Source organism: Bufo bufo, chromosome 4, assembly GCF_905171765.1.
Source record: "Bufo bufo chromosome 4, aBufBuf1.1, whole genome shotgun sequence".
Taxonomy (NCBI): Eukaryota; Metazoa; Chordata; class Amphibia; order Anura; family Bufonidae; genus Bufo; species Bufo bufo.
This window is the reverse complement of record NC_053392.1, coordinates 81,724,088-81,796,176: the sequence shown is the minus strand read 5'-3', so window position 1 is coordinate 81,796,176 and position 72,089 is coordinate 81,724,088. Positions and strand designations below refer to the sequence as shown.

The window sequence follows — 72,089 nt, the reverse complement described above, 5'->3', positions numbered from 1 at the left end:
ATAGATAGATAGATAGGAGATAGATAGATAGAAGATAGGTAGATATGAGATAGATAGGAGATAGATAGATAATAGATATATAGATAGATAGATAGATAGATAGATAGATAGGAGATAGATAGATATATAGATAATAGATAGAAGATAGGTAGATAGATATATAGATAGGAGATAGATAGATATGAGATAGATAGGAGATAGATAGACGGATAATGTATAGATAGATAGATAATAGATAGATAGATAGATAGATAATAGATAGATAGATAGATAGACGGATAGATAGATAGATAGATAGAAGATAGATAGATGATAGATAGATAATAGATAGAAGATAGATAGATGATAGATAGATAATAGATAGATAATAGATAGATGATAGATAGATAGATGATAGATAGATAGATGATAGATAGTAGATAGATAATTAATAGATAGATAATAGATGATAGATAGATAGATAGATAGATAGATAATAGATAGATAGATAGATAGATAATAGATAGATAGATAGACGGATAGATAGATAGATAGATAGATGATAGATAGATAATAGATAGATGATAGATAGATAGATGATAGATAGTAGATAGATAATTAATAGATAGATAATAGATGATAGATAGATAGATAGATAGATAGATAGATAGATAGATAGATAGATAATAGATAGATGATAGATAGATAGCTATGCCACGGACTCCTATACACCGACCCCGGTTGTGTCCCCATTTCTCAACCCCCTATTTCCCACATCCTTTGGCAATACTAATGTATAATTTTAGACCTGCCAATAAAGCTTGATAGATAGATAGATATGAGATAGATAGATATGAGATAGATAGAAGATAGATAGATATGAGATAGATAGATAGATAGATAGATAGATAGATAGATAGATAGATAGATAGATAGATAGATAGAAGATTTTTTATTTCTGGTTTTTACATATTTTACAATATTTAAAGAATAAATTTATTAAGACGCACATTTTGTGATAAGGGCTGTTTTGCATCCAAATTAGCGACTTTTTACCCTTTCTCTCAGTCATGCTGCCCTACATTGTGTGTTACCCAGGGCCCCATTTTCTATAAAAGTGGCCCTACATACCACGATGTGTCAACTGAAGGTCTACCCCATTATTTTCTCTCAGAGCAGCAGTGTCAGCAGGATGGGGACATTCACAATCACAGGGACATACAAATACAGGAGATGATTCAGCTCTGCTACATTTGCATGTGATATTACAATAGACTAATATGAATAGTAGGAAAGTTTTGTGAACTTACCCTGGTCCTGATGTCTTTCCATCTGTAAGAAGAAATAAGAGACAATTAAATCTAAGAAGAAGAAAGTAGTGGAAGATGTTCCCATGAAGTTACAGTCCCGGCATAGACATAAGAAACAGAGGTACCATAGGTGGATCCTGACTTACCGGTCTCGTCAGAGCCTGGGCAGCCAAACACAGCAAGAGTGACAACCTCATCAGGTCCATGGTCCTGCACATTGTAAGTCACTGCTCAAACATCTGCAGTAGACCCTGTATATAAGCCCCCCAGAGGACGGGAATAACCAATCATCACCCTGACACATGACCCTTCAATACCCAACAAAAGGAACACAACATGAAAAACAAGTCATGCCAGGGAATCTTGTAGGACTTTTATCTTTTGTGTTTATAGAAACTGGATGGAACCAGTCCCTAAGTATCACCGTGAATATCCAAAATGGTAAAAAAAAAAAAGCCTGGTTCACATCACAGTTTTGTTTTCCGTTCTTTTTATCTGTCAGAAAAACAGAAAAAAAAAAAGAAACTGGTTCTTTATTTTGAGCATTTGCTGTTCTTATTTTGCAAACATTTCAGTCATTTTGGTCTGAGATTTTGGTCTGAGATCATTTATTTTGGATGGGGTGGGGGGGGGCCGTCATAACGGTCAAAAATAACGGATCTCAGGCGGAAATGGCTAAAATGGATGCAAAATAAGCACAACAGATGCTGTTGTTTTTGTTTAGTTTTTTTGTTAGGGCACTTTCACACTTGCGTTTTTCTTTTCCGGCCCTGAGTTCCGTCACAGGGGCTCAATACCGGAAAAGAACTGATCAGTTGTATCCCTATGCATTCTGAATGGAGAGCAATCCGTTCAGGATGCATCAGGACGTCTTCAGTTCAGTCATTTTGACTGATCAGGCAAACAATAAAACTGCAGCATGCTACGGTTTTATCTCCGGCGAAAAAAACTGAAGACTTGCCTGAATGCCGGATCCAGCATTTTTTCCCATAGGAATGTATTAGTGCTGGATCCGGCATTCAAAACACCGGAATGCCGGATCCGTCCTTCTGGCCTGCGCATGCGCAGACCGGTAAAAATTTGAAAAAAGATACAAGACGGATCAGTCTGTCCGCATGACAAGCGGAGAGACGGATCCGTCCTTGCAATGCATTTGTGAGACGGATCCGCCTCCGGATCTGTCTCACAAATGCTTTCAGTCAGCGGCAGATCGGCGGATCACACTGCCGCAAGTGTGAAAGTAGCCTAAGATGTGTTCCATATCCAAACACAAAAACTAAAATTTTGCAAAAAAATTTATACAAATCCTGCAGTTGTTTTCGTCTAAATAGTTTTTTACATCTATTTTTTGGGAAGTTGGGTAACAAATATGGTCATCATTAGGGTATGTTCACCTGTGATGCACACGAGCCTGGCACATCCTCAACGGTGTACAGAAGATGAGATCTTAAGAACCCGCTACATAAAATAATCCGCAATGTAAATTGACACACCACGGGGTTCACCCTCTGAGGGTGACGTGCGCAGCCATTTCTGTGACAAAAATGATATGCAATAATGTTTTTTTTATCAGAATCCATATTTTACATCAAGTGTGGACGTACCCTCAACTTAATGAGGCTCCTGATAATTAAATCTCCCGTTTTTTTTGTACTATAAGACGCACACGACTATAAGATGCAGCCCAGGATTGTACAACAGGAAATAAAAATAAATAATAATTGCTTCATGCGCACACAGCTCTGCTACATACACGCAACAAACACAGCTTTGCTACATGTATGCAACAAATGCAGTTATACTACATGCAAACACACAGTTCTGCTAAATGCATGCAACAAACACAGCCCTGCTACATGCACAGAAACACAGCTATGCTACATATACTCACACACAAGTCTGCTAATTGCACACAACAAACACAGCACTGCTACATGCACAGAAACAGCTATGCTACATGCACTCACACACACAAAGCTCTACAATACACACACATAGACATAAGGTACGGTACATCTTTAGTAACAGATATCGGGTACAGAAGGCATCATCGAAGGTCCTTACAGAACAGATCTTTCATCTGAGTAACTTTTTTGTTACTTTCACAGTCCTTAGGGTACTTTCACACTTGCGTTAAAGTTTTCCGGTATTGATTTCCGTCCTAGGGGCTCAATACCGGAATAAACGCTTCATCCTAATGCATTCTGAATGGAGAACAATCCGTTCAGTACGCATCAGGATGTCTTCCATTCCGTCCCTTTTATGGTACTTGGCCGGAGAAAATACTGCAGCATGCTGCAGTATTTTCTCCGGCCAAAATTCCGGAACACTTGCCGGAATGCCGGATCCGGCATTCATTTCTATTGAAATGTATTAGTGGCAGATCCGGCATTAAAATTGCTGCATGGACGGATCCGGTCTTACAAATGCGCAGACCTTTACAAATGTGAAAATAATAAATACCGGATCTGTTTTTCCGGAAAGACGGATCCGGTATTTCAATGCATTTGTCAACCGTTGCAAACATTTTTCCGGATCCAAAAACGCAAGTGTAAAAGTACCCTTAGTTGTGCTTGTGTTGAACCATGGTTCAGCCTCCTTTCCTGACTGCACTGGGATCACAGAGATCAGTGTCGGGCAAGGAGAGAGAAAAGTGCAGACACACCTCTGTCATTGATCCAGCAAAGTACTGTGGGTAATCTGCCGGATCATTAAGGAAGCAGTCAGGGGGTCTGGCACTGCTGGGGAATCTTGACGGCACACTATAAGACGCACAGTGCAGACACTTTTTAGCAAGACTTTTTATTGCTAAAAAAAGTGAGTCTTATAGTCCAGAAAATACATTAGTTATTCGGCGTTAATCATCAATCACCCTCATCATTGAAGGTAGTTTATTCTATGTCCCCTTAAGAATCAGCAAGAAATGTAGCCACGTTAAAGGTGGTTTTGTCATCTGTAAGCAGAATATTATAGAGCAGATGGATGTATAGTGTAATAGGAGAATATTCTGTATAACACGTAATTTATACATTTAAAGGGTCACTGTGTTTTATAAAAACTTTTCATATGTCATAGAGACATATCAAAAGTTTTGAATGGTGGCGGAGTTAGCCACGAGCTGTGATGGCTGCCTTAACTCAGAGCTCCTCACTAATGCTTCCGCTTCCACAACACTAACGGGCATTCATTACCTACATCATGGTGAAAACTGCACGAGACAGATCCGAGATTCGTCAGGGAACACCTAGAAGTGATAAAAACCAACTTGACATGGAGAAATTCCTGAAGAAAAGTGGATCCTCTTCCACGTGCAGAAGCAAGATGGCGCAGGGGACCGAGAGACTCGCGGCCACGAGGGATGACTCTGATGGTGAAAGTTCCTGCGCTATGTCAGAGGGGCTAGGGAAAGCTGAGGAACTACCACTCTCCCGCTCCTTCTTCAAGAAAGTCCTCTATAAGGCATTGTCCCCTCTACATTGCAGACATCAAGACAAAGACAAAGCAGATTGGGCAGAGAGTCGAGGACCTGGAGGACACACAACAACAAGTCATCCACCACAGTGAGTCTATACACTCTCACCAAACACACCTATATATGGCCTTGCTACAGATGGAAGACCAGGAGAACAGAAGCAGACCGAAAAATGTCCACCTTCAGGGTATTCCCGAAGAGATCCCCTCAGATACACTCCCTCAGACTGTTACCACCATCTTCTCCTCTCTGGTGGGCCCGGAGAGAGCGGCCTCTATTGTTGTAGAGAGGTCCCACAGGGCTCCGGGAAACCCACCAAAGGATGTTATTTGTGGCCTTCTGAACTATTTTGACACTGCAGCATTACTGCAAGCGGCCAGAGCCTCCAAAGAGCTACTATATAAAGACGCTAAGATACAAGTGTTTCAAGACTTGGCACCCAGCACACTAGCCAAACGAAAGGATGTTGAAGCCACTCACTGAAGCTCTCAGAGCTGACAAGCTCCCGGTATGTTGGCTTTTCCCGTTCGGCCTAGCTACGATCAAAGATGGCCGCCAAGTCACTATCAGAACGCCAGCAGATCTTCTGGAGACCTGGGAGAAATTAGGCATTGAACCGGTTACAGTCCCATCCTGGCTTTCAGTATCCCATGATGTTCTCATACCCAACCTACCCAAGACCTTGGATTGGCAGGTGGTTCACAAGAATTAGTCCCCCAGGGCAAAGAGATCTCTACAGGATAAGGGTCCATTCACACGTCCGCAAAATGGGTCCGCATCCGTTCCGCAATTTTGCAGAATGGGTGCGGACCCATTCATTTTCAATGGGGCCGCAAAAGATGCGGACAGCACATTGTGTGCTGTCCGCATCCGCACTTCCGTTCCGCGGCCCCGCAAAAAAATAGAACATGTCCTATTCTTGTCCGCATCCACGGACAAGAAAAGGCATTTCTATTTTAGTGCCGGCCATGTGCTGTCCGCAAAATGTGGAACGCACATGGCCGGTGTCCGTGTTTTGTGGATACGCAATTTGCGGACCGCAAAACAGTTGCGGATGTGTGAATGGACTCTAAAGGGGACACCTGAAGGAGAAGCCGCCCAACACATCATGATGCCATTTTCTCATGAGGGACACTGAGGGGACCGAGACCACCGGACCAGTGTGGATATTTTCATATCTGTGCTTCCTTTCTTTTTCTTTCAATAATTGGGTTTTTATTTATGTCTTTTTACTTATAAAGCCTTGGAAGGGAAGGGGAGGGAAAAAAAAGGGGGGGGGGGAGTTGGCATGAGCGGGGCCCCTTCCTTTCTTTTTCCTTTTCTCTGCCTGGGCCCTTGGCCTCTCAAAATGTCTCCTTTCTCATTCAGGTCATGGGTTTGAAGTTAGCTTGTTACTCTATATAACTCTTAATATTGCTTATATGCTTTTATGCATATGGGTGCTAAATTTTAGGAAGAAAAGTCAGCGTTCTGGCTGATAATGATGGATGTTTTCTCCCCCTCAGGTTTGTGCCCTTCCCCCCAAGGTTCTCACCTCTTACTCTACCTCTACATAATTGGTAAAGTCATATGTAGACACAGAAGGTAGACAGAGACTTTTACAGAGACTACTGTATGACACCAAAATAACCTTAGCCAATGTATATACGCCTAACAAAAAGCAAATCCCTTGGATCATCTCCTCCTTAAAAATATTGAAGAAATATGCTGAAGGGGTGGTGCTCATTGGTGGAGACCTAAATGTGGCCCTTGAGCCACTTGTAGATGTTTCCCCTTTCCCCTCTGGATTCTCTCTTAGGCAATGGAAAAAGCTGAAAATGGCCTTAGCAGAGGCACATTTAGTAGATATGTGGAGACTTACACACCCTACTGATAGGGCTTATACTTATTTTTCTACTGTACATGCATCTTATCACCGCATTGACAACTTGTTTCTCTCAGAACCACATGTACAGTCAGCTCACAAGATGACAATAGCTCTTAAATGTCTTCCCCAGCGGGCATGGTCCTGGCGACTAAATAATACCCTACTAGAGTCAACTGTACATGTTGAGAAACTGGGAAAGAAGTTAGATGAGTTATTTTGTAATAACCTTGATCCACAAATATCTCCACCCGTGGTTTGGGAGGCTCATAAAGCTTTCATCAGAGGGGAACTTATAGGTCTTGGCTTATATGTTAAAAAGCAATGCACAAAATAACTTAACTCCTTAATGGCCCAAATTCAGATGTTGCACAAAAAATCCAAAATTGAAACACACCTGAAAGCCCTTACGGCCCTTAGACAGGCCTTTTAGGAATACTATACCAAACTATACAATATTTCTAGCAACTCAACACCCGCTATTAAAACATATGAGTCAGCCTCATTATTAATCTCCTCTTTTTTTGTGTCTATCAGCTCCCCCAGGATAACTAAAGAAGAGAAAGACTCCCTCCTGCTCCCATTTACCGCTGCAGAACTATAGAAGGTATTGAACTCCATCCCTTCGGGCAAAAGCCCAGGCCCAGATGCACTGCCGATCATTTACTACAAAAAGTTTAGACAACACTTATTGCCCTGCTTTCTTGAGGTATGTAACGTCCTCCTCCTCGGCACACCCCTACCACCACAGGATTTGAGAGCGCATATCACTATCCTGCATAAGGAAGGTAAAGATCCAGAGGATTGTGGAAATTATAGACCCATATCTCTTTTAAACTGTGATCCTAAATGGTGGTCAAAACTTCTTGCCCACTGGATAGCTCCACTACTATCCAAATTGATAGGTCCAGAACAAGTTGGGTTTGTGCCGGCGAGGGAGGGGAAGCATAATGTTTGGAGGGTGACACATACAGTACAGACCAAAAGTTTGGACACACCTTCTCATTCAAAGAGTTTTCTTTATTTTCATGACTATGAAAATTGTAGATTCACACTGAAGGCATCAAAACTATGAATTAACACATGTGGAATTACATACATAAAAAACAAGTGTGAAACAACTGAAAATATGTCATATTTTAGGTTCTTCAAAGTAGCCACCTTTTGCTTTGATTACTGCTTTGCACACTCTTGGCATTCTCTTGATGAGCTTCAAGAGGTAGTCCCCTGAAATGGTTTTCACTTCACAGGTGTGCCCTGTTAGGTTTAATAAGTGGGATTTCTTGCCTTATAAATGGGGTTGGGACCATCAGTGGCGTTGAGGAGAAGTCAGGTGGATACACAGCTGATAGTCCTACTGAATAGACTGTTAGAATTTGTATTATGGCAAGAAAAAAGCAGCTAAGTAAAGAAAAACGAGTGGCCATCATTACTTTAAGAAATGAAGGTCAGTCAGTCAGCCGAAAAATTGGGAAAACTTTGAAAGTAAGGGCTATTTGACCATGAAGGAGAGTGATGGGGTGCTGCGCCAGATGACCTGGCCTCCACAGTCACTGGACCTGAACCCAATCGAGATGGTTTGGGGTGAGCTGGACCGCAGAGTGAAGGCAAAAGGGCCAACAAGTGCTAAGCATCTGTGGGAACTCCTTCAAGACTGTTGGAAGACCATTTCAGGGGACTACCTCTTGAAGCTCATCAAGAGAATGCCAAGAGTGTGCAAAGCAGTAATCAAAGCAAAAGGTGGCTACTTTGAAGAACCTAGAATATGACATATTTTCAGTTGTTTCACACTTGTTTGTTATGTATATAATTCCACATGTGTTAATTCATAGTTTTGATGCCTTCATAGTCATGAAAATAAAGAAAACTCTTTGAATGAGAAGGTGTGTCCAAACTTTTGGTCTGTACTGTATATGCAGCGAAATATAAGAAATTGCCACTTCTCCTTCTGGGTACAGATGCTGAGATGGCGTTAGACAGGGTGAAGTGGGAGTTCATGAGGGAGACGTTAAAGAAATTTGGTTTTCCCCCACAATTTATAACTGCAATTTGTTCTTTAAACTCCTAACCGTCCGCCGAAGTATTAATAAATGGAACACTTTCATACCCATTTCAAATTACAAACGGAATGCGCCAGGGCTGCCCGTTATCCCCGTCACTCTTTATTCTATGTATGGAAACCCTCCTGCTCAAACTACGACAAACAGAACAGATTCAAGGACTCACCCTTGGTCAGTTCACACATGCAGCATTTGCAGATGATTTATTACTGTTGGTTTCTAATCCAGCTGAGGCCTTTCCAACAATATTGCAGATCTTTGACACTTATGGCAAGGTATCCAACTTCAAAATAATTACTCTAAATCTGAAGCCTTGAACATATCAGTAGACCCTAAATTTCTCGCCAACCTTAAAGCCTCACCCCCATTTAAATGCCCTGTATCTGTCATTAAATATTTAGGACTCATGTGGCGATCCGATCCCTCACGTCTTTTCAACCTAAACTATAAACCGCCCCTTCCAAAAATCAAGACGTACTTGAGCTCTCTACAGATTCCTTATGTCTCTTGGTTTGGAAGGTAAAACTTGCTCTCCACATATGTTCTTCCCCAGATTTAATATGTTTTGCAGTCACTTCTGATAAAAAATACCTAACACATTTTTTATTAGTTTTAGAAAAGTGTTTACTTCCTTTTTTGTGGAGGACTAAAAGACCGAGGTTGGCCTACTCTTACCTGACACAAAAGAAGAAGCAGGGAGGTATCTCCATACCTGATTTAACCTTATATTATAGATCCATACAACTTGCTAGATGGGCACTACTGGCAAATAACAGCCTGGTTACGCCTTACCTAGATATTGAAAGACACTTAATGGGTCCTTATTTACAGAGTTGTCCAATACCAGGATTAATGAGATGACCAAGGGAATGATAAAGGTTTGCCGTCTCCCTTCCCTCCTTCCCCAGTCTATAAATGGCCTTTCTAAACTGGCCCCTCTGACAGTTCTTCCTAGTTTTCTAGATCATGGATGGAATCCGGAGGGGAGCTGGTGGCTTAAATTGCGAGATACAAGGATCGCCTCCCTCCTAGATACCAGGACTTCCCTATCCCTACTAGAGATATGTAATACACTTAATTTTGACACACCACTCTCCTTACACACTTTAGACTACACACACACTTGCCTAAAAGTTAATGGAGCCACTTCCTTGCCTATTTCTGATCCTTCGTGGTTGGAAAACCTGACATTGTTTCCCACACCTCCAAAGAACCTGGTCTCCCTAATATACAGGAATTTGCTAGAGAACCAAGCTCCATCAAAACCTTACTATATTATGCAATGGGAGAAGGAGTACAGACCTTTTTGAAAGAAGACACTGAGTATATTCTTGCCCACGCCAGTGGCTTTTCTAGATGCATAAGACTCTAAGAAAATTATTTTAAGATTGTCACTAGATGGTATAAAACACCAGATTTTCTATTCACCCTGGGTTTCTCACCCAACAATCAATGCTGGAGATGTGGGAAAGAAAAATGTACTATGTATCACATATGGTGGTCTTGCCCATTGATAGTGCAGTTTTGGAAGGATGTGGAGAAAGCTATAAATATATGTTCTATGAATATATCACTGTCCCTGGAGTTGGTTCTTCTCTGGCTGCCTCAATCAACATTCACACCATCTAAACTAAATCTCCCTACGCATATGATAGCTGCAGCCAAACTCTTTATCCCGACAAAATGGAGAGATCCATCCAACTATTGACCTTTGGAAAGCCCAAGTGCAACATATTAATAGGAAACAACAGCGGCACTCACCAATTGCAGTAGTGATAAACTTGTTTATTCGCACAATCGAAGTAAGTTACACAGGCCCGTGTAACTTACTTCGATTGTGCGAATAAAGAAGTTTATCACTACTGCAATTGGTGAGTGCCGCTGTTGTTTCTCATCTTTGGATCACATCATATTTGCTTGGACTTTACACTATTTCAGAAGCAGAGCACCGCATTATATTGCCTTAATCAGGACTGGCTTCCACAGTATACCTGTCACGAGGGTGTCAAGAACCACGCCTGACTCCGTTATACCCGGGGTCAGGAAGTCGCAGCGGTTGGCTGCACGCTCTGTGTAAGATGGGGCTGTTTCCTTGTGGTAGCTTTCTGGGTTTGCTTTGCAAACCCTTTTGGCTCACTCAGGGATCCGTAGCTCCTTCTCCTCAGCTGTTCCTTGTCCAGCACTCCCAACCTCCTTATATTCCCCTCTCACACTTCTCTGGTTGCCAGATATAGAGCTTCCTGCCTGGACATCTATTCTGACCCTCTGGAGCTGTGTTGCTGCGTTCTCTGGTAGTTGGTCCAAAACGCTACCCTCCGGATCCCTGTTGGACCTTTGTGGTCTATTGTGGTCGCCCACCTGGGTGTATGTGTTTGTCTGTTTTGTCTGTCCTCTCCCTGGTGTTTCCCTCTTAGAGACAGTGGTGCGGACTAGCGATCCCACCGGCCCGTTCACTATCTAGGGCTCATTCTAGGGAAAGCCAGGGTTTAGGCACGTGATCGCCGCACGGGTGAGGAACCCGTCGAGGGACGTCAGGGCAGTCAGGTGCCAGCCGCAAGGTGAGTTAGGGGTCACCACCTTTCCCTCTCCCTTGGGCAGGGCTTTCCCTTTTCCCTCCCTGTGTGTGACGCCGGTCATTACAATACCACCCCTTACCTGAAGAGGTCTGCGGCAGTGCCGCCTCATGTCTTTTCGTTCTAGTGCAACATATTAATAGACTAGAAGAGCTCGCAGGCTGGAAAAATAACAGACAGCTGTATCTAAAGATTTGGCAGCCATGGAGGAATACACTGCCGAGGGATGATTGAAATACATTGTAGGGATTTTTTCTTCCTTTATTGTACTGTTCACAAGGCATGGCCTTCATAAAATATTAGTATTGGAATATGTCACCAATAAGAACTAATCGGAGGGCCTGGGGGTCCTGCCGAGGGTCATGGACTCAAGTTTTTTCTTTTGGGTTCATTTGTTTTTCTTTTTTTATATATGTTTGCCGATTATCTACTTAGTTTATGTTGAGGGAGGTCTGTAGAATCTGCATGTTTAATAGCACTAGTGATCAGGTCCATAACTAGGGACAGGTATCCTGACGGGGTCGCCCTTTCTAGGGCGAGTGCTCTGTGTAGACAGGCAGTATGGGAGCAGCCCCCTTCCCCCAAGTATCTAGGGTGAGATAGGGCACAGCATCACCATTCCCTTGACTGCACGTCTACTCAAGACTCCGTCTGATCTAGGCATCATTATTGCCACTCTGATCCTAGTCACCTGGTTGGTCAGGTAAGACTGCTTGCGTCCACACAGGCGCAGCAGTTTCTTTACTTACCCTTACTCTACCAGCAGTGGGGTATCTATCACAGAACCCCTCGTTTGTTTGTATGTTTATATTGTTGATGCATCCTCTGGTGTATTTTATTTTATTGCATATCTTATAAAAGTTATATTTTAATAAGGATATTTCCCCACATCCTCTCCTGTGGGCCCCTGGCAAAAAAGTTTATGTTGATCACCAGCTTTATTTGCTCAAAGCTGACAATCGTGATATATGCATATCTAGGAACAACAGCAACTTACCTTGACCTAGAGACTTCATACTTTCCTCTTTCCAAGTTGAGGGGTCAGACATGAATGACTACAATTGTAAGAGAATGCACTTAGCTTTGATTTGCTGTATAGTTATTCACTCTCTTTACTTTTGTAGGGATTGTAATATGTGACGTGTTTACTTTCCTAACTTTTGCTAATTGAATATTCAATAAAAAGAGATTACATAAAAAAAAGTTTTGAATGGTTGGGGGTCTAAGTACAGAGACCCCCAACGATCGCTAGAATGAGGAGAGAGAACTGCTCTTATATTGCACTTGTATAACGAGCTGTGCTTTCTGTTCAATTCAAATCGCTAGTTCCAGCGCTGGAGGCTGCAGGTAACAGTTGATCGGTAGGGGTGCCAGATATCAGACCCTCACTGATCAGATATTAATGTCACCTATACTGAGGATAGATCATCAATATCAGGAGTCTTGAAAACCCCTTTAACGATGCGCAACCTCTAAAGTCAGATCCACATTCTCCATGCGTTTAATAAAAAGAGGTTTTCCGGGACTTAGAAATTGATGGCCTATCCTCAGGATAGGCCATCAGTGTCAGATCGGCAGGGGTCTGACTCCTGGCATCCCCACCGATCAACTGTTTTGGACATCTGCAGTCGCCAGGTGTTATATAGTGGATGGAAGGCTCCATCAGCTGTGTAGTATCTGGTGCCAGTGTTTGGCAGCTCAGCAACCAGAATGGGAGCTGACCAGCAATGTCTCAGCATGGTCACTGCACCGTGGACAAAACTTTCTGCTTCTGGCTCCATCCACTGTATCGTTTTCATTGCCAGCTGCACAAAACAGCTAATCGGTGGAGATGCCAGATGTCAGATCTCCACCGACCTGACACTGATGGCCTATCGTAAGGATAGGCCTATCAATATTCTAAGTATCAGAAAACTCTTTTAATGACCTGAGCTCACTGCATTATAAAGTCCTGAATCTGGTTATTTGAATTCGGCCTTAGACTGGGTTTTAACAGGATGGTGGGCAATGGTCGTACAAATTTGCAGGTCAACTGAGGTATTACTTTCATATTCATGTTGCCATTGGCCAACACATTACAGCTGCTCTGTAGAAACTCAGCCTTATATAGAAGTTAGGGCTGCAACAAATACTCGATTAAATAGAGTAATTCGACACAAAAAAATCCCTGACGTACGAACGCCGTGACCTGACGCTTTGTGTGACGTCAGGCCCAGAGCAGTGCGGAACGATGGAGTGTCGGCGGCGCCCCTGCTGGAATTGTAAGTAGGTGACACCTAGGGGGTGGGGGTGCGACTCAGGCGGGGCGACCGGATTGCACAGCGTCATAGCAACCAATGACTCTGTGCACTCTGGGTGTCAGGAGGATGGCAGGCTGGGCTTTCACGGACCGTGCGTACGTGGTTTAACTGAAGTGTGGCCCGGCACTGGGGGATAGTGGAGTTGATGGCACTGGGGGGAATGGAGCTGATGGCACTGGTGGGAACTGATGCACTTGGGCTGATGGCACAGGGGGAAACAAAGGGTGTTGGGGACTGATGGCAGGGAGTCTGATGAGATTTTATAAAAGAAAACAGTTTATTAATTCTTTTTTTCTTATTAGATTACTCGATTAATCGTAAAAATAATCGGTAGAATACTCGATTACTAAAATAATCGTTAGCTGCAGCCCTAATAGAAGAAGTCAACAGAAACCAAGTTTACAACAACAGGTTATTATATTGCAAATTAGAGACATTTATCTTCTCCTTAATGCTGAAACTGATCTTAAGCCAGTGTACATGGAATATTCAAGGTCTGTAATGGAGGACACCAGCATGTGGAGGCTTGCTGGAGGACATAGGTAGAAAACCATTGTACCTAATTATACTAATGAATAACATTCCAGTTCCACAATAACAACTGTACTAAAATTCATGCCTGTATCCTGTAATTGTCCATATTGATGATGGAGAGTGCAGGAGTTATTCACACACTATTGTGTTGTAGTCGTTTAACTAATTCATATGCAAACTCAATAGTTAATTGATTCATTAATGGTCCCTTTGACCTTTTGTTGATTCCAGTTTTTTTGTTAAATGGTGTGATAATGAGCTAATACTGTGTAGACTAACCAGATAAGAACATCAATTAGGGGTCCTAACAGCTACTGTATACCAAGGATTACTAGGAAGCCACCTGAGATGCCTACAAGGTGTTTACTAGCCCAAGCAGATCTGAATCTTTCCATGTTAAAGTAGGCATTGATATAACATTTGTATTGGTTTCAGCTTGCAGTTAATATATTAAATACTCCAATTTACATGCACTTTCCAAGAAATTGCAAAACCCTGAGGTTAAATGTCTGAATTTTGAATGTAAAGGTTTTTGTTTTCTAGTAATAAAAGTTTTTTTTAATAAATTGAATATAAGATAAGAGGTTCTCCCATGATGGTTCTCATTCAACCAGATCATGCAATATCAGTAGTAATAAGTCAGAGCAACTGAACTTGTGGTATTTTTCTTGAAGACATGTCCACACAGGCCTCACACTGCACGGTCAAGTGACTCTTGAGGACACTTAACTGCTGAGGCTAGGCATTGGCTACATCGGCTCATGTGATTTAATCCATCCAGATCTATAGGACAGAGACCCTAACACTGCAGAAAAAAGCCAGGATCCCAAAGAGCCAGCGGTGGGGAGCAGGTCTGACTTCAAATTAAAAAAAGTAAAAAAAAATGTGGAAAACCCCTTCAGGGTATTATATGTGTGGATGGACAGCACAGTGGTTCAATCGTAAGTACTGTTTCCTTGTAGCACTAGGGTCCTGGGTTCAAATACAACCTGGGTTTCTATGTTCTCCACATGTATATGTGGGTTTACATGCCAAAAAAATACTGATGAGTTAATTTGGAATTTAGATTTTGAGCCCCAATGAAGACGCGGAGTGATGATAAACTTTGTACAGTGTTCTGTATATTTTGAGGCTATAAATGGATAAAACAATAATAATGCCACTGGAAATAGTTAATCTAATGACTAGAGATGAGCAAACCAATTCATAAGAATTTATTCTTCTCATCAACCATGGTCCTGGACCTGCAACTAGATGTTCTAAAAGCTGAGGACGCATGTTATAATCTACATAAAAAGTTGAGTAATTATGTAAATAGTTCCCTTTACTTATATTGTACAGATTTTGGGCAATATGGTGTTTTCGTTGCAATATTTTTGGTTCCTATTACAATCCATGTTGTTTACTGAGCTCTAAGAGGCACACTTATTCAGATCGGCGTTTTAGATTCCGGTCCTAATAAGCCTCTGCACTGCAGTTATGAAGAGGAGCAGGCCTCTTTATAACTTCGGCGGATCCACCGCCACTTCTAAATGTAAGATAACTTCCGAGCTGTCTTACATTTAGACCTTTTTCTGCGCCTGAAACAGGCGTACAAAATAGTAAATGAGACGGGCCTACCGACCCTTCACCACCCACACCATGCCCACATTTTTAGACCTGGCGTTAGTGGGGAGAAGTCGCTAATTTAGACATATTTCTGTTTAATAAATGAGCCCCTAAGTGTGTATCATATAAGCTCCCACAATGCACTGCGCTGATAATGAAATATTAGCAAAAATATTCAACTTTTTGCATTTGTTGTAATTTTACCAATGACCTTCCATGCCATATTGGTAATAATATCATAATATATGCAAGTCATGGGCAAATAATTGACCCAGCTGGGGTTTTCCGAAAATAAATGGGAACCAGGGGCGGACTGGGAACGTAAAGTGGCCCTGGAAAAAATACTAAAAGTGGCCCTGTTTTGTAGTCAGGTCCAAATTGATGGAAGCCACAGCCAGCAATACCATATTGCGGCACATTATACCACCCCAACAGAGCCAAATACCACAGTCCATCACAAAATACATCCCCAAAAACTTCCACTGGCTGGCCCCCCCGGGCATCGGCCACCCGGGAAATTTCCCTGTAAGGTCTATGGCCAATTCGCCTCTGATGGGAACCAGTAAACAAATGTTTTTATTTATTCTTTTTTTTACTTTATAAAATTCGTATGTGTTTTTGGTGATCGTTAATATTTATTTTTACTTGTTAAGGTCTTATGTCAAGTTAGTGATTTTTAATATTACTATTTTTTTTTAACTTTAAAAAATTTTTAACTTTAAAAATTCGTAGGTGTTATTGTGGATTGTTAAGAATTATAACTAGATTGGTATTTCCTAAAGAAAATACATACTGCTTGAAAAGAGCTGAAAGTTTGTGTGTATGTTTGTGTGGTCCTGCGGGTGTGAGTGTATGTGTAAGGGTTCATTCACATGACCGTATGGCTGATGTGCCCGTGTTGCGGACCGCAAAACATGGGCATCGGCCATGTGAACTCTGCATCACGGATGCCGACCCATTGACTTGAATGGTTCCGCAATCTGCAAAATACGGCAACAGATAGGACATGTCTAAGGCTGGGTTCAGACCTGAGCGTATTCGATATGCGCTTTTTACAGGCGTTTTTATCGGGCTTTTGTATAGGGCGTTTTTAATGGGCGGAAACAATCAAACGCCCATTTAGGCGCGTTCCCGCTGAAGTCTATGGGCGGGAATGCGCGACAATATGCCCCAAAGAAGCTCCAGTACTTCTTGAGGCGTAGGGCGTTTTACAGCGCGTTCGTACGCGCTATAAAACGCTCAGGTGAGAACCATGCCCATAGGGAAACATTGTTTTTTGCCTGTTGAGCGTTTTACAGCGCGTAGGAACATGCTGTAAAACGCTCAGGTCTGAACCCAGCCTTATATTTTGCAGTGCGGAGGCTTAGACCCGAAAGTCCATGCAAGAGCCTCCTAGTGTTTTCGTGGGCTTTTGATCCGTGCCTCCGTACTGCAAAAGATAGGGCATGTCCTATCTTTTGCAGTATCTTGCAGATTGCGGACCTATTCAAATCAATGGGTCGACATCCACAATGCGGAGTTTACACAGCCGGTGCCTGTGTTTTGCAGAGCGATATTTGTGGTCCGCAACACGGGCACGACGACCATATGGTTGGGTGAATGGGAGAGAAGAGGGGTCGTGTGTGTGCTGTGTTTGTGAGACTGAGTGGTTGTTAGATTGTGCCTGGGACATCATCCATGGCAGTTAAAATATGAATCTCTGAATATTCTGCCATTCAATTTTTTAGGGGATTTTTAACATTTAAAAAAATAAAATAAAATACATAGCACACCTCTCAGCACCGAGAGCTTCGAAACACAGTCTGAACGGAGTCTGTACATTAACCAGTTCGGGCTGTGTTAATCACAGAATTCTGCCTTTCATTTCTATGGGAGATTTTTTTAAATTTTTCATGGAAAATTTATTAAAAACGACAAATACGATCAACTCCAAAAATACGTAGAAAACCTCTCAGCACAGAGAGCTTCCAAATGCGGTTTAAATGGAGTCTGTACATTAAGTTGTTTGAGCTGTATTAATTGCAGAAAACTGAAGAAGAATACATAAAATATAAGGATATGTGGAATAATGCTTTTCAAGCACTAGAATAATAAATATGTAAGAATATCAGGAATTTCAATATAGTGCTTTTCAAGCACTACAAATAAAGCATGGAGGGAATATGTACTATGTAGACAGCCCAGGTATCTGCTATGTGGAAATGGGTGGAATACATGATCAATGTAAATCTGCGCAAGGTACCCTCCTTCAATGTCAGAAAAAAGATTGGGGCTTGGGACCACTGGTCATTGTGTCTTTCTTTCTTCCTTGGTCTGAAGGGGAGTAAAGGGCAAAGCATACACCAGGAGGATTCCTCATGTTGGGGCTCCCCTCACTTCTTTACCGATGCACTTAAGAGGCAACCTCTAAGGCCAGATTCACATACTCCATGGGTTTTAAGGGGTTTCCAGGACATAGAAATTAATGTTCCTGTCCTCAAGATTAGGTCATCAATATCAGATCGCCCGGCACCTCCACTCATTAGATGTTTTAGGCAGCTGCCATTGCCAGATTTTATACCGTGGATGGAAGACTTTGCCAACTGTGTAGTATACGGTGCTGGTGTACTGCGGTGACCTGAAGTACCCTAGCACGGCCACTACACGTTGGACAGAACTTTCTGCTCATTGCTCCATCCACTGTATTGTTTCTGTTGCCAGCTGTCCAAAACAGTTAATCGGTGGGGATGCCGAGGCCAGGGTGTCGTATCCCCACCGATCTGACACTGATGACCTATCCTGAGGAGAGGTGTTTAATATCTAAGTATCAGAAAACCCATTTAATGACCTGAACTCACTGCATCATAAAGTCCAAAATCTAGTTTGTTTCAATTCGGCCATAGACTGGGTTTTCACAGGTTCTCATTCCACAACAGGTTCTCATCCCAAATTATAGCCTTTTATCTCCTGATGAATGCTTAAGCCAGGTACACAGAATTTTCATGGTCTATAATTGGCACATCGACATGTGGAGGCTTGCTGGAGGACGTAGTTAAGTAGAAAACCATTGTACCTGACTATACTAATGAATGACTTTCCAGTTCCACAATAACAACTCCTATAACGATGATGTCCATACCATACCCTTAAACAGCTTCAGGACAGTTTTCTGCTCAAGGAACGAGCGTACTTTTTCTAATCCACGTGTCACGTGTCACCTTATATATTTATAACTTCTGTTTTACTTATCCAACCAAGATTGTTTTCTTGTGACATAGTAATTTTCATGTTCGTGGTAAATTTAGGTTGATATGTTCACCTTATTATTTTTTTTTTTAAATCCAACATTTATGGAAAATTTGGAAACAATAGCAACTTTGAATTTCTCTGCTTTTAAGGGCTCTTGCACACGAACGCAATGGCTCCGTGCCCGTGCTGCGGGCTGCAAATTGCGGTCCGCATTGCACGGGCACAGACCCTGGGCCAGCTGCATGCGGATAGCGACCATATTCACTTAAATGGGGTCCGCGATCCGTCGTTAAGCAAAAAGATAGGACAAGTTCTATCTTTTTGCGGAACGGAAGCACGGAACACCACAGAAGGTTCCTTTCCGTGCTTCCGTTCCGCACCGTTCCGCATCTCCGGATTTGCGGACCCATTCAAGTCAATGGGACTGCATCCGTAATGCGGAATGCACATGGAATGGTGCCCATTTATTGCGAATCCGCATATGCTGTCCGCAATACGGCAACGGGAAGCACACGTTCGTGTAGAGGAGGCCTAAGACAGATAGCGATACCGCATAAACAATTATTAATTAACATTTACCATATGTTTATGTCGGCATTATTTAGTAAATGTCATAAAAATTTTTAGGATGTTAGAAATCTACAAAATTTACTTGTTTAACCCTTCACGACATATGACGTAATAGTACGTCATGGCGGCAAGTGACTTGCCGCATTTTGACGTACTATTACGTCATGGTGATTGGGCGGGCACCGGAATGGTGCGCGCCCGATAACTGCAGGGGCCCGGCAGTCCCTGATATCCGGACCCCTGCTGGATCCGCTGGCATCGCTGTAAAAGCCCATGCCGGCGGATTAACCCCTTCTATGCCGCGGTCAGCACTGACTGTGGCATAGAAGGTGCATGAGGTGGGTGAGGGAGCCCATGGGTGACAAGACAGCCCGATGCCATGCACAGGCTGCCTAATGCCTTGCACGGCATCGGGACCTGCCTTCTACGGGGGCCGAGGAGATCCAGGCCCGTCTCCTAGGCAACCTGTTAGTGTATTACTCTGTGTAATACACTAACAGGCAATGCATTATAATACAGAGGGAAAGACACTCCTTTCCCCTGATTTTATAATAAAAAATTGGAAAAAAAAAAGGGAAAAACACACATATTAGGTATCACCGCGTCTGTAACGACCGGCTCTATAAATATATCACATGATCCACCCCGTCCGATAAACACCATAAAAATAAATAAAAACTGTGTCAAAAAAGCTATTTTTGTCACCTTCCTCACAAAAAGCACAACACCAAGCTATCAAGAAGGCGTATGTCCCACAAAATGGTACCAATAAAACAGTCACCTCATCCCGCAAAAAATGAGCCCCTACATAAGAAAATTGCTAAAAAAATAAAAAAAAACTATAGCTCTCAGAACATGGAGACATTAAAACATAATTTTTTTGTTTCAAATATGCTATAATTGTGCTAAAGTGAAATAAATACAAAAAGTACACAAAGTATTTCTGCGTCTGTAACAAACTGCTCTATAAAAATATTGCATGACCTAACCCCTCAGCTGAACACCGTAAAAAATAAAAAATAAAAACAGTGCCAAAAAAAGCTATTTTTTGTCACCTTACATCACAAAAATGTAAACACCAAGCGATAAAAAAGGTGTATGCCCCCCAAAATATAACCACTCAAACCGTAACCTCATCCCGCAAAAAATGAGAACCTACCTAAAAAAATCAGTCAAAAAATAAAAAAGCTATGGCTCTCAGACTATGGAGATACTAAAACATCATTTTTTTGGTTTAAAAAATGCTATTATTGTGTAAAACTTAAATAAATAAGAAAAGGTATACATATTAGGTATTGCCACGTTCGTAAGTATCTGCTCTATAAATATGCCACAACCTAACCCCTCAGGTGAATGCTGTAAAAATAAATAAATAAAAACTGTGCCAAAACAATAAATTTTTTGGTCACCTTGCCCCATAAAGTGTAATAATGAATGATCAACAAATCATATGTACCCAAAAATGGTACCAAAAAAAACATCAACTCTTTCTGCAAAAAATGAGCCCCTGCACAAGACGATCGGCAGAAAAATATAAAAAAATAAGGCATTCAGAAAATGCAGACACAAAAACATAATTTTTTTTTCAAAAATGCTTTATTATTTAAAACTGAAACAAACAAAGAAAGTAGACATATTTGATATCATTGCGTCCGTAACTACTTGCTCTATAAAAATAGCACATGATCTACCCTGTCAGATGAATGTTGTAAAAAATAAAACGGTGCCAAAACAGCCATTTTTTGGTTACCTTGCCTCACAAAAAAAGGTAATATAGAGCAATTAAAAATCATATGTACCCCAAAATAGTACCAATAAAACTGGCATCTTATCCCCTAGTTTCCAAAATGGGGTCACTTTTTTGGAGTTTCTACTGGGGGGGCTTCAAATGGGACATGGCATCTAAAAACCAGTCCAGCAAAATCTGCCTTCCAAAAACCATAGTAACATAGTTTATAAGGCCGAAAAAAAGCCTGTCCATCCAGTTCGGCCTGTTATCCTGCAAGTTGGTCCAGAAGGCGGCAAAAAATCCCTGTGAGGTAGAAGCCAATTTTCCCTATTAAGGGGAAAAAATTCCTTCCTGACTCCAATCAGGCAGTTAGAATAACTATCTAGTAACTATAGCCTGTAATATTATTACGCTCCAGAAATACATCCAGGCCCCTCTTGAATTCCTTTATTGTACTCCCCATCACCACCTCCTCAGGCAGAGAGTTCCATAGTCTCACTGCTCTTACCGTAAAGAATCCTCTTCTATGTTTGTGTACAAACCTTCTTTCCTCCAGACGCAGAGGATGTCCCCTCGTCACAGTCACAGTCCTGGGGATAAATAGCTGATGGGATAGATCTCTGTACTGCCCCCTGATATATTTATACATAGTAATTACATCTCCCCTCAGTCGTCTTTTTTCTAAAGTGAATAACCCTAATTTTGATAATCTTTCAGGGTACTGTAGTTGCCCCATTCCAGTTATTACTTTAGTTGCCCTCCTCTGGACCCTCTCCAGCTCTGCTATGTCTGCCTTGTTTACAGGAGCCCAGAACTGTACACAGTACTCCATGTGTGGTCTGACTAGTGATTTGTAAAGTGGTAGGACTATGTTCTCATCACAGGCATCTATGCCCCTTTTGATGCAACCCATTATCTTATTGGCCTTGGCAACAGCTGCCTGACACTGGTTTTTGCAGCTTAGTTTGCTGTTCATTAAAATTCCTAGATCCTTTTCCATGTCAGTGTTACCCAGTGTTTTACCATTTAGTATGTACGGGTGACTTGCATTATTCCTTCCCATGTGCATAACCTTACATTTGTCAGTGTTAAACATCATTTGCCACCAGTGGCGTAGGTATCGCCATAGCAGCCATAGCAATGGCTATGGGGCCCTACGCCACTGGGGGCCCGCCGCCGACGGAGGATTTAAAAAAATAAATAAAAATGTGGCGAGTGGGCCAGGCGTGGCGCTGTGATAGGGGCAGGGCTCCAGATGGTCTCTCCCTCCCCCCTGTGCTGCTGCCGCCGCGGCCAATAAGAAGAGGGACAGGGGGAGGGGCTGTGGCCACTGCGCCACCAATGAAGATAACTGACCTGTTAATACAAATACAGGAGGCGGGTGCCGGAATCAAATAGCGGCACCCGACCTCTATGACAGGGAGCTGCGATCAGCGGCAGTTAACCCCTCAGGTGAGGCTCCCTGTCATAGAGATCGGGTGCCACTCAGGGGCGGACTGACCGGTCGGGCACTTCGGACATGGTCCGAGGGCCCGGCCGGGATGGGGGCCCGCCGCAGAATAACATTATGTGTTAATGTTATGCCCCAGGGCTCCAGTCTTGTCGCCATTTGCGACTAGAGCCGCGCCGCAGCTCTGAATACAGCGGCGGGCACAGAAGCTGAACTATCATGTTCTTATCAGCAGCGCAGTGGAAGAGTCTCTCCCTCCCCCCTGTGCTGCTGCCGCGGCCAATAAGGAGAGGGACAGGGGGAGGGGCTGTGGCCACTGCGCCACCAATGAAGATAACTGAGCTGTTAATACAAAAATACAGGAGGCCGGTGCCGGAATCGAATAGAAGCACCCGACCTCTATGACAGGGAGCGGCACCTGAGGGGTTAACTGCCGCTGATCGCAGCTCCCTGTCATAGAGGTCGGGTGCCGGCTATTTGATTCCGGCACCCGCCTCCTGTATTTGTATTAACAGCTCAGTTATCTTCATTGGTGGTGCCCCCCCAGTATAATAAACATTGAGTGCGGCATCCCCCCCCCCCAGTATAATAAACATTGAGTGCGACCCCCCCCCCCCAGTATAATAAACATTGGTGGCGCAGTGGGCAGTGCCAATGAGGGTTAAAATAAATAAATAAAAATGAACTCACCTCCTCCAATTGATCGCGCAGCTGCCGGTCTCCTGTTCTTTCTTCAGGACCTGTGGTGACGTCACTGAGCTCCATCCCATGGTCCATTACCATGGTGATGGATCATGTGATGAGCACAGTGATGTCACCACAGGTCCTTTGACAGGTCCTGAAGAAAAAACAGGAGACCGGCTGCTACGCGATCAATTGGAGGAGGTGAGTTAATTTTTATTTATTTTTTTAACCCTCATTGGCACTGCCCACCAATGTTTATATATTTATTATACTAGGGAGGGGGGCGCACTGCGCCACCAATGTTTATTATACTGGGGTGTTGGGGGGACGCACTGCGCCACCAATGTTTATATGTTTATTATACTAGGGAGGGGGGGCACACTGCGCCACCAATGTTTATTATACTGGGGTGTTGGGGGGGCACACTGCGCCACCAATGTTTATATGTTTATTATACTAGGGAGGGGGGGCGCACTGCGCCACCAATGTTTATTATGTTGGGGGGGACGCACTGCGCCACCAATGTTTATTATACTGGGGTGTTGGGGGGGGGCGCACTGCACCACCAATGTTTATATGCTTATTATACTAGGGAGGGGGGGGTGCACTGCGCCACCAATGTTTATTATGTTGGGGGGGACGCACTGCGCCACCAATGTTTATTATACTGGGGTGTATATAATGTTTATTATATTGACCTTCTACTACGCATTCTGCATTAAAGAATGCTATTATTTTCCCTTATAACCATGTTGTTATAAGGGAAAGTAATAGAGTGAATAGACTTTCATCCTAGCAACCATGCGTGAAAATCGCACGGTTCAACCGGAAGGATGGATCCGGCGTTCCGGTATTTTGAATGCCGGATACGGCACTAATACATTCCTATGGGGAAAAATGCTGAATCCGGCATTCAGGCAAATCTTCCGTTTTTTTCGCCAGAGATAAAACTGTAGAATGCTGTGGTTTTATCTTTTGCCTGATCAGTCAAAAAGACTGACCTGAAGACATCTTTTCCGTCACAGGGGCTCTATACCGGAACTCTATGCCGGAAATGAAAAACGCTAGTGTGAAAGTACCCTAAAATATTAAGTTTAAATCCCCCCTTTCCCAATTTTACATATAAAATATATAAACAATAAATAAAACATATTACATAGCGCTGCGTCCGAAAAGTCCAAACTATTACATTTTTTAAAACTTTCTCCTATGCGGTGAGCATTCGCCATTTTTAGTCACCTTGTCACCCCAAAAAATAGGATAGGACTGTTCTATTATGGGCCGAACGTTTCATAAAATGCAAGATGCACGTGGCTTTTTTGGGTGTTTTTTTTTTTGCACGGTATTGAGTATCGCAATACTTTTTTATGGTGACTAAAGTGAATCAAAACTTTGGTATCGAAACAACCCTACGCCAATCTGATCGGCGTAGCGTTGTCACGATACCAAAATTTTTATTCAGTTTTGATTTGGCGACTAAAAATTTAATTTGGCTCCTAAATTTTTCAGTTCAGGAGCCAATGGCTACTAGGTATTTTTTTTTAGTCTGGAGCACTGGATAGGGGGCGGTTGGACTCAGAGCCGGTGGAGGTAGAGAGGCAGTCGCCGGAAGTGGAGGAGGCGGGGTCACAGACTAGGAGCGGCACGTACTGGGAAGCTGCAAGTTGAGCTGCTGGAGTGTCGGTGGCTGGCTGGCTCGGCGGGCGGCGCATGCGCAGTACGGGGTACAGTTCGGTTGGTTCAACTTCAAGTGGCTGAGGTGAGGGCTGGCTGGGGAGTGGGACTGAGTCTGACAGTCTCCGACCGAAGCGGCAGCGTCAGTCAGTGGAGAGATGTGGAGACTGGAGTACTGTAACTGGAGTCACTCTGGAGGCTAGTGTAGTGGACAAGTGGAGGAGACTGGAGTTATTTCATCTGTGTGTGTGAGCTACCGCCGGATCTCAGCATCTTCCCTATTCACACATATACCTGCTCAAGCCTGGCAGGCGCAACTGCGCCCGCATTATTTAATAGTGTGGTGTGGTAATGGTTAATGGCATTGGCGAAGACACAGCCACCTAATCCTATCTGAGGGGTCTGTGGTTAGGTGGCTGTGTCTTCACCAAAATGCCATTAACCATTACCACACCACAGTATTAAATAATGCAGCTGCGCCTGCCAGGCTTGAGCAGGTATATGTGTGAATAGGGAAGATGCTGAGATCCGGCGGTAGCTCACAGTGAGGTACAGCCAGATCTCAGCATCTTCCCTAATCCATATTCACACATATACCTGCTCAAGCCTGGGAGGCGCAGCTGCATTATTTAAAGGGATTCTGTCATCAGATTTCACCCCTCTAACCTAAGCATATGCTCATGTCCAGACTAATAAAAAGAATCCTAAGCTGGCCTTATTAAACCTCACTGTGGCTCTATTTGCCAAAAAAACAGGTTTTTATAACCTGTCAATCACTTACTTAAGGTGCCCAAGGGGAGGTCCGTTAATACAGGGTGCCCGACCACACCCCTTGCCGTCTGGTGCCCAGCGCCGCCTTCCCTGTCTTCAGCGCCGCCTTCTACAGCTCACCGCCGCCTCCGCAATCTTCCCCGTCCCTCTGCCAGATCCCGCGCCTGCGCACTAGGCTCAGCCTGATGCGCCTGTGCGGACTCCTGGCAGTGGCAGGCTCGGGATCTAGCAGAGGGACGGGGAGGATTGCGGAGGCGGCGCTGAGCTGTAGAAGGCGGCGCTGAAGACAGGGAAGGCGGCGCTGGGCAACGGACAGCAAGGGGTGCGGCCGGGCACCCTGTACTAACGGACCTCCTCTTGGGCACCTTAAGTAAGTGATTGACAGGTTATAAAAACCAGTTTTTTGGGCAAATAGAGCCACAGTGAGGTCTAATAAGGCCAGCTTAGAATTCTTCTTATTAGTCTGGACATGAGCATATGTTTAGGTTAGGGGTAAATCTCATGACAGAATCCCTTTAATAGTGTGGTGTGGGGATGTTGGGGTGGGAGGTCTGCGAGGTATGTGTGGGTGGGAGATCCGGGAGGGGGGGGCCCATATTTTCTTTTTGCTATGGGGCCCAGTCATTTCTAGCTACGCCCCTGCAGGAGATTAACCCTTTAGGGGGGTAGGGCTCTGGTTACTGACACTTTTGGGGGGCTATTGTTACTGGCTAGTGAGGGCAGGCGGGATTAGCCTCAGGGTGAGGGCAGTGGCGGCCATCTTAACTGAATAGGCAAATAAAAAATTTTTGCAGACTGGTTGCTAAGGGTTGAATCTTATTAAATATGGGGTAAGTCAGTCTAATAGTAACTGATTCTGGAATATCATGTTATTAGCAACTACATATATGAAAATTAAAATTAGGGTCTAAATGTGACAGTTATCCTTTAAATACAATCTTTTTCCATCATCATCATTTCACATTTACATAGATTCATTAATAGCTTTAATTTTCACAGATGTTGCATTGAGATACTGATCATAGCAATACCTTAAAAGTTGCAGAGTTCATTTAACCCTTTAGGATAAACATTTTCATTATCCATCTAGTCTTGTATTGTAGCAATCTCTGTTTATTTTCTGCCAGAGTAGTACCTTCATTAATCAGTCTACCCAGGGAGACTGATTAAAAACATTAGTAGTGAAATAGAGAAAATTTCACGTGAAGCTCTATTAGTCAGAAAAAAGAAAAAAAAGGCCAAGGATAATCGCTGCATGTATATAGGGACTTCTATATAGGCACGCAACTCTCATAACAAATGCTATAAATAAATATTGGGGATTATTAAAATATGATAAAAAATATGGCAGTTTATTTAAAGAAAAACCTAGATTTTCATACCGGAGAGGTAGAACTGTAGGGAATACACTTCTCAGAGGCGACATCAGAACAAAAAACACAAACAAACAGACTTTTTTAGCCGCAAGGAAGAAAGGAACTTTCCCATGTCTATCCTGTACTAACTGCAATTCAATTTTAAAAGGAGATTCGATATATCACCCAAGACAGAGATATAAAATCCCAATGCGCCATCTTTCTACATGTATGACAAAAATGTTGTTTACGGCATTCGTTGTCCATGTAGTTTATGGTACATCGGACAGACAAAAAGAGAAATAAAAGGTACGATTAAATGAAAATAAATCTAATATTAGACGATATATGGAAATGCAGGAGGTGAAACAAAGGAATACAAGTATAGCGAAACTACATTGTTGCAACAATGGATTGTATTAATGAAGGTGACTACTCTGGCATAAAAAAACAAAAAATAAAAAAACAGAGACTAGATGGATAATGAAAATGGAGACACTATATCCTAAAGGGTTAAATGAACTCTGCAACTTTTAAAGTATTCCTATGATCAGTATCTCAATGCAACATAAATATTTTATGTACGTCTGTGAAAATTGAAGCTATTAATGAATCTATGTAAATGTGAAATGATGAGGATGGAAAGAGATTGTATTTAAAGCGTATGGTTACAACCCACAAGGACGCATAATTAAGGGGGCGTGACCCCCGAAACGTCGCGCAGCATGGGGTAGCGATCAGTTCAGCGCTCTCAGGATTACTATGCATCATAGCAATTTATTTACCGTATATGAAAAATAAAAGGACTGAAAAATACAAGCAAAGCTTCAAGAGAGCGAGTATTATTTATACCTCCCGAATAACCTTTTACGACCGAGTGGATTATCTGAAGATATTGCTGTCATTCTGGTATTGTTTGAAAGCCTGGCATGCCACGTTTCAATCAATACATACCTCTAGCTGCTGCCAAACCAGAGCTATGTGCAGCTGAAGCAGCCCCTCCCCTTCAGTTTGGGAGGAGGGGGAACTGTTGCAGAGCTGACAGCCTGCAGGAGGAAAAGAGAAATTGTAAAAAAAAATAATATAGAAATGTGGCATTATCATCATTTTTATTATGTCACAAAGGGGTTAAAAATGCAATAGTGTCCCCTGAGTTGTACGCCAACAAGATTTGCTTCAGACACACATTAAAAAAACTACAATAAAAAAGTGACATTTTCCAATTTTAACGGGACTGTTAGGAGGTCCAAAGATATTCACATCTGTGGTGTAGTCTCCATTTTTTTTTGTTCCTTTATATGGTCAGATCAGATTCGGGACGCATTACAAACATTATGACAAGTAGATCTTTTTTTAAATTGAAAGAAAAAAAAAAAAAAGTGGCCCAAATGCAATGTGAATAGAGCATTACCCTGTATATAGAGATGATTTCTGTCACTCTCCAGGCAAGCTGAAGATAGCACATTAATAGGATCTCACCGGCCTCCTGACGCAAATCCAATTGTAGAGAATGAGAGAATGAAGAGCCCATTCCACAGAGAGAAGGGGATGTGATTTCAGCCACGTGCAACCCCCCTTTATTAGAGGGGGAACGGAAACGTTCCTGAATTCAGCGCTGTGGGGAGGCAGCCATCTTTCCTGAAGAAATACCCGGTGACGCTCTCTCACGCCACCTGCAGGCAGACAATCCCGCTGTTGTCACCTGTTACATTGCCCTGTAAGGTTAGGCCACCAATATCAGATGATCGGTAGGGGTCTGATTCCTGCCCAAACACCTGTTTGAAGGGACCACGGCCCTTGGGCGAGCGCTGGGGTCTCTTCATTGCTCTGTACATTGAGTAGCAGCTGTGCGGGGTATGGTACCCTTGTCCCAAAAAAACTGCAATACCCTGTACAGCCGCTACTAAGTAGATGGAGCACAGAGTAAACCGCGAAAAGGTCACAGCGCCCCTCAGACCCCCACCGATCTGGCATCAATGGCCAAAAGCTTTCTTTTTTTCACCATTAACCGTTTAAACAGCCATTTTTACCTGCTGTTTTTCACCTCCGCAGTGATGACACGACGCTTTATCCAGTCGATGGCCTCAGCAGTGATACCTGCACTTATGGCACAAGACTGCTGATGCCACTCATTGGCTGCGGCTGTCACTGTAGGCGACATCATCAACAACATCATCAATCCCTTTAAGGAAAGACTTATTGTTTGTCTGAATATTTTTAAATAATTTTTGGTGTTCTTTTTAAATTTTCCATGTCAATATTTATATTCAACCCCTTAAGTACCGGGGCCCATTTTTGGCTTTCGATTTTTGTTTTTAGCTCCTCAAGTTCCAATAGCCATAACTTTTTAAACTTTTCCATTCATAAAGCCATATGAGGGCTTTTTTTTTTTTGCAGAATAAATAGTATTTTTTTAAGGGCACCATTTAATTTACCGTGTCTGTTATTGGAAAACCGGGAAAAAAATCTTTGTGGGGTTAAATTGAAAATCAAAACAACAATGCCGCCAAGGTTTTTGGGGTTTTGTACATCACGGTGTACACTGTGCGCTAAAATCGACATGACTTCCTGATTTTCCAGCTCAATACAAATACAGATCCCAAACCTGTATGTTTTTTTTTTTTACTACTAAAAAAAAAAAAAAAACCTTTGAAAAAAATCTACATTTTCTTTGCATCGCCATTTTCTGACATAGTAACATAGTTTATAAGGCTGAAAAAAGACATCTGTCCATCCAGTTCAGCCTGTTATCCTGCAAGTTGATCCAGAGGGAAAAAAAAAACTGTGAGCAAAAAAAAACCTGTGACAGCCATAACTTTTATATACAGACAGAGCTGTATGAGGGCTTGTTTTTTGTGAGACGAATTGTAGTTTTTATTGGTGCCATTATTGTGGTGCAAACAACTTTTTGATCACTGTTATTCAAATTTTTTTTTGGGGGGGGGGGGGGGAAGGTGACTAAAAAATGGTGAATCGTGTTTTAAATTTTATTTTTCTGTTACGGCGTTCACCGCATAGGAAGTTTAAAAAAAATATTTTAATAGTTCAGACATTTTGCGGAGATACCTAATATGTTTATTTTTTATTGTTAATATATTTTTTTACGCAACATTGGGAAAGGGAGGTGATTAAAACATATATTTTTTTAATTTTATTATTTGACTTTTTATTTAAAGGGAATCTGTCACCTCCAAAAACCATCTGAAGCTGCCAGCAGTACCTGAGAGTAGCGAGCAGTGTGTTTCTGACGATTGTTTTGTTCCTCAATGCAGATGCGGCAAAAGCTCTGAAAACGTTCCTTTATCCCCTGCCGGCGCGCTTCTCTAGACATGCTTGAAGTCAAGGGGGCAGCGGCCTCCTTGCTTCAAGTCAAGGTAACCACGCCCCTTCCCTGCCCCTTCGCTGTTTCTGACAGCCGGCAGTTTGGCTGGCTTTGCGGAACTCTCTGCATAAGCGCTGTCAGTCACAGGGAAGGGGGCGTGGTTACCGTGACTTGAAGCAAGGAAGCCGCTGCCCCCTTGACTTCAAGCATGTCTAGAGAAGCGCGCCGGCAGGGGATAAAGGAACGTTTTCAGAGCTTTTGCCGCATCTGCATTGAGGAACAAAACAATCGTCAGAAACACACTGCTGGCTACTCTCAGGTACTGCTGGCAGCTTCAGATGGTTTTTGGAGGTGACAGGTTCCCTTTAATAACATTAGTCCCCTAGAACCTAAGATCTTTTGATCCCTTGTCCTATTCACCCTAATAGAGATCTATTAGGGTGAATAGGATTTTTACACTGTTCCTGCTGAGCTATGCCTCGTGCACAGAGCAGCAGGGAGCTTACCATGGCAGCCATGGAAGGCTTGAGCAGAGTCCAGGCTGCCATGGTAACTGATTGGAGCCCCACAATTTTACCATTCACAGTACGTGATATCATGGCTTATCTGCTCCCTCCTGACCTCTGCACAGGTCACAGAGCACGCCTAGAAAACTCTCCCACAGAAGTCAGTCCGGGTTCATGTCTGCGTTTGTGAACTCCAGCACTGAATTCGGCGTATAGGTCAGCTTTCAGTCAGCATATATGCTGGAAAGCAGCCAGATCCTATTACAGTGAATGAGGATCCAACAGCACAGATGTCCATTGTGTCTATGGCCCCTGTGGCTGCGGCAAAACAATTTTCTTAATGCTAAAGTGCTGATAACAGCTCAGACAAGATAGCCGCCCCCATAATAATGTACAGGAAATAAAATAAAAAAAATCTGTTAGCAGGAAAAAAAAGAGATTGGAAAAAAGAATAGGGGTTGCTGGTTGTAACTGGCAGCAAAAAAAATGTCTTTGCCGTTCTGATGCGGCCACAACTTCGGAGAGTGAAGCATCGCTTGGCCGTGTTAACCTTTTGAATGCCAGTGTGCTAGAAGTCTACCTGTATGATGCTACAGAGTGCAGTGTGCGCCCGGGTATTTTTGTGCGTTAAAGTTTTGGCACCTCCTTGGCAGGAACGAGTGGTGGCGGTGTGTTGTGTGGACTGGTTTTGGGGTGCATTTAGCTTGTTTTTAGCCTTCTATCAACGTTTTGTGAATGGGTGAATGTAGAAAGCAGATTAACCCCTTCCAGTCGCCTGTGCAGTCAGAGTGACATAGTACAATCAATGAGATGGTGCACATGATCGTCCCTGCAATACTCTTACTTGTCTTTGCACCTCTTATTGGGTTCACAGGTAATAAAGGACAATATATTACCATGATTTGCCCCTTTTCAGGGTATTTTATTCTGGACAAGTTCAAGGGTGAGGAGATATGGTACAACGGAAGAGAAGACAGACACACGACTTCTACATTCACTTACATTAGGCTTTAACCCAGTACTAAGAAGTTCACATTCTGGCTCTTATGCTGGACACAGACATGCAGATCCATCATTTAACGCACTGACAACGTAGACTATTTGACCTTTCAATGAGGCTCTTGGAAGGTACTGGTTCTCCTTGTGGAGATCCGGCTGCTGTAGGAAGGCTTCCAGGCAATGCACCCTGGGAAAAGGAGTATGCAAATTAACTTTCCTTTAGTGCCACCTATGGGTAGCTACCCTGTAAGTCAACGTCTGACCCATTAAAAGGGTCATCAATATCTGATCGTTGAGGATCCGACTCCCGACACCCCTGTTGATCAGCTGTTTTTCTTGCTAGGCCAGGGATGTCACGTTTATTGGTCACATGTACTATGGGCCTGAGCTGCAATACCAAGCACAGCCACTATACAATAGACAGTGCTGTGCTTGGCATGCTTCATGGAGGCCATGGCGCTTACTGGGCATCAGACCGCCAACAATCACATACTCATTAAATACTTGGACAAACCCTTTAAGGAGCCGTGAAACATGACTAGAGACAGCCACCCGTGGAGAGCAGTTTCTTGCTCCTCATTGGTATAGGCAAGGCTCTCTGATCTCTGGTTTGGCTGATACCCCTAGACAGGAGTCATGGTGCTTAAATTTTGAGAAGTCTGCACTTCCATACCCATCATTACAATCAATGTCGTAATCCCAGTCCTGGCTCTAATATGCTCAAACCTCTGCACCTGAGGGTTTCCTATGAGGCACATAAAGTTGGTCATTTCCATCCTGTAACGGTCAGTAAAAAAACATTTCGGCTGGAATACAATCGCCATTGACCCTTACCCAAACGTGCATGTTAATTATATAGAGGAGGGGGGATGAGAAGCTGCCGGACACCTCTGACACTGAAAATCTCAGGGGGACAGTAAATCATCTATCGTGTATCTTTCTCCTGTAGGGATGAGCGAACCCGAACTGCAAAGTTCGGGTTCGCAGCGAACTGTGCGAGTTCGGGTACCTGAACCCAGACTTTTTCACTGAAATCCGGGTTTGGGTTCGGTGTTCAGGTCATTTTATTATTTTCCGTTATAACATGGTTATAGCGGAAAATAATAGTATTCTTAAGACAGAATGCTAAATATTATGGCAATTTAGGGGTAAAAAAAACCAAAAACGACTCACCTCGTCCACTTGATCGCACTGCCTTCTATCTTCTTTCAGCAGGACCTGCAATGACGTCACCGCACTCACCGTGTGGTGATGTCATCGCAGGTACTTTGGCGGGTCCTGCTGAATGAAGATAGAAGGATACGATGATGTCACCGCGCTCACCACGCGGTGAGCGCCGTGACATAATCGCAAGTCCTTTTGCAGGTCCTGCTGAAAGAAGATAGGAGACACTGAGGCAGCGCGATCAAGTGGATGAGGTGAGTCGTTTTAGGTTTTTTTAACCCCAAATTGCCATATTCTTTTGCATTCTGTCTTAAGAATGCTATTATTTTCCGCTATAACGGAAAATAATAAAGTTACGTTCGGGTCCCCATTGACAATGGGATTCGGGGTCAAGTTCGGGTCCCGAACCTGAACTTTGACCTGCCAAACCTGAACTTCCACGGGTTCGCTCATCCCTATTCTCCTGACATTAAACCCCAGATTAGAAGCTGCCAGCACCCATAGACCATGGTGGATCTGAATAGCAGGAGTGTAGCAGACAATAAAGGTAGCAATACACAGTAGGCCTCATGCACACTACTGTATTTTCGGTCCACAACCAATCTGCATGTCTTGTGGATCGCATGGGGACCCATTCAGTTCTACGGGGCCGCAAAAAATGCAGACAACACACGGATGTCACCCATGTCGCCGTCTGCAGTTGTATGTTCATTCTGAAAGAAAAAAAATAAAGCTAGAACATGCACTATTCTTGTCCGTTTTTCGGGACGCACATGGACCGTAAAATGCTTACCGTCGTGTGCATGAGGCCTTAGCCTAAAGTTGAATAAAAAGGAACAAAAGTTTATCAAAACTAAAGCAAATATTCGTCAGCTGACATTTAACTATGGTCAGTCGATTAATCCGGCTAATGATCTTTCTTTGAACTTTCATCCGAGGGGTTGTGCGGGTCCAGAGCTGAACCCGGACATATCCCCATTTTCACCCAGACAGCCACCCTGATGAAATGCTCCGATGCTCTCCTTTGTCCTGCATGATTCAGCCTTTTTTTTTTTTTTTAGAGATCCGGTGACATACCGGGCTCTCCACGGGTAAGCTAGGTGAAGGCTTCCGCCTAGCAGTGTTGCTGGTGACGTCACCGGCTTTGATGGGTGGGCTTCAACGCTGACCTAGCTGTTTTACATTTATAAATCTATGTTGTGCAGTTCCTCTGTTATTCCTGCTAGAGATTTATGAATAAAGGCCGGCTGGGTGTTTCAAGTTGGGGGCGAGTTCCTGCATAACGTGGTGCCTACTGACATCAACTGGGGCGATCCATATAATGCACAATTAAGCCGGTCATCCAGAGCAAGGTCTTTGTAGCAGTTCACGGATAGGGATAATAGACGGGGCCCCAAATGGGTTTTAATCCAGACAACCCCTTTAACGCATGCCAGTCATACACATAGTGCAGAACCTTTTTTTTTCCCTGAGATCTACAGAACCTGCACTAAAAGCAGCAACTTTATGGACTAACTCAATATTCATATACTATACATATAATACACCACACTAATCTCATTGGCAAATATACCAATCATGGCAGACAAGTCCTCCTTCCCAAAAGCATAGCAGAAGGGAGATGGAGTGATTTAAAGGCTATGGACACCTTTTTAAAAAATTATTGCATTATACTCATTTTCAGCCCAAATTTTTTTTTTTTTCAATTGGTCTTTATTAAAAAAAATGTCAGCCCCTTTCTCTGTACAGTGTTGAGATTATCTAGTAGCAGGCCCTGTTTTTACACTGTGTCCTTTCAGGGAGTCCAGATGACAGCTTATGTGAAACCTTACCTCTGATCTCCTGACAGCTGATAAGAAGATGACTCATTTGTGAGCTGCAGCTGTTAGTAGTTCAGAGAGCGTCAGAAAGTGAAAGTAAGATGCTCACAGCTAGGCTAAAACTTAACCCTTTATGACAACAACTGCTGAAAAGTTTTAATAAAGACCAATTGAAAAAAATATTTTTAGCCCAAAATGAGTAGAATGCAATCATTTTTTTTTTTAAATGGTCTCTGAAGGTGTTCATAGCCTTTAAGCAACTGCTAGAAATATGGTTAATACGACAGTAAGAGATAGAGAATAGTTGGTTAAAGGAACGTGCTGCTTGACAACCCCACATCAATGACTGGGTGTTAGGTAGTGTGTCCCTAGCAACCAACCTGTCAGACATAACCCGAAGCTGACTTCAGCCTATCTCAGCCTGCATTATTAATCAGATTTTTTCTAATAAAGCCTTTAGGCCAGTGCTGGCCAACCTGCGGCTCTCCAGCTGTTGTAAAACTACAATTCCCACCATGCCATGCTGTAGGCTGATAGTTGTAGGCTGTCTGGGCATGCTGGGAGTTGTAGTTTTGCAACAGCTGGAGAGCCGCAGGTTGGCCAGCTCTGCTTTAGGCGGTGAATCTCTCTACTACATGGACATCACTGCAAATGAAATGCACATCTGTCAGCACTTACACACCGATATAACACTGGCTCCGCCCACATAATGGTGGCCTTTACTATACATTCAATGGTAACAAAGATTGTCCCGCAGGTATCGAATATGCCGCGCACATACTATAGATACGATCAGGGCAGGAACATGCATTACCAAAAAATACATTCCTCATGCATGTCCACCAGTACTTTAATATCTAGCGATAAATACTGCAAATACTGAAACGCGCTGGCACAATCACGTCACTATGATAACAAGAAAGTCTCTCTCTCTCTATGTCATCACCGTCTGATAAAAATCTATGGATATTCCAGCAGCATCAAGGGTCTGGTACTGGACACCCTCAAATGTATTACTCTTGAGGTCCAGGGCGTTGGGAGTCCTAGAAATGTAGGACGTATATTGCACAAAATACTGGGATCCTATCCCGTCAGCACCGGAGGTAAGTAAGGAATCCTTACAACAATCTGAAGCTGCCTATAAATGGATATTAACAGGGTACTGTGAAGCGGTGGAGCCCCCAAGCCCAGTGCATACGGTAAGATGGAAAACAGAACAGCCCCCCGAGCGGACAGCGCACATTATGTGATGCTGCTGGGGGGCTGTGCTGGACTGATTCCGTCGGAGCTCAAGGGTGATGCTGGAGGGCCTCTGGCGTCTCTGATGAAGAGTTCCTGATTGGCCGAAAATGTCAATGGGATGAAGCCTTCGTTATCGGCTGTCAGAGTAATCCAACAAGAGGGTCCTGAAAGAGAGAAGGAATGGGGTTAGCGTTCTTCTTGGGGGGGGGGGGGGGTGAAATACATTTAAAGTGGTTGTCTCACTTCAGCAAATAGCATTTATCATGTAGAGAAAGGTAATACCAGGCACCAGGGGCAGACTGGCCATAGAGCCCAATTTCCTAGTGGGCCGATGCCCAGCAGGCCACCTGAGCCCTTCTCTAACCACAGGGTACGTAATGATCTGATAGTCCTAGCGTTAATTAATGATGGGAGGATCAGGTACCTATGTACCTGGCCGGGTACCACAGGCGTCCTCCTCAATTCAACTGTATCACCATCATCAGGCAGGTGATACAGTAGAACACTGTGGCAGACACAGGAGCCCATAGCTTCCTGCCATGTCATTCACCCTCATAGGAAATAGGCTCGGGGCTTGAAGCAGTGTACAGGTGACACAGATTAGCAGGCATCTAAGGCCTCATGTGGCCTGCTCTGCAGATGGCATGGCTGACCCTGCCTTCTTGTGTTGGCCCTGTCTACTTGTGTCGCGCAACCTTTGTGTCGCCATTTTTAGTGTTTTTTTCTTTCCCAGGGCCAATGTATTGTGATTGTCCATATTGACTCCTTTGCTGGTTTGATTTGTTTTTTCATCACATTATACACTGTTGGTTTCCAGGGATTACGACCACCCTGCAATCCATCAGTAGTGGTCGTGCTTGCACACTATAGGAAAAAGAGCCGGGCTCCCTGGTGGGTGGGATTGCGGGAGCGCACATAGGCATGCATACACAGCAGCTCCTGGCCCGGCTTCTTCGTATTTGTCCTGCAGCGGTGGTCGTAACCCCTGGAAACGAGCAGTGTATAATGTGATGGAAAAATGAATCCAGCCAGCAAAGGAGGCAATATGGAGAATCACAATACATTATAAGTGCCTTGTATTAACTTTCCCTACATAATAAATACCATTTGAGTGAGAGAACCTCTTTAAAGCGGTTGTCTCACCTCATGAAGTTATATTTATTATGGGTATAACATTGATATAAGTAACTTATTAATGTAGATGCATTAACAGTTATGGGTCTGGTCCCCACTATCTTCTTTCTCTTTATAGACTGCTTGTCTCTAGGTGTTACGGCCACCATTGCAATGCAGCAGCGATGGCCACGATTGTGCACAGCAAGAAAAAAAAGTGGCCTCAATCTCCACGGTCATGCTCTCCTGTAAGAAACAGATTGCAGCAACCACTTACCATCGGCTTTCAGGATCTGTACAGGGTCGGCTGAGACTGCTAGTGATTCTGATGCACTAGCAGCCTCAGGAGCGCACACACCTGCAAGGGGCAGGATCAGGGGCAGACATACCGCCTGTGCAGCCGATTCGGCTGCACAGCGGCCCCAGTGCAGGAGGGGGCCCCTTCTTACCGGTGGCAGGGGGACATAAGTGCTTCCATTGTGGAAGTGCTCATCTCTCTATATTCATCTGTATCACCGTCCTTTGCCCTATTTTATATACTGGAACACATGGGGGGCACTATGGAAGGGGAGGCGCACTATGGGGGGCCCTATCAAATATACTGGCACACATGGGGGGGGAACTATGGAGGGGGAGGAGTACCATAGGTGGCCCTATCTTATTATCTTATATACTGGCACACATGAGGGGCACTATGGAAGGAGAGGAGCACTATGGGGGACCCTATCTTATATACTGGCACACATGGGGGGGGAACTATGGAGGGGGAGGAGCACTATGGGGTGCCCCATCATATACTGGCACACATGGGGGAAACTATGGAGGAGGAGGAGGAGCAATATGGGGGCTCTATCTTATATACTAGCACACATGGGGGCACTATGGAGGAGGAGCACTATTGGGGACCTATTTTATATACTGGCACACATGGGGGGCACTATGGAGAAGGGGGAGAGGAGCACTATGGGAGCATATTATGGGGCCCCATCTTATATACTAGAGACATGGGGGCACTATGAAGGGGGAGGAGCACTATGTGGGCCATATCTTATATACTAGCACACATCGGGGGCACTATGGAGAAGGAGGGGAGCACCATGGGGGCATCTACTGGGGGCCCAATCTTATATTCTGGCACACATGGGGGGCACTATGGAGAATGGGGGGGGATAGGAGCACTATTGGGGTCATTATATAGGGACATTATACTGGCACGCATTATGGGGGAATTTTATACTGGCACATTATGTCAGGCACCATGGGGACAAGTGGATGTGCACTATCGGGGCACAATATAGGAGTATTTTATACTGGCACAACTGGGGGCACTAAGTTTTTTTGGGCACACAGTAGGGGGCATTGGCACTCATTATGAGGGCACTATGGGGACATTAGCTCTACAGGGGGCACTAAGAGGAGGTATATCTCATACTGCCAAACAACAGCACATTATTATGTACTGGCGCACATTATAAGGGGGCATTTTTCTACTGTTACACATGATAAAGAGAATTATTACTACCGAGGGCTAGATGGTGGGCTTTATTACAGTTGAGGGACTATGAGGAACATGAATACTAGTATGAGCACTATGGGAGCATTATTACTTCTGGGGCACAGTGGGGACATTATTACTGTAGGGGCACTATTTCTACTACGTGTTGTCTGTAGATAATTATTTCTATTGGTGGGACTTTGGGGAGCACTGTTACTTTGGTGGGCACCCTGGCACAATATCATCTTAGGACAATTATTTTTGGGGAACATTATGTTTACAGTGTCGGGACACTGTTTCCTGGGCGCAGTTATTTCTTAGGACACTGTGTGCCAATAATTATTGAAGGGGAACTCTCTGTGTGTAAGTAGTATAGAGAGCACAGCAGGTACAGTATTGGGGGTGGTCAAGAAGGTGGGAAGATGATGGAAAACTAGGAATCTAAGATGTCTGTCTGTCAAACTCTGCAGAGATGAGAGATGGCTGAAAGAAATCATCATGGCGGTGTGGTCTGAAGGAAATGATGAGGACAGAGAACATCTACATCAAAGGAGACGTGTCACGACCGCTACCCCAGCAGCAGTCGTGTCGCACCAGACGGAGGGGAAGGGGGACCCTTATCTACGGATGGGAATAGTATGGCCACCCCTGACTAACCCTAAGCTGGCACCTGTCTGCCCTGATACCCTAGACGGGGTGTGAACCCGTGCGGCGAGCAGGATGCCTAAACCCTCAGTCACCCTAAAGCCTAGAGGGGGGAAAGGCCGATGGGAGCACTAGTCACCATCACTCATGTCTAGGAGAACAGCAGGGGAAGACAGCAACAAACAAACTATATCAGAGATAGACTTATCCAGTCACGAGCAGAGAAGGCGATCCCAATCACGACAGTCCACGCCGACAAGAGCTCCACAGCAACACCATCAAACGATCTCCTTCAAAGGTCAGAATAGAACTGGAAGTAAGGACTATATCTGGCAATGACTGCAAGTGAAAGTGAAACTAATATAGTAGCTGGGAGTGGCAGACAGGACTCACCTGAGAAGGATGCCTACAAACTCCCAGTCAGGACAAAAAGGTTCACAAGGCAAAACCCAGATGACATACCCTGAACCACGGAGCAAACTCACAAGCTATCGCGAGTAGCAAGTCGCTGCCGACCTTCTCCTCCCAGACCTGTCTGGATCAGTCACAGTCGTGACAAGACGTCACTGGATGTAAGAGGTACGTGGACCTGTATTAGGCTACCTTCACATCTGAGTTATTGATTCTGAAAGTTGCCTTACCCTGTATGTATTGTATGTTTTATATTGTAGGTTAGGTCACATTCAGGGGCCCTTTGCTGTCTGTGTCCGCCCCTGGGCAGGATTATATTATCCTAGCACCGCTTGCCTGCTCCATCACTCCCAGCAGAGGCACCGCCGCCACTACAGCTCAGGAAGTGCCCCGGAGCCGTGCACGGAGGACTGAAATCAGGAGGCGAGACAACCCCTTTAAGGCAGCATTTCTTGATACAAGAGCCCTACTCTTATCTGATTCAAGCCACCCATAGACATTACATTTTAGTCGTCAGCTCCTGCAGCTACAAACGATGCCAGATTGATTGGTTTCATGTCCCAAACCCTGGAGTGTTCCCTGGAGATAAGTGGCACCAGTGGTGTGTGGCAGCCACTCATCTTCACTCTGCTTTGCGGAAATACCATACACAAAAGCTTGTCTGTATAGTGCCACCCGTCGCTAAAGGCTCAGCATGCCGCCATACGGTGCCCCTGAAATACAGCATGAGCTGGAACTCACCAAGATATACAATTTGAGGCACCGAGGGGGGAATTTATTAAAACTGGCGTTCCATATAGCAGCGATGGAATAAGATGCGCCAAGAGGTGGCGTTGATTTGCGCCATAATTTACGCAAGTCTCTGGTGTAAATTACAGTCAATGTGTTTCGCTGCGTCCCTGCAGCCAAGCCCAACCGACTTAAAACAAAAAATCGGGAGTGGCATAAGAAATTTTAAAAGTTGATTTTTTGTGCAAAAAGAGTTCACAGGAAAACTTGCGTTAATTACAGGCCACCAAACTATCACAAGTCGCATAACTTCTTTCCGCAGAACACTATAAATATATGGGAGCTGTATGGCACGTGTATGGTAATGGTGGTGGTGGCAAGCGGGGATCCTCAGGATGCCGTCCTCTTTGCGATCTCCGGAAAATTTTTATTTAGTCATGGCTCCTTTGCAAAATTGTTCACATCAGAAATGGAAATGTGTGACATGTACTGGCCATAGACGGGATATTCTTCACTCACCCAGCTGCATCTCCACCAGCGACAGACAGAAGAGCTCCTGGATGGTCCCGAGACGCAGCTTGTTTTCACACAGCAAAACCGACTTTTTCACCGACGAACTGTCCGAGTGATTCCTCTGTAGAAATAAGGAGAGACTTTAGAGGGGACTCTCATTACACCTGTTAAAGGGGTTGTCCGGTCTACAGATATTGATGACCTATCTAATATATCAGCGGGCGTTCTGACTCCCAGCACCCCCACCAATCAGCTGTTTGAAGGGGCCGCGACGCTCTTCAAACCATTTCCATTGTTGTGGTGGCGTAGTGTAATTACAAATGCTTGTCCTGTTCAAAAAACGTCAGAGAAAGCTGTAATTATACTGCACCGCCTCTACAAAGGAGACGGCGTGCAGGAAAGCATTCAAACAGCTGATCGACAGGGGTGCCGGGAGTCGCCCCCACCGGGCTGATCTGATATTAAAGGGGTTCTTCCATGACTAATGTAAAAAATTCAAATCAGACATAATCTAGTACATGACAACCTCTTTCTAACAAAGCTAGAACCAGCCCTGTACAGGAGAAGTGTCCTTTCTGCTGCAGCTTCAGTGTCTGCAGTCTTTGCCTTAACCCCTTCAGGACTCAGCCTTCTTTCACCTTAAAGGGGTTATCCCATCTTAGACAATGGGGGCATATCGCTAGGAATCTTGGTCAGTCTGACATAAAAGCCTGAGCTGCCAAATCCACTTACTGACAGAACTACTCAGCCAGACGGAGCTCCGGCTGAGCGTCCTCCTACCTTCTGGCCTATCATGGCCGTCCTCGAATGTCTCTGGTCAGGACTAGAGTGATTAGTGGATGACTTCTTTGATCACCAGGGAAGGTGCTGAGCAATTCAAAAGGCAGGAAAAAAAGTTGTAAAATGTTTTGTTTATTTTTAAAAGGGGGCCTACAGCACGGATGCTGGCTGCGTACACTCCGCGAGCCACAGCGTGTGGTGTTTTCTTGGACCCAGAGAACTTATCTCCTGGTCTGAAACCTCGCTGGACACTAGAACATGGCACCCAGGGAGTGGTCACTTTATAGCCACTGGGCCCAGCAGTACATTTTCTACAGGACTGGAAAATAAAATAGGGCCTAAGACAGAATTTAACTCTATGGCAGCGGTTCTCAACCTAGAGGGCGCGACCCCTTTGGGGGTCGATCGGCCCTTTCCGGGAAGTTGCCTGAGGGCTTCCTATTGTGGGTCCGCCCGCACAACGGTAGCGGCCCCTTATCCTCGCGCACAGGAAGTGATGTCCTATCACTGCCTGTGCTTGAAGGAGCCTGATGTCTGGATGGGTAAGTCGGGCCGCCTGTCTGCTGAGGTCCGAGTTTTTTTAGTTAATGACACCGCCGGCTGAGCACCACTGCCACCAATGATTTAATTGAGCCTGGCTAATTTTATTTTAATTATTTGGCTGAGAAAGGCTTAATTATATTTGCGGGACATGAAGTACCGCTGATTTATTTATTTGGGGGACCCTGAGCACCATTGATTTATTTATTTGGGGGAAACCTGAAGCAACCGCTGATTATTATTTGGGGACAATTATGTATGTTCAATTTGTAGCAATAAAAATACATCCTGCATATCAGATATTTACATTACAATTCATAACAGTAGCAAAATTAGTTATGACGTAGCAAGGAAAAAAATGTAATGGTTGGGGGTCACCACAACATGAGGAACTGTATTAAGGGGTCACGGCTTTAGAAAGGTTGAGAACCACTGCTCCATGGCTTTCTGCATCCATCATTCATCCAGATGCAGACAGAGCTGTTGCCTCATTTTGTCCCCCACCCCCCACCATAAGATCACCTGGGGGGGACAGGAGTTAAAGGGTCACAGAGTTTTATAAAACTTTTGATATGTTGTAGAGATCGGTGCAGAGACCTCCACTGATCACTAGAACGCGGAGAGACAAGTGCTCGCATATGGCGGCCTCTCTTTGCATCAGAGGACGGACGCAATAGAAAGTCTATGGGCTCGCCTAGATTCCGTTTCTTGCATTGAGGAGAGAGTTCTATGGGAGCGCTTCTCTGTCCTCATTCTACCGATCGTTGGGGATCTCAACACCGAGACCTCCACAAATCAAAACCTTTGATACTTCTTGTGAGAGATAGAACTCCATCTTGTATATCCTATACCTATCTGAACCAGAGTTCAATTAGAGGTTATTAAAATGTTAGACAAGTGTCAGCTCTTTGCAAGGCACGCTGGGGGGGGATTCAGCTGACAACCCCCCCCCCCCCTCCTGTTCTATTTGTATAGTTGCTAGTTTCTGCTGTTCTAAGTTTTTAAGATCCTCTTTCTGCTAAAGGTTTCATTTCTTCCGTCTTTTTGTGGTTTATGTGACGCACGGCTGTTAGGCGTCTACCAATAATTATGGTATAAGATTATGTGCTAATGTTACAATAAAGCAGATTACTGATTATAGCCATTGCGTGTATCAGCCTTCTCTGTGCACATTACACTATTTGAATTTGGAACCCATAACCATAGACGCAGGGGTAATTGCCCTCACACTTCTCTACGACATATCTAAAGTCTTCTGAAAATGACCCTTTAAGAAGCTTTCACGCCATATCATCTGTGGGGTGCTGTGTATCTGTGTGAAGGGACACTATATCTATTATTGTCTGATGTCAGGCATTTTAGGCCATGGAGAGGTTGACAATTCAAGGACAATCTTGCCCCCCTTCCTTCATGATCCCTACTTTACTTTTCTACAGTTCCCAGAACCTCTAAAAACAGGGGGAACATTGAATAGGAGCCGCCCATCCCGTATAAACCAACGACTTCTGACCTCTCTCCTGCCATGCCTGACTACTTGCCTCCCCCATGTAACAACAATTCTGGAGCATCTTTTCATAGAACTGTGCCATTCCTCTGTTATTCCTGTTAGAAGTTTATGAATGGATTGCCCCCAGGTCCGGAGAGTGGGGGGTTATCGACTGACCCTATTCTACCAGTGATGCCAGGATCAGACTGTGCAGAGACTCCACTTCCCACCACTGGGACTGCTGATAATTATTCCTTTTAGAAGTTTATGAATGAATTAAGGAATGGAACAACATTATATGAAACAGTTATATGAAAAGACGCTCAAGAATTGTTATTACAATTAGTTACTAGAGTAGTTACTAAAACAGGTATGTCAGGAGAGGTGACAGGTCCATGGAATAAAAAATAAATAAATAAATAAATAAAATCACCTAAAATTCTTAGGCCCCTTTCACACGGGTGAGTATTCCGGGCGGATGCGATGCGTGAGTTGAACGCATTGCACTCGCACTGAATCCCGACCCATTCATTTCTATGGGGCTGTTCACATGAGCAGTGATTTTCACGCATCACTTGTGCGTTGCGTGAAAATCGCAGCATGCTCTATATTCTGCGTTTTTCACGTAACGCAGGCCCCATAGAAGTGAATAGGGTTGCGTGAAAATCGCAAGCATCCGCAAGCAAGTGCGGATGCGGAGCGATTTTCACGCACGGTTGCTAGGAGACGATCGGGATGGAGACCCGATCATTATTATTTTCCCTTATAACATGGTTATAAGGGAAAATAATAGCATAGTAAAATAGCGCTGGAGGCGTTAAAAAAATAAAAATAAAATTTAACTCACCTTAATCCACTTGATCGCGGAGGCCAGCATCTCCTTCTGTCTCCTTTTGCTGAACAGGACCTGTGGTGACGTCACTCTCCTGTCATCACATGATATTTTACCATGGTGATGGATCATGTGATGACCGGAGTGACGTCACCACAGGTCCTGTTCAGCAAAAGGAGACAGAAGGAGATGCTGGCCTCCGCGATCAAGTGGATTAAGGTGAGTTGAAATATTTTTTTTATTTTTTTTTAACCCCTCCAGCGCTATTTTACTATGCATTCTGTATTCAGAATGCTATTATTTTCCCTTATAACCATGTTATAAGGGAAAATAATAACAATCTACAGAACACCGATCCCAAGCCCTACTTCTGTGAAGAAGTTCGGGTTTTGGGTACCAAACATGCGTGATTTTTCTCACGCGAGTGCAAAACGCATTACAATGTTTTGCACTCCGCAGCGGAAAAATCGCGGGTGTTCCCGTAATGCACCCGCACATTTTCCCGCAACGCCCGTCTGAAAGAGGCCTTAAACAATATTTTAACATAAACACTTGATTTAAACAAACAGATCACTTTCTGATGACAGGTTATCTTTAAAGGGAATGTTTTATCAGAAAAGACAGTTAAAAAATCACGTTATATGTTTAACATGTTTTTTTACATTTTTGGTTATTTTTAATTTTCCATGTCACTATCTATATATAAACAAAAAACATAAAATCTGCAGTTTTCGCTCCGGCCACTAAGCCTAATAATAGGCGCCAATTGTTGGTCTGTAGAGATTACTTTATTACAGGCATCTCCTTATCTGTCATTCTAGTCCTGCCTGTAATGATATCACCTCTGTGTATAGATAACACCGGATCCACCATTTATAATAGGCGATTGTCACAGCTTTTCTGTTCTTTCCTTGTACAATGTCCTCTGCACAGGTCACAGAGCATGTCTAGAAAACTCTCCAATAGAAGTCAATGAGGTCCCCTCCTGACCATTGTGTCTATGCCCCAGGTAAGATGGCCGCCCCCATAATCATGTTCAGGAAATAGAATTTTAAAAATCTTCAATCAGAAATAAAAACAGATTAGGAAAAAAAGAAAAAAAGGAGATGTGTCACTATCTGGTTTTAATGGGCAGATAATATTTCTGGTGACACATTCCCTTTAAGGAGCCCTTTTAGGAATAAGCCTATTGGTAACATTAGAGATAATGGAGCAGTCGGCGTTAATCTCATTAGACTAATCTTTGGAAGTAGCTGCATCCTCCTCTGAATCAGTCATAGCCTCTTCTGAGCTCTTCAGTGCCTTCTTAAAGGAACATTTATCCTCAGACTTTTACTTTTCGGATATCTGGCCGTAGTAATCTGGGATTTCTCCCACTGGGACCAGGAACTCCGTACTGTCATGCTGTAGTTTATAGACACGACTGATGGACAAAGCCGAGAAGCCAATGTCGGGAAAAATGTGCAGCTGCTGCCTTATTTTTTGGATAATCTTGTATTCAAAGTCTTTTGCGGAACGTAAAAAGAAGTCATAACGTATGATCTTCAGGAGCTGTTGTGGAGCACGTATGTGTGGTAGATATACATTTTATATATAATCAAAAAATGAAGAGTCAATAACATTGCTTAGGGTTCGAATTCGGTTTCTTAATCAGCATGTCCGCGGTATTCAGAGGCTTTTCGCAGGTAGATCACCGGAAGACCTTCTGAAATTACTACACAGATACTGTAAAACCTGACGATATTTTGGCCGAAAATCGCTAACGAACGTTCGTGATCATATGGCAGTGTAATACTGCCCGCCGATTGCCAACGAGCGAGCAAACGCTCGTTCATTGGTCAAATGTTAATTTTTAACCTTCCATAATAATCAGAGCTTGCCGCGGCAGATCGTACTGTCTAATAGCGATATGCCGCCACCACACCACTACACAGTACGTGGACTAGTGATATCATAGCGATCGCTTCTCCCCATACTGTGGAGGAGATCGGCGTACGTAATAGCAGCAGTCTCCTCTGCTAGCCATTAGACGATTGTTGGGAGGGAACGCTTCCCTCCCAACAATCGTCTGCGCATCGGCCTGTGTAATACAGGCTTAAAGGAAAAGGTCACCAAAAATGTTATCTGCCGGTTAAAGCCAGATAGTGACACGTCTTTTTTCTAATCTGTCTTTATTTTTTGATTGCAGATTTTTTTACATTTTATTTCCTGAACAGGATTATGGGGGCGGCCATCTTGCCTGAGCTGTTCTTAACAGCGTTTACAAAGCATTAAAAAAATTGCTTACGTCAGACCCATGGTCCATAGACACAATGGTCAGGAGGGGACCTCATTGACTACTATGGGAGAATTTTCTAGGCGTGCTCTGTGACCTGTGCAGAGGTTGATGTACAAGGAAAGACTAGATGAGCTCTGACAATCACCTATTGTGAATGGTGGATCCTGTGTTATCTATACACAGAGGTGATATCATTACAGGCAGGATTAGAATGACAGATAAGGCGATTACTTTACTGCAGTTATCTCTACAGATCAAGATTGGCGCCTAGTATTAGACATAGTGGCCAGTGCAAGAACTGCAGGATTTTTTGGGAAAAATTTAAAATACATAATTTTTTTTTTAAAGTATGTTAAACATAAAAAAGTGATTCAAACAGCAGGTCATTTTCTGATGACATATTCCCTCTAACCCCTTAGTGACCACCCATGCAGCGGGGAGCAATGACCCGGCTCTCACATGAGAGCCGCGGCCCTGCTCTAACAGCCCGGACCAGCAGGAGTGCCAATCCAGGCTGTTTAACACTTTACATGCGCCCGCCACATGTAAAGTGCTGACAAAGGGAGCGGACTCCCTCTGTCTCCCATCGGCACTCCGCAAATGTAATCCCGGGGTGCCGATGTGTGTGAAGGCTGGCTGGGATCTCGTGTAGGTCCCAGACCAGGCTTGAGTAATTTCCAGCAGGCTGAGCCTCTCTGGCGCAGCCTGCTGGTCAATGTCAGAATAGAATTGCAATTAAAATACAATGCACTATTGGGATAGTGCATTGCATTGTAAAAGCAATCAAAATACTGTCTGTTATAGTCCCCTTGTGGGACTATTAAGTGGTAAAAAAAAGAAAAAAAAATACACTTTCATTAAATAAAAAAAATTCCATTAAAAAATAAGCTTTTTTTCCCATTGAAAATATAATTTTCAATGAAAAAAAATAGCAAAAAAAAAATCTCCCCCATATGTTTGGTATTGCCACGTCCGTAATGACCCGGATTACATAAATATCACGTAAATTCTCCCCTATGGTAAACGCCGTAAAAAAAAAAAAAAAGGAATTACAGAATTGATAATTTTGCGGAGTCCTGCATTTCGTCTCCGTTCAAAAATCATGTTTCTAAGCGGACACCGAACGGACCCCATTATAGTCTATGCAGTCTTTAGGCTCTGTTACGCTCAGTTAGGTCTCAGCTATCTGCAGAATCCGTCCTTTCCGTTCTCATGCTCCTCAACGGAGCCGGAGAACGGAAAGGAGAAACGGTGATGTGAAAGGAGCCTTACATGTGTATGCATCCAGTATATGTGGGTTGGATATAGGATAACAAAAAAATCAAGCACTTCTGTTGTCTCTACAGAACAGGAAGTGTCAGCCAAGTGCGAGGCTGATTTAGTCAGAGTCAGAACTGCAAGATTTCAGGATTGTTCTAAAATCTAAATAATGCCATGAAAAATTAAGAAAGCAATCAGAACCAGGGGCAGTGCCAGGAACTCATGGATATCAAGATTGGTGCTGGAGCCGCTCAATACAGATGTTAGCAAAAATCACAGGGCCATTTCAAGGAAGTGAACCAGCGATTTGCTCAGGGTATACCTGTCGCCATAGTGCTTAAGCCATCAATTTTAGAAAGGAGTGTGTCCCAGACCTATGGGACCTGCTACTATCTCCAGAACGGGGCGTGCTCTCCATTAATGGCTATTGGAGTTCCATAATGGCAGAGCGAGCGCGTTCAGCTATTTTCAGAACACCCAAAGTGGTGAATACGGAGGGTGCGCTTGTGCGTGGGCTCTCCTTTACTTTGTAGAGCACAGAGGGTGGGGCCCGCTCCTTTCTAACATTGAGGGTGTATGCTTGCGATATGCTATCAATGCGATGAGATGAGCCAACCCCTTTATTGGCCGCACACGTAAGACATGGCAAGTCGGAGTTTGCCAGAGCAAGACGAGAGGAGACACGGAAGCATGTGCGAGAAGACGGGGGTTCAGCACTTGCACTATTGGAATCTGTGCTGTTTGGACATGTTATCAAGCCCTGTAAATCCAGGGAAACGGAAGGAGGGACTAAAGCTGTAGCGGTGTTACTAACTTGGTGCTCCGAGGGCTCTAGCCAGTCCCACGGTGCTCAGTTAGCCTCAGTAACATATCAGTAAAAAACATAAATTTCTGGGGAATGGGACCCAAAGAGATACATAACCAGGGTATCGTTTTTACCAACATGATCAACCCCAACCAGGCTATATTATAGGGCTGACCATGCTGACAAGATGCTCTTTATGTTCCTCTTTCACCTACACAGTGGTGCTCCTGACAACCCGCTATGCAGAGAACTTGCAATAGAACCCCATTCAGTGGATTCATTTTGCTGGGGAGGTTTTCAACATCATATAGTTACCTAGGCCACCAGACCACCTCCTACTCTCAACTGTCTTCTGCAATGACTTTAGGGGTCTATTCACACGACCGTATGGCCGCCATGCCCGCGCTGCCGACTGCAAATAGCTGTCCGCAAAACACAGGCACCAGCCGTGGTGAAGCTTCGCAATGCGGTGCAAACCTATTGACTTGAACGGGTCCGCGATCTGCAAGATACAGCAAAAGACAGGACATGTCCTATCTTTTGAGTATACTTTGCCGTATATTGCGGATCACAGACCCATTCAAGACAATGCGTCCGAACCGCAGCACAGAGTTCACATGCCCGTAGCCCGTGTATTGTGGAACCACTGTTTGCGGCCGGCAACACAGGCACGGCAGCCATATGGTCGTGTGAATAGGGCCTAAGGCTGGGTTCACACGTGACTGAATCAGCTGCGGATTTGCTTTCAAGAATTTTCATGCCGCAAATCTGCAGTGTTTTGCACACTACCAGTAAGTGTATGAGATTTTACACGCCTGAAGATATCCTTAGCGATATGCCACCATAGTGCGAGATGGGCCAACCTCTTGATTTTGACACATCTCGGGAGGTCTGCGTGAAACCTACAATGGCTAGGAATCAACAGAGTTCTGGTGTAAATTACTGTTTCCTCCATCCTGATCGATGACCACATTGCTCACAAATCTGTGATTTTGTGATATTCTAATATTTGCTTGGTGCAATGAGGGCGTCACCATTGCACCTCGTCACACTGAAAGCAACATTCCTTAATGCTGCCCACCACCCCAAGATTTGAGTGACAGGGCCAAGCAGGGAGAAGTAGATTTCGTCTGGCCATGTGCTCTCACATGTGCCGGCTCTTTGGTCATTGGCGCATGCTGTGTAGAATCAGAAAACTTAAGCCCCTGGCTCGCTATCAGGCTGCCCTTTCGCAACACAAGGGCCCAGCGACATAACATCTCCCCTGTCTGACCCCGTCACTCAAATCTGGGGGGGCAGCGATAAGGGCTGGTGACGCCCTCGTTGCACCAAGCAGCTAATCCTTGCATCCAAAAAATCATGGATATCTCAGGAATGTGGCACCAACCAGGATGGGGGAAACAGCCTTTAAATAAAGGACCTGTACACATTTGACACGTGGATTACTATGGATGTATGTGGTGACAGATTGCCTCTAAATGTATGACTATACAGGGGATTTGGAGCGCAGTATAAAAGATTGGACTGTCAAAGATTTCACAAAACAGAATTTTGAACCCGAAAACATGGTCTTAAAAGGCTAAGATTCACTAAAAGGGTTATCCGCAATTATTATTATTTTTTTAATGCCGTCGCCCTTCATGTGATTCAGCACTTTAACAGTGATAATGCTGAAAATATTACTACCGGGCCTACTAGGTTGCTCCTGTCCAGTCAGACTGCTCACAGTGCAGGCGCAACCCACGTACATTGTGGATTGTAACCAGGCTAGGATCACTTGACGAATGTACTGCCTGCAACCTAATTACATCGGGGAGCACAGCTCTGGCCCGGTAGTAATATTTTCTACATTATCACTGTTAAAGTGCTTAATCACATGAAGGAGGGAACCATTAAGAAATACATAAAAAAAATAATAATATTGCAGATAACCCCTTTAAGTTCGAATCAAGTGAAATACCTGGCATATGATGGTAACATATGGAGGATCTCTAGAGGATGCATAGGACAGATAAGACTTCCTTCCGTTTTGCGCCATTTCTGTTAGATCGGATAGGCGTTGCTGTAAATTGGACATGTTGCAGCAAAGTCGCTCCAGATTCCGGGACACATGAAGGAAATCATGGTCCGGGACAGCAGTGGTGTTCCTTGTCAGGTTGTTGCACGCCTGGGATTGCAGTTTTGGAGATGTTGGTCTGCTGGAAGGTTTACGATGTGTCTCTAAACCTAGTATTACAGACCTATTTTTCGGTTCGACGTCTAAGTGGTGCAAAGTCATTGTAGTCTTTTTCTCCTCAAAGTCACTAGCGCTGGACGTTGAGCTTTGATCGCAGTTATAGCTTCGAATCTCTTCTACGAGTCGCTTTTTACTTGAAGATGGACGTCCCGAGGAACTTCCTGGGATCAAAAGTTCACGACAAGCAGGAGACTGCTCATATTTGTACGAGTCCACATACTTCTTCCTCCCATGTAATATAGCTGAAGAGTCGAAGCTCGAGTGCGCACTCGGAATCTCAGAGTCTTCATCAAACATAACCTCCTTCACCATCAAACGGATGATGTATTTATCAGAGCTAGAAGAAGGGAGAAACGCTGGGTCACACGTCTTCTGCCTCCCAACCAACACTAGCAACATCTTATCTGTCAGGAAGTACAAGCCTTTAGGCCGCTCATTCTTCTCCAGTTGGATTTGCTGAATATTGGGCATGTTTGTAGAAGTCAACGAATAAACTAGAACGTGGCTACACGTGTTCGAAGCGACGGCAACGATATGTGCACCAGGATCAAATGCCAAGATGTCCGGGACTAGAATACCTGGGATGCTAACTTTCCGAGTGGACGTCACTTTCTTCTCGAAGGTCACAAGGATCAGATGTGAGGAGTCTTGACCACTTCCTGTTATGTAGTCCTTGAGTTTCAAGTTAAGAAGTGGGCTCGGGTCAGATTTCGAGTGGTTAATCATAATATGTGTTAGGTCAACAGTCCCAGGGGAAGTAACTGGGGAATCTGTGGAGATGGTAGTGCCAGAATCAGTTGATTTTCGCCCCACATCTAGAGAGAATTCTTCATCCATGAGCAGCAAGGCTGGTTGGGCGGAGGGAGTTATTTGGGAGGTTGCTGGAACGTCGAATGCAATTCCGGCATTCAATGCACATAATCTGTCTAGGGGAAGCTCGGTTGCAACAGCCACCTGAGAGTCAACTGTTGATTCAATTGCACAAATGTATCCACCGACATCAAATATAGGGCAAAAAGTACAGGGGTTTAACATTTTGTGCTTCTCGTCCCAAATATAGGAGTAAAGTGCGCTACTGATGGCAACAACCAATCGACTTCCATCCTCGGTCCAGCAAGCGCAATGGACAACCCCTGTGCTTTTAATGTCCGCCTTAACACTAGAATTGTCCGAGCGCACGGAATACAAGACAGACACATCGCGTTTGGTTAAAATAACCAAGATGTCTTTGTTTGGATGCCACACGCAGCCCTGCGGTAGAACGGGCAGGGGGTCCCCGACTTCGCAAGTCTGAGAAACCACCAACTTGTTTTTCTCTGAACTGTTGTAATACAGCTGCCAGACAGTGACATGTTTCTTGTGTTGAACGGCCAGGAGAGCGGGTAGGTCATTGGCATTAGCTGTACCCCAGAAGAGGCCGTGAACGTGTTCAAATTGCCCAATCACTACGGAGTTGCCAAACTTGGGGTCTTCATTATGAAGGTCCAAGGCTGTTAGAATAACCTGTTTGCCATCTGTCCAGGCTAAGCCGTGTATCGGATGTATGGCTTGGTACAAGGCGTTGAGGCCACTTCTGAGAAGTTTACCCTTTCCTAATTCCATGTTTTTTTGGGGCAGGACATCTGTGGATCGAAAAAAAATAAATTTAATAACACACTACAAAACTAATGCTCCACCCTGGTGGATAACCTATCTGCCACTATCGCTCTACTACAGTGGCAGATATCGGAGGATATATTATCAATATAAAATACCATTCACTGGAAATAAGAGGCCTTACCCCGAAAAACAGCCCCTTACCAAATCCTCCTCATCCACCAAATTTTACAGTAGTACTATGTATTACAATAGCGCCAAACCCAGATTTATCCATCAGATTGGCAGAAATTTTTGACAGCTGTATGTCTCCAGCTCGGTGACAACATCTTTCCAGAAGGTTCTTTCCTGTTCCAGGAGGACTGCCCCCCTGAGTCCTCCTGGACATGCAGAGATGAGTTGGATTGAAGGAATCTGTGTGGCTGATAAGAGCCCCAACCTCAACTCATCTAATGACTTTCAGAATTGGATGGTTCAGATCTTCTCCCCCAGCATCAGCCCCTGACCTCACACATTCCCACAGACAGCTTCCAAAATCGTGTGAAAACTCTTCTCAATAGAGTTGAGGCTGCAAAAGGAGACAGACTCCACTGCTTCAGAATGGGATGTCTCATCGAGGCGAGATGTCAGGTGTCCACACACTATACAGGTACAGACCTTCACAACTTCTTTACGTCTCTGTGGGGGAAGGATACAGGGCTGCTGTCTGTCCTCCAAACATACATTCCAGCTCATTACTAGTATAACGTGTGGTCGCTATGTCCAGATGACACGTCAGCACTTTCTAAGCCTCACCTTTCAAAGTTTCATGATGACGTGGATCACTTGCTCCCCTAGGAATGCACAAAGACAGATCATTTTTGCAATGGCCGCACTAAGTAACGCACACTCTGAACGGGGCATATGACTTAGTGGCAGCTTAGAGGAGTCAGAAAAGAGAAGCGTGTCACGGTGCTGCTACTCCTACTATTAGTGAAGAGCTGAGGTCATTACTGTCACCAAATGCATTTAAAACGACACGTCTACCCGGGGGACTCAGGTGAGGAGACATCCATACATACAAAGCTGATTACTCACACGACGGTGGAAGAGAAAAATATTAAATAAAAACTATCATCTAAAACTTTTTGATTTATGTTTGCTGTACCTCCATGTGAGTGGGACATCTGGGGGCTAATTTGGGATAAGCTCCTAAACAGAACAATATTCCGTCCATTCCTTGGTACAGTTGATTCGTAGAAGGGCGGAGGAATTAAAGGGGTATTCCCATCACATACAATGGGGACATATCTCTAGGATATGCCCCTATTGTCGGATAGGTTTGGGGCCTAGAGGTGGGATCCGCACCTATCTCTAAAATAAAGCCTAACACGAGGCCGGCAAAGTAGGTGGCTGCCGAAAATAGCCGAGGCTCGACTATTTTCGGAATCCCCATAGAAACTAATGGGAGTGCACCGCACTTGTACAGCCAGCGCTCCTATTCATTTCTAAGGGACCAAAGGAAATATCTACACATAGAGTCCCTCTAGGACTTTGCCAGCTCCATTAACGAGATAGGCGTAGGTCCTAGTGATATGCTCCAATTGTCTAAGATGACACAACCCCTTTGAGGTACCGTGCCGGAAGAAAGATCCCAGCGCCATAGTTACAACTCTATGTCCTTTAACTGGCGGTGTCCAGCAGGGCAACATTTTCAAAAAGAATGGATACCCTCACTGATCCCCCTCCCTCTGCCATTCTGAAGCTTAGGGTAGGTTCACATTTGTATTCACTGGATCAAGCCTTGCTGGATACTGATGTTCACTGCCGGACCCCATTGACTATAATGGGATCCGGCTGCTTTTCTGTTTTTTCGGCTAGACAAAAACCATTGCATGCAAAAGCCGGGTTCCGTCATAGTCAATGGGATCTTGCAGTGAACTGCAATATGCGGCTAGGCTGGATCCAGTGAACTCCGGCAGGCTGTTCTCTGCCGCACCAACCGGATCTGGTAAATGAAAGGCTAAACGTACTCTTACCTGGTCCCCACTTCCTGGTCAGGTCTCATCATACAGGAAATGGCAGGAGATGACCGATCAAGCCGATCACTGGCCGCAGCACCATGTCAAGACCGGACATAGGAGAGACCAATGGGGACCTGATAAGCATTGGAACAGAAGCTACAGCGTATCAGAGAATATAGATTTTTTTTTAACCACTTTACCAAAACTTTTCCCCTCTTGAAAACCCCTTTAAAGGGGTATTTCAGTGGTAAATCATCACCTATCAAATGTCTTCGGTATTACAGGGGTATTCCAATAATAAATTATCACCTGTCCATAGGATAGAAGATAAGTGTCTGATCGGTGGGGGTCCAATTACTAGGATGGCCAGAATGGGGGTCTCTTGTTCCCTGTTTGAACGGAACAGAGTCCATTTGATTCAGTCCATGGCACTGATACAGACAGCTGAGCGCTGTACTCTGCTATCTCCATCAGTCCTAAGCACGCTCAACCGCTGGTTCCATTCACATGATGGTCCCCCAATCTGAGGTGGCCTTAGTGGTTGGACCCCCACCAATCAGACACTTATCTATCCTATAGGTAGGTGGCACTTTATTACCGGAATACCCTTTTTATATAGAGGAAATTCAAATTACAACAAAGGTCTTCTCTACCACCGTCTGATGATCCAAAAACAACCCTCACATTTCATTCAGAACTTCCTTCGTGATCCGGAAATGACCAGGGTCCACGGGGAACCACCTCGCAAGGTGTCAGAGGTGACTTTCTGAGGACTTCTGCAATACAGGGATACTGCTGGGAGTTGTAGTCTCACATCGGCTGCAGAACCACAAGCTGTAGACCCCATACCACAGCAGAGAGGCCCACTACTTACTCCCCCTTACCTGTCAGTAAGTGAAGTCCGTGGTGGAGGAGGAGTGCTGTCGTCTGGCCGGCTGATGCAGAGAGACAGGCAGGTGGGTTATCATGGCAGGCGATAAGTCTGTTTGCATTATCACCCAGCAAGGAGGACGCACTAAGCTCTTTAAGCCATCTGGGGAGGGGGATACGGTGAGAACAATACTGAGAGGCGGGCAGTGGTCACAGCCAGGCAGGAACTACAAGGGGCATCCCTCGTTACAGTATGGTTTCTACACTGTAGCAGCAGTGACATGTTTCTTGTGTTGAACGGCCAGGAAAGCGGCTAGGTGGGTCAGACTCCACCTTCGGCTATTTTCCCATAGTGGGAATGACATATACTTGGATATATATTTGGAGGGGGTCAGCTATGGGGCCCTCATCAAATCAAACTGTGATTTACAGGGGTGTATAATTTGCCCAAGGAGCTCCGACTCTAGAGCTACCTCCCACATCCCAGCTGTTGGAAAACTACAACTCCCAGCATGAAATAGCTGCTGGGGGTTGTAGTTTCACACCAACTGGAGGTTGATGCTGACCGCTGCTCTAGCAGCTGCCTCTGGTCACATGACGAGATGGTGCTCTAGTGATATCATGTGATTATGGTGGCCAATCAGTGACTCCCCCCCTCCGCGCAGTGTTGCCATGAGAAACATACATCGATAATACATGTATGAAGTCAGTATATAGAGGTCACTGGTTGCTCTGCTACATGGTAACCTACCTAAATACTGGCAGGAGATAGGTCACCCCATGGGCCTGAGCAGATCAGTAGAGGGCAGGATGCTGGGTGTTGTAGTACCCACGCCACCAGCATACTAAGGTATAGATAAATGCGGAGCTGCTAGACCACACCGCCTGCTACCCGGACACCTCCACCGTCCGTACAACTGCTTCCCGGCCAGTGACGTCAACAGGCCCTCGCAGCTTCCCGATTGGTTCCTTGGACCGCCGGCCACTCATCTTCTGTACAGAGGCGTCCTCTACCCTGCGTCCTAGCAATGGCCGACGTTGTTACTTAACTTTATTTAGACCCGTTGTGATGAGTACAAGCAGGCTGCGCTCCATGGCGAGAAGGCGATGGGGCGTATTTCTCAGCCATACTTAACCCATTATTACTGGGGGGCTGTTAGTCTGGGAAGTCTCACAGCTACTGATCCGTCATACAGGCGGCATTTACTTACAATTTTGGAGGCTTTTTGAGAAATATTAGGAGGAAAATGTGAACGTCGACATTTCTGTACTGTACCCCCTGCACTACTATGACATTGATACATACAGCATCCTCATGAGGGCTCATGCACATAAACGTATTTTTTGTCCGTCCCCTTTTTTTGCAGCCCGTGTGCGGAACCATTCATTTCAAAATGTAAATTACTCCGTAGGCATTCCATGTCCGTTCTGCAAAAAAGACAGAACTGTCCCATTCTTGCCCGTTTTGCGGACAAGGACAGGCATTGTTACAATGGATCTGCAAAAAAAATGGATGCAACACTGATGTCATCCGTTTTTTTTTTTGTACCACTAAATACATACAGTCGTGTGCATTAACCCTAACAGTGACAGTCTCCCCATAACAGTAGCAAGGACAGTGCCCCCATAATACTGACAGCCACAACACTATTACCTCAACAGCCAACTTCCCATCACCATGACATCACAGTGCCCCCATAACCGTGACACTACCCCCGCAATAATGACAGCCCCAGAGGACTTATGACATTGGTATATACAGCTCCCCCATAACTGTCACAGCCACAGTACCCCCATAATGTTGCCAGCCACAACACTATAACAGTGACAACTACAGTACCCCCTAAAAGTGACAGCCACAGTGCACCAATACCAGTGACAACCATTGTGCTCTACTACCACCTAATAATGACAGCCACAGTGCCCCCATAATACCTTTTCCTACAACAACCTCATAACAGTAACTCTAGTGCCCCCTAATAGTGGCAGCCACAGGCCCCTTTCACACGAGCGAGTTTTCCGTGCAGGTGCAATGCGTGACGTGAACGCATAGCACCCGTACTGAATCCTGACCCATTCATTTCAATGGGTCTGTGTACATGAGCGTTGTTTTTCACGCATCAGTTCTGCGTTGCGTGAAAATCGCAGCATGTTCTATATTCTGCGTTTTTCACGCAGCCCTGGCCCCATAGAAGTGAATGGGGCTTCAGTGAAAAACGCATTGCAACCCCGTGGAAAAAACTGAACGCAATCGCAGACAAAAATGACTGAACTTGCTTGCAAAATGGTGCGAGTTTCACTGAACGCACCCTGAACGCATCCGGACCTAATCCGTCACGCTCGTGTGAAAGAGGCCATAGAGCCTTCATGAAAGTGAGGTGAGCTCCCTCTATAAAGCCTCATCCACATGTCAGTGTTCGGTCAGTGACTTTGAACCCAAACCAGGTGCAGATCTTTCCCTTATACCTCAGGTCTGTGGAGGCTCCAATCCTGTTTTTGGCTCACAATCACTGACCAAAACACTGGGGTCTTCCCATCACAGACAATGGGGGCATATCGCTAGGATGTGCCCTGATTGTCTGATAGGTGCGGGTCCCATCTCTGGGACACACACCTACACTGAGAACGGACCAGGGAAAGGTAGTGGAGGGCGCACTGCGCATGCGCAGCTGGCTCAGCTATTTCCGTCGGCCCCATAGAAATGAATGGGAGCGGTGGCCGCGCAAGCACGGTGCGCTCCCATTCAGTTGCTTGGGGAGAGCGCTTGGAAGTGGCCGGAACCAGTGGTCCTCTGGCCACCACTCTCTCCGCACCGATCAGACAATGGGAGCATATCCTAGCGACATGCCCCCATTAAAAGTGAATTAAATTATTGATATTGTTAAAGGGGTTTTCCGGGTCTATGAAAATAAAAAAACAACACTGCAGTAGCTTATTATATGGTAGACTAAAGCTACATGAGCACCTTGATGCATGCACAGCGGAGCTCTCCTCACGTCTCCCATGCAGCCAGCTCTTCCTGGTTGTGGGGGTGTCAGCAGTGACAAGGCTCCCAGTACTGCCGCTCTGCCTCTGATACTTCCCCGCCCACACCATTACATCATCACTCACAGCTCCTCAGAGCATGCTCAGTCAGTCCCTTTCTCATGGTGTAGCATGGAGCTTTCTTAGATCTAATCTCTAGCGTTGAGCGAAGCGAGCTTTGGATGCTTCATCCGAAGTCGCATCGTTCAAAACTCTGGAATAATATTGCACGGAGATCAGTCTCCATACAGTATTAGAATTAGGCATGAACTAATCGACTTCAGATGAAACATCCGAAGTCGATTCGCATAAAACTTAGTTCCAGTACTGTACGGAACGAGCGCTCCGAACAGTATTAAAATGGTTTGGCTCTGATGAGCTGAAGTTATCACTTCGCAAAGTCTCGCGAGATTTTGCATAATAACTTAAGAAATTGATTTATACTGTAAAAAAACATTTCCCGAACTCGGGTTCGGTTCCAAGTGGTACCTTAGAACTGAACCCGGGTTTGGGAAATGTTTTTTTTACAGTATAAGGCTACATTCACACGTCAGTATTTTTCTATAATCCGATTTTCTGTCCGTTTTTTTTGCGGATCCGTTGTTCCTGAAAATGTTTCCGTATGTCATCCGTATGTCATCCGTTTTTTGCGGATCCGCAAAAAACGGAAACATGTATAAATTTCAATAAGCAAATAAAGTTGTTTGGATTTCTTTAAAAAAAAAATAAAAAAAAATTTAAATGTTATTTCCAGGAACGGATTCCGTATAAAACGGATGACATACGGAATGACATCCGTATGTAATCCGTTTTTTGCGGATCCATTGACTTTGTATTGTACCAGGATCCGATTTTTCAGGAAAAGAATAGGACATGTTTTATATTTAAACGGACATGCGGAACGGAACAACGGAAACGGACAGCACACATTGTTCTGTCCGTTTTTTTCCAGGACCCATTGAAAATGAATGGGTCCAGATCTGGTCCAGATCTGTTCCAGAAAAAACGGAACAGATCAGGAAAGAAAAAACGGACGTGTGAATGGACCCTAAATCAATTTCTGAAGTTATTACGCAAAGTCTCGCGAGACTTTGCAAAGTAATAACTTCGGCTTATCGGAGCCAATACATGGAGGCAAATGACACCACTCTACTCGACCATATTATGATCAAGATAAATAAAAACACTGACAACATTTTTCTTAATGGAATAGAAATGGCCGAAGTGCTTTATTAAGGGTAACCAAAATTAAAACCAATAAATAATTTAATAAATTAATTAATAATTAAAACCATAAACCATACCAATAAATACCAATTTAAAACCATCCATATAGACCAAGATCCACTCAGCATCAGCTGAGCGATACAGCCCCTCTAATAAAGCACAGCGACAGGTAGCACAAAATAAAGGGAGGGAGGGAGGGCGCTGTCCAGATCCGCGACGACTGCCCTGAGGTAGCGGCGAACCTGGGAATATAAAGGGTACAAATCACAGGGCTGGAAATCTCCCCCAGCAACAGGGTAGCAACCAATTAGAAGCTCCTCTTCAGTTGCCATACAGAATCTCCAACATAAACAAAAACCAGCTCCAATCTGTTTCACCTCATGAGGTAAATTTACCTGAAAAATAAGAGCTGAAAAGAGAAAGAAGGGGGGGGGGGGGGGCAGAGAACACAAATTGCCTAGTAACTGCCATAAAATAAGGGGGTCATTGCCCCCATGAGTCCCCCAAGCTAATCGCTCTGGTGGGCCCTCACATTCTAATACTGTACGGAGAGGGATCTCCATGCAGTATTGCAACGAAGTGATGTGCCATCCAAAGTGGATTCGCTCATCCATAAGTCACCATAATTATCTGAGAGTATAAAAAGCCCCCCCATTTGCCGGACCCCCACACTGAATATACTTACCTCGCTCCCCAATCCCTGCACCGCTCCTGGTCCCCGCAACACCGCTGCTGCTTCTCCCCGTGCGTGGATGAAAACATCCGGTGTCGGGGACGGGAGCAGCCAATGGCAGGCGGGGACGGGGACGATCCTTCCTAGCATCACCCGCGATGTTTTCATCCACGCAAGGGGAGAAGCAGCTGCGGCAGTACAGGGATCAGGAGCGGCGCAACGAGCGGGGAGCGAGGTAAGTATGGGGGGGCTTTTTATACTCTCGGATAACCCCTATTGCTGCCATCAGATGTATGGTTGCATCAAAATCTTTCCATTTATTCTTATAAAAAATGAGATAAATGGAGCAATTGAAGGAGGGGGGGGGGGGGGGGGGGGGGGGGGGGTTAGCCCCTCAAAGTACCAGCTCACCTGACCTGTCCCCCCACATCCGCCATTCTCCTCATGAGCCTGTTTTTTAGGCTACTTCTTCCACACTAGCGTTTTTGTGCTGGAGCCGGCAGGGTTAATCAACAAACATCTCCGTCACTGATAATACAACCGTCTGCATCCGTTATGAACGGATCCGTTCTATTATCTGTAACATAGCCAAGAAAGGATCCGTCATGAACTCCATTGAAAGTCAATGGGAGACGGATCCGTTTCTATTGTGTCAGAGAAAACGGATCCGCCCAATTTACTTGCATTGTGGGTCTTGACGCATCCCAGGACGGAAAGCGAAACCGCTAACATGTTGTTCTCTGCCAGTATGAGAACAGAATTGCATTTTGGAGCACTTTTTTTTTTTTCCGGTATTGAGACCCGATGACTGATCCAATAGCCGGTAAATTATTATTGCTAGTGTGAAAGTGCCTTACATGTGCAGGCATCCTGCACTATTCAGAAGCTTGGTCCTGAATTCTCTTGCTTGCACCGCGGCACATGTGCGGTTGCTCTCACAAGGCTCTTCCTGCTGAGATCTGCACTGAGCAAATGTTTAAAGGTCCCTTTCACACGAGCGAGTTTTCCGCGCGGGTGCAATGCGTGACGTGAATGCATAGCACCCGCACTGAATCCTGACCAATTCATTTCAATGGGTCTGTGTACACGAGCAGTGATTTTCACGCATCAGTTCTGCGTTGCGTGAAAATCGCAGCATGTTCTATATTCTGCGTTTTTCACGCAGCCCTGGCCCCATAGAAGTGAATGGGGCTGCGTGAAAAACACATGGCATCCGCAAGCAAGTGCGGGTGCGATGCGTTTTTCACTGATGGTTGCTAAGAGATGATGTTTGTAAACCTTCAGTTTTTTATCACGCGCGTGAAAAACGCATCAAAACGCATTGCACCCGCACGGAAAAAACTGAACAACTGAACGCAATCGCAGACAAAACTGACTGAACTTGCTTGCAAAATAGTGCGAGTTTCACTGAACGCACCCTGAACGCATCCGGACCTAATCCGTCATGCTCGTGTGAAAGGGGCCTAAGGCTGCGTTCACACGGGCGAGATTTCCGCGTGGGTGCAATGCGGTAGGTGAACGCATTGCACCCGCACTGAATCCGGACCCATTCATTTCAATGGGGCTGTTCAGATGAGCGGTGATTTTCATGCATCAGTTCTGCGTTGCGTGAAAAACGCAGCATGTTCTATATTCTGCGTTTTTCGCACAGCTCTGGCCCCATAGAAGTGAATGGAGCTTCAGTGAAAAACGCATCGCATCTGGAAGCCAGTGCGGATGCAATGCGTTTTTCACCGATGGTTGCTAGGAGACGTTGTTTGTAAATCTTCAGTTTTTTTATCACGCGCGTGAAAAACGCATCAAAACGGATTGCACCCGCACGGAAAAAAACTGAACGCAATCGCAGACAAAGCTGACTGAACTTGCTTGCAAAATGGTGCGAGTTTCACTGAACGCATCCGGAGACAATCCGTCACGCTCGTGTGAAAAAGGCCTAAGGCCTCTTTCAGACAGGCGTTGCGGGAAAATGTGCGGGTACGTTGCGGGAACATGCGCGATTTTTCCGCGCGAGTGCAAAACATTGTAATGCGTTTTGCACTCGCGTGAGAAAAATCGCGCATGTTTGGTACCCAAACCCGAACTTCTTCACAGAAGTTCAGGTTTGGGTTCGGTGTTCTGTAGATTGTATTATTTTCCCTTATAACATGGTTATAAGGGAAAATAATAGCATTCTGAATACAGAATGCTTAGTAAACTAGCGCTGGAGGGGTTAAAAAAAAATTATAATTATTTAACTCACCTTAATCCACTTGCTCGCGCAGCCAGCATCTCTTCTGACTTCTTTCTTTGCTCTGTGCAGGAACAGGACCTGTGGTGACGTCACTCCGGTCATCACATGGTCCATCACATGATCCATCACCATGGTAAAAGATCATGTGATGGATCATGTGATGACTGGAGTGACGTCACCACAAGTCCTGTTCCTGCACAGAGCAAAGAAAGAAGTCAGAAGAGATGCCGGCTGCGCGAGCAAGTGGATTAAGGTGAGGTAAATATATATATATTTTTTTTTAACCCCTCCAGCCCTATTTTACTATGCATTCTGTAGTAAGAATGCTATTATTTTCCCTTTATAACCATGTTGTTATAAGGGAAAATAATAATGATCGGGTCTCCATCCCGATCGTCTCCTAGCAACCGTGCGTGAAAATCGCACCGCATCCGCACTTGCTTGTGGATGCTTGCGATTTTCACGCAACCCCATTCATTTCTATGGGGCCTGCGTTATGTGAAAAATGCACAAAATAGAGCATGCTGCGATTTTCACGCAACGCACAAGTGATGCGTGAAAATCACCGCTCATGTGCACATCCCCATAGAAATGAATGGGTCCGGATTCAGTGCGGGTGCAATGCGTTCAACTCACGCATCGCATCCGCGCGGAATACTCGTCCGTGTGAAAGGGGCCTAAGGCTGAGATCACACGGGCGAGATTTCTGCGCGGGTGCAATGCGGGAGGTGAACGCATTGCACCCGCACTGAATCTGGACCCATTCATTTCTATGGGGCTGTGCACATGAGCTGTGATTTTCATGCATCACTTGTGCGTTGCGTGAAAATCGCAGCATGCTCTATATTGTGCGTTTATTACGCAAGGCAGGCCCCATAGAAGTGAATGGGGCTGAGTGAAAATCGCCAGCATCCGCAATCAAGTGCGGATGCGGTGCGATTTTCACGCATGGTTGCTAAGATGACAGTCTATTCACTGTATTATTTTCCCTTATAACATGGTTATAAGGGAAAATAATAGCATTCTTAATACAGAATGCTTAGTAGTTGGTCAATTGAGGGTTAAAAAAATAATAATAATTAACTCACCTTCTCCTCTTGATCGCGTAGCTGCCGGTCTCTTCTTACTTCTTTATTCATGAGCTGCCGGCTAAAGGACCTGTGGTGACATCACATCACATGGTCCAATCACATGGTCCATCACCGTGGTGATGGACCATGTGATTGGACCATGTGATCTGACGTCACCACAGGTCCTTTAGCCGGCAGCTCATGATTAAAAAAGTAAGAAGAGACCGGCAGCTACGCAATCAAGAGAAGGTGAGTTAATTATTTTTTATTTTTTAACCCTCAATTGACCAACTACTAAGCATTCTGTATTAAGAATGCTATTATTTTCCCTTATAACCATGTTATAAGGGAAAATAATACAATCTACAGAACACCGAACCCAAACCTGAACTTCTGTGAAAAAGTTCGGGTCTGGGTACCACAGTCAGTTTTTTATCACGCGCGTGCAAAACGCATTGCACCCGCGCGATAAAAACTGAACGGAACGCAATCGCAGTCAAAACTGACTGCAATTGCATACCTATTCGCGCAGGTTTGCCGCAACGCATCCGGACCTTATCCGGACACGCTCGTGTGAACTCAGCCTAAGGGTGCATTCACATCACTGTTCCGTTCTTCTGATCCGTATCTGCATGCAGTACTTTTGTTTCCATCTAAAAAAAAAAAGATCTCAGACAAAAATGGCTCAAACGGATGACAACTGATGCAACAGATCCGTTTTTTTTTTACAGGATCCTGTTTTTTTCTCTCTCTCTCTTCTGACGGATCAGAAGAACGGAAAGCTGAACGGTGATGGGAATGCACCAACCTGAGGTGAACCGAACATATATCTGAATACCGTTCCATCAACTGAGAGGCCACAAGGGCAGGACCAGGTCTCTTCCACGTACCAAGAGGAAGAACCTGGAGAAAGGGGGGGGGGGGGGGGAGGATATATATGGCCGGTAGGCGGTCCCCACACATAGCTCTGAACTGAAGGAGGGGCAAGGGGCGGGGCATGATTTTATTAACCCCTAAAGACCATCCAGATTACTGGATCACAAGAAAAAGTGGGGGGAATAAACAGGGGGAGAGGGCCAGAACCTGACAAAACGCAACAAGGAAAAAACGGGCGGGGGTACCAATCAGTCCCTGCAAACCCCCCCTAAGCGGTCAGGTGCTAACCAGTATTCCTACTTTAAGGGGAGTTTGTCAGCATGGACCATTATGTGCATTAATACATGAGGAGGACTGCAGATACAGAGTCCAGATCACCCTATTTTTCCTACTGGCCCCCATAACCCCACTATAATACAAAGTATGGACTGCTGAGAGGACTCGTGTGCAGTGATGGCCAGTTCGCATTGTTCGCCCGCGAACATATGCGGGCTGCCATCTTTTTTCACAAGTCTGGCGAGGCACAGGTAAGCCCTTACCTGTGCCGCGAGCCGGTCTGAAAACAAATGCGGTCACCGGGAGCAGGCAGTTCCGAGAACAGCCCGATGAAGGCCCCCGGTGGCTGTTCTCGGAACTGCCTGCTCCCGCTGACCGCACTTTTCAGACCGGCTCACGCACAGGCACAGGTAAGGACTTACCTGTGCATCCCTGGACTTGTGAGAAAAGATGGCAGCCCGCATATGTTCGCGGGCGAACAATGCGAACTGGCCATCACTGCTCGTGTGCATGCACGGCAGTCCGGACTCTGCATTTCAGTGCAGGAATGGGTGACATTAGGAAAAATAGGGTGATCTGGTCTATTTAACTGCAGTACTACTCATGTATTAATGCACATAATAGTCCGTGATCATGCCAACACATGGTGATCATGGTGAAAGAAGCTCTAACAGTATACGACTGTGAAACCCCTTCTTCGTAAATTAGTGACCATTAGTGAAAATTCATAGGGGTTCTATGGGTCTTTAGTCCAAATTAGTGACTGGTGCTAACCTGTGGAGATAAGCTCTTGTATATAGGCCTCAGGGCTCATGCACACGACCGTATGTATTTTACGGTCTGCAAAAAACGGATCCGCAAATAATACAGATGAAGTCAGTGTGCATTCCGTATTTTGCGGAACGGAACAGCTGGCCCCTAATAGTACAGTCCTATCCTTGTCTGTAATGCAGACAATAATAGAGCATGTTCTATTTTTTTGCGGACCGTATGCAGAACCATTCATTTCAATGGGTCTGCAAAAAAAAACACGGTACTCCGTTTCCGTATGTCCGTTCCGCAAAAGAATAGAACATGTCCTATTATTGTCCGTGTGCGCCCCGTGGCTGTGCTGCGGCCCGCAATGCACGAACACCAACCGTGGGGCAGCCGCAGCGGATCGCAAACCCATTCACTTTAATGGGTCCGCGATCCGCCCGTTCCGCAAAAAGATAGGACATGTTCTATTTTTTTGCGGAACGGAAGTACGGGGCGAAACCCCACGGAAGCACTCCGTTCCGTGCTTCCGTTCCGCATCTATGGATTTGCGGACCCACTCAAGTGAATGGGTCCGCATCCGTGATGCGGAATGCCCACGGTATGGCGCCCGTGTATTGCGGATCCTCAAATGAGGTCCGCAATACGGCCACGGAGCGCACACGGAGCGCACATTTAATTGTAACCCAAAGAAATGTATACGCCCAGCAATTTATTTCCCAGAATCCCACAACGCCATACGCTAAACCCCAAGGTTGGACCCCAGTAAATGCAGCAGAGATGATGACCTTTTGGGGGCTTTTGCTGCATATGGGCGTTATTAAAAAAAACTAAGATTAATCAGTATTGGGGGGCGGATGTCTTGTACCACACTCTAATATACAGTAGTGCCATGGCCCGTAATCGATTCCAATCAATACTAAAGTTTTTGCATTACAACGATAATGCACATTGCCCACCCCAGAATGACCCCACATTTGACTGTCTGTTCAAAATTAGGCCCGTCCTTGACCACTTCAATGCAAAGTTTTTAGACGTGTACACCCCAGAACAAAATGTCTGCATAGACGAATCCCTATTACTTTTCAAAGGCAAAGGCACAGGCAAAGTATGGCATAAAACTGTATAAAGTCTGTGAGTAGCTCTGGGTACACTCTCAAGTTCCGGATTTATGAAGGGAGGGACACCTGGATTGAACCCCCAGAATGCCTCCTAGAAGTTAGTGGGAAGAAAGTGTGGGACTTACTGCACCCACTGCTGGATAAGGGTTACCATCTATACGTGGATAATTTCTACACGAGTCTACCACTGTTCCGGTCACTAAGTTCCAGAGGTACTGTGGCGTGCGGCACAGTATGCAAAAATCAGAGAGGCCTCCCTAGATCCCTGGTAGGGCAACCACTAGGAAAAGGAGACAACTGTGCTCTCGTCAATCAGAACATGTTGGTGGTTAAGTACAAGGGCAAGAGGGATGTCCTTGTACTGACCACCATTCACAGTAACACCAGCTCCCTGCCCATGTACGTGGTACCACTGTCACTGTCCCCAAACCAGACTGCATTCTGGACTACAACAGGCAGATGGGAGGGGTTAATCTTTCAGATCAAGTTCTGAAGCCCTACAGTGCCACACAAAAAAACAAAAGTGTGGTACAAAAAGCTGGCCGTACACATTGTACAGACGGCAAAGTACAATGCGTACGTGGTATTTAGATCTAGAGGCCAGACAAGAACATTCTTACAATTTCAAGAGGTGGTGAAAAAGGCCCTAATTCTTCCAAACCAAGCAATGGAGGGTCCCAGTACTTCTGCAAGTTACGGTGCCCGAGTTGTACCAGGGCAACATTTCCCTGATAAGGTCCCCCAAACAGCGAGGAAGGGAAGGACCCAAAAAAGATGCAGAGTGTGTTCCAAAAGGGGGGATAAGGAAAGACACCATTTACTATTGCGAAACCTGCCCTGAAAAACCTGGCCTGTGCATATGCAGTGTCCTACTCGTGATCGTGGGTACCGCAAACTAGTTTTATTGTGTTTTATTGTCATATATTATGCCTGTATGCTGTACTTCACCTCATGTCATATTCTCCCATGTCACTATGTGATTTTATGTGTAAGATCCGTTACACGGGCCTAGTTAGTGCGCACTACACTAGTTTCTCCACTAGATGGGGCAGTGTTACAGTGTATATATAGCTTAGCTCAGGCCTAGTCAGCAGAGTCTTTCCTGAAGTCTAGTCAGTGAGCAGCCATGATGTAGCTGCCTGCTGGAGAGAGGCCTCCTGCCTCTCTGCTCTCTCCCTGTTGGCCCCACAGTCCAGGGTTAAAGCCTGCAAGATTCAGCCCAGAGGTGACAAATCTACTTCTATAGCTCGCTTCTCCGGGGTGACCAGTGATAAGCTGCAAACAGCAAGTATTCAAGGGGACTAGTATATTTTATTCAAGTCAAAGGATAGCAAATGGCCGTACTCAAAGGCTTCCCAGGCACCTTTGCAATTAGGTGTAGGACACAGCTTCCGGCATCCACACCTCCAGTTTAAATCCAGAGGACAGTTAGGCCAACTGTCAGAAAAACCACTGGAAATAGAGGTTCAAGGATTCAGAAAACCGCCTTTACTTCAGGTTAGAATAAGTCAAGAGTTAATACCAGCCTAAGACTTTTATACTTCAAAAGCCTAGTCTGAAGCGGTAGCTTCATATATTTAAAAGACAAAGAGCCTGTTTTACCTTGAAGAGGACTTCAATATCCTACCCCCGTATGCATGGAGACTGTATTTCATATCTGGATGTACCAAGACTGTGTTATACTTGGCTTTAACCGTTATCTGCAGCAACGTTTAGTAAAAGTTATAAGCTGGATTGCACCATCCTTGTCTCAGTCTCCAATTCCTCAGTTAACACTACAGTAAAGGTTGTACCACCATAAAAGTACTGGCGTCACGACTGCAAGGACCTTGCCATAGGCAGATTAATACAGACCATCAAGGGCACCTCGAACCACCATCTGGCCAGTGTCCCTTACACCAGAGTGTGCCCCAGAGAATTCCTGTGCCGTTCTCACACTTGTGCAGGCCTGCCCAGGGACGACAAAACCGTGAGTAACCAGAACTGTATTCACCTCGGCCCACCTAATGCTCACACCGTGACCTGTCGGTCTGGCTCACTGCACATCAAAGATTGTTTCAGAATCTACCATTCATCCATGGAGTATTCATTTAATTTCATCCATGATGTACCCTGTAGTTTTACCACCTTATATCTCGGATTTAGTCCGCATAGCTTACAGATCCACTTTTCACCAACCACTACATATTAATTTCTGTGAAACACCTGTTAGGTCAAAAGTGCCCTTTTCACCCTTTAAAATGTTTGTACGAGGGTGCTCTTTCCAAAACGGGTCACTTGGGGTTTTTAATTTCAGGGGACCTCAGGAATTTTTTTCAATGCGACATGGCACCTAAAATCCATGTCTGCCCAATTCAGCCTGCAAAATCCATATTTTGCTGTTTGCCTGCTGTGCGTCCCATACAGCAGGCTACGAGCACATTGGGGTGTTTCCTGAATGGGGAGAAAATGAACTCATACTAGGGTGCATTTTCTCCTTTACCCCTTGTGGGGAAAAAATTGGGGTCTGCTAGTAATTTTTTCCCCCCACAAATGTGTTCTTTGAAATCATTATCAAGTGGCTTTTCTGCCTTCTGATAGACACCTGTTTGCTGAAAAGTACCCTTTCTACCACATACAATGTTCGTACAGGGGTGCTCTTTCCAAAAATGGGGTCAACTTCTTGGGGTTATTCATTTCTGGGTGTCTCACAAGCACATGTGGGGTGTTGCTGTATTCAGGGGAAATGGGGAACAAAATGTGGGGTGCATTTTGTCCTGTTACCCCTTGTGAAAGTGAAAAATGTGATGTAAATCAACTTTTCTAGGTGTTTCCTAATTCTGTGAAACGCCTCATGGGTCAAAGTGCTCACTACACACCTTGAAAATACTCCTTGAGGGGTCTAGTTTCCGGAATGGGTCACTTTTGGGGGTTTACACTCATAGGGGCCACCTCAGGTGTCTTCATATGCGACATAGCTCTCCCAATTACCATTCCAGCTAAATCCGCTCTCCTAACGCCATAATGGTGCTCCTTTCACTCTGAAGCCTGCTGTGCGCCCATACATCATTTTTTGAGCACATATTTGTGTTGGCGTATTCGGGGGGAAAATAGGTAACAAAATGTAGGGTGCATTTTTTGTGAAAGTGAAAAATGTGGGTGTAAATCACTTTTTCTGGAAAAAAATTAAATTTTTCATTTTGACAGCCAAATGTTTACTAACTCTGTGAAACACCTGATGGGTCAAAGTGCTCACTACACACCTTGAAATATTCCTTGAGGGGTCTAGGGCAAAATAAATCAAGGGCCCCCTTACAGGCCCCACCATGTTCTGCTGCAAGCCCCACCCTTGTCCCGCCTCCATGCCCTGCCTCCAGCCACACCCTACACAATCTTTAAAAAGATTTCAAAGTTAAAGTGACACAAAAAGGCACCCAGACCACTTCAGCTCATTGAAGTGGTCTGGTACAGTGTCCCCTTTGCAAATCGAGCTGCAATGTTCTAGAGAAACTGCATTGTTTACGTTCCAGCAATAAGTCAGCCTCTAGTGGCAGCCACCTGAGGGCTTCCTGGAGGTAAAACAGACCTTTTGGTCTGGTATCTGACGCTGGACGTCCTCAAACTCTGCACGATGACCTCCAGGGTCAGATTTTTCCCCATAGTGAGCCTCTATTAGAAACAGTCCCCTCCACCTTGTACTTGTTCCACTGATCTGCTACTTGCGCGCTACGTGGGCATGAGTTCAGTCACTTCGGCGCGTGATCCCGCGAGACCCGTGACCTACAACGGCGGTCTCGCGGGATCACGCGCTGCAGGAAGGGATTACGCACCGAAGTGACTGAACTCATGCCCGTGCAGCCCACAAGTAGCGGAACAATTACAAGAGGGGTGAGGGAATAGCCAAATAAAAAAATTATTTTGAACCAAAAGGTGTGCTTTTGGTGGGTTTTGAACTAATGGTGGTCTGTGGATGGCACTGTTGTGGGGGCTCTGTGGATGCACTGTCGTGGGGCTCTGTGGATGGCACTGTCGTGGGGGCTCATATATAGCACCTTATGCTATATATGTGTCATCCACAGATTCCCCGCATAACAGTGTCCCTGTGAGTGAATGACCCCCAATACAGGGTCTGGGGGCCGGCATCTGGTGTTGTAATGGCAGCGGGGCCCGGTGCACTCACTGTATTCTATCGCACCGGGCCCCGCTCACTGTAATACTAATTTTCATATGTGTAAAAATCAGAGGTTTGAGCAGCTCTCACCTGCCAGGGATTCCACTGTTATAGCACGGGGACCGGCTCCTTCACCCGAAATAGGAGAAATGTAAGTATGAAGAATATAAATTGGTTGGTCCAGCTTGTATTCGTGGTAATCCAAAGGCTTTATTCAATATTCAATAAAATCCAGGTACAGGAATGCAGGTCTACATGTTTTCGGGCACAATACAATCTTAGCCCTTACTCATGACCTGCATTCCTGTACCTGGATTTTATTGAATATTGAATAAAGCCTTTGGATTACCACGAATACAAGCTGGACCAACCAATTATTTTCTTCATAATTTTCATATGTGAACAAGAACAAGAGAAATCCTCTGCGATCCTCTCCCTCTCTGTACTCAAAAACTCAGTAGCAGGCAGGCCAGGCGGCAGCGCAACTCACTGACGTCACGCGCCTGCTCCTCCCACTTTATGAATGAAGCAGGCGCGTGACGTCAGTGAGTTACGCTGCCGCCCGGCCTGCCTGCTACTGAGTTTGTGAGTACAGAGAGGGAGAGGATCGCAGAGGATTTCTCTTCTTGTTCACATATGAAACTTAGTATTACAGTGAGCGGGGGCCTGGTGCGATAGAATACAGTGAGTGCCATTACCACCATTACCAGGCCAGCATACAGTGAGTGTGGCGGGCCCCCCATCCCGGCCGGGCCCTCGGACCATGTCCGAAGTGCCCGACCGGTCAGTCCGCCCCTGTGTATACGATATGTAGATGCTAAGACGCAGCTCTGCCCTCAGCATGCTTACGTCTAGCCCTATCAATCAAGTAGAGGAGGAG

The 72,089-nt window shown here is 44.9% G+C and overlaps 2 protein-coding genes across 10 annotated transcripts in view; both read right to left on the bottom strand.

Annotated features, from left to right (window-relative positions):
- The window catches only part of LOC120998999 (astacin-like metalloendopeptidase), a 9,278-nt gene extending 7,783 nt beyond the window's left edge, over positions 1-1,495 (bottom strand). Inside the window, exons 1-2 of the mRNA XM_040429876.1 lie at positions 1,436-1,495; positions 1,290-1,311 (exon numbers count right to left, since the gene is read on the bottom strand). Coding sequence (XP_040285810.1) covers positions 1,290-1,311; positions 1,436-1,495 — 82 coding nt within the window. The remainder of the gene's footprint in view (positions 1-1,289; positions 1,312-1,435) is intronic.
- A 34,092-nt stretch (positions 1,496-35,587) lies between these two features.
- LOC120997383 (WD repeat and coiled-coil-containing protein-like) lies at positions 35,588-69,063 on the bottom strand. 9 transcript variants are annotated; one of them, XM_040427449.1, is made up of 6 exons: positions 55,821-56,518; positions 55,621-55,712; positions 54,952-55,070; positions 51,062-52,959; positions 41,127-41,241; positions 35,588-36,378 (listed from the first exon to the last, which is right to left on the bottom strand). In XM_040427449.1, the coding sequence occupies exons 4-6, from the start codon at positions 52,937-52,939 to the stop codon at positions 36,215-36,217; spliced, it is 2,157 nt and encodes a 718-aa protein (XP_040283383.1). In that variant the 5' UTR covers positions 52,940-52,959; positions 54,952-55,070; positions 55,621-55,712; positions 55,821-56,518; the 3' UTR covers positions 35,588-36,214. The 9 variants fall into 9 exon arrangements, with proteins under 9 accessions (XP_040283383.1, XP_040283379.1, XP_040283385.1 ...); XM_040427445.1 differs by lacking the exon at positions 54,952-55,070 and adding an exon at positions 58,772-58,855 and having other exon boundaries at positions 55,621-55,969; XM_040427451.1 differs by lacking the exons at positions 54,952-55,070; positions 55,621-55,712 and adding an exon at positions 58,772-58,849 and having other exon boundaries at positions 55,821-55,969.
- Between the last annotated feature and the right edge of the window lie 3,026 nt (positions 69,064-72,089).

What these genes read in the sequence shown, in the direction of transcription:
- LOC120997383 (XM_040427442.1), bottom strand. Translation starts at nt 58,811, where the DNA reads ATGGGAGACGTGAGGAGAGCTCCGCTGTGCATGCATCAAG. An exon ending in ATGTTACCATCATATGCCAG is followed by an intron (nt 41,242 to 51,061) that starts GTATTTCACTTG and finishes TTATTTCTACAG; the next exon opens with AGGAATCACTCGGACAGTTC. An exon ending in GCTGGTGGAGATGCAGCTGG is followed by an intron (nt 36,379 to 41,126) that starts GTGAGTGAAGAA and finishes TCTCTCTTTCAG; the next exon opens with GACCCTCTTGTTGGATTACT.